At 37.6% G+C, this 60,948-nt stretch overlaps 1 protein-coding gene across 2 annotated transcripts; it reads left to right on the top strand.

Annotated features, from left to right (window-relative positions):
* The first annotated feature begins 15,381 nt into the window (after positions 1 to 15,381).
* Positions 15,382 to 60,004, top strand: LOC127627700 (cytoplasmic polyadenylation element-binding protein 4-like). 2 transcript variants are annotated; one of them, XM_052104202.1, is made up of 11 exons: positions 15,382 to 15,770; positions 16,443 to 17,600; positions 30,496 to 30,586; positions 40,486 to 40,536; positions 45,931 to 45,954; positions 47,750 to 47,920; positions 48,030 to 48,119; positions 48,967 to 49,085; positions 49,204 to 49,318; positions 53,450 to 53,631; positions 56,056 to 60,004. In XM_052104202.1, exons 2-11 carry the CDS (start codon positions 16,497 to 16,499, stop codon positions 56,281 to 56,283), a joined length of 2,175 nt encoding a protein of 724 aa, XP_051960162.1. In that variant the 5' UTR covers positions 15,382 to 15,770; positions 16,443 to 16,496; the 3' UTR covers positions 56,284 to 60,004. The 2 variants fall into 2 exon arrangements, with proteins under 2 accessions (XP_051960162.1, XP_051960163.1); XM_052104203.1 differs by lacking the exon at positions 45,931 to 45,954.
* The last annotated feature ends 944 nt before the right edge of the window (positions 60,005 to 60,948 follow it).

The following is a 60,948-nucleotide window of genomic DNA, read 5'->3' on the forward strand; positions in this document are numbered from 1 at the left end:
GCACTCTCATAACACGCCCACAAATGGTCAAAGCACATCATCGTTTCCATCCCCTTAATAAGTATTTTAACTAATGCGAAACTCCACTAGAAAATCCACCTCTGCCTAGTGCATGAAATTTCAAGCAAATTTTGAGAGTTTATCTGCATACCAAGTGTTTCCATTCAGGATTTTGTATGTGGAATTTCAAAATGCACATAAAAACTGTTTGATGAACAACCAGCTAATCAGTAAATGAACTGCAAGCGGTCCATCGGTGTGCCGTCTGAGACTGAGACTAAAGTTGAAGCATTTTTTGTGGGATAAAAGCCATCATGCCATATTGTGTCTATTGACTTTCAGCTTAAGCTTGCTGACAAAAAGCTCCACCATCCTACTGGAAGTGTAAATTTGGTATAATCTTGATATATTACCACAGCAGGTATCCCCACCAGAGACAAAATAGGCTTGTCATTGAGAATGACTATGCAGTCTCTTTGCCTAAATGCTGTTCGCAAACAAGGAAACTTCAAATGTGGGAGTGTTGTAGGTGTCTGAGTGTTATAGTTCTATTGGGTGTGTTGTGATTTGAAGTGTGCATTATATTAGCAACAGTATTCAGGCTCTGCTGAGTAGACAATCGTAAAGGTGTGGCCACATTTACCTTTGCACTGCCAAATTCTATGGGTGAAATACAGTCTTTGACGCCGTTCAGGTGGAAAAAAAATTACCTCTTGATTTCGTGTGGAGTTCAAGTTTGGTGAACTTTGACAGGTCAATTTACTGTGTTGACCAACAGGAAGTTGCTTGGTTTGGAAGTGACCTCTGTGTAAGCCTGGTTTCATACACAACTACACTGAATATTCAAAATAGACAAGGATATAATTTTAGCAGCAATTTTTTTCTTCAATTTCACACGGCCACGCCTTCTTCACCTTTGGAATTTTGCTGTGCAGTAAATGTGACCACACCTTAAACCAGTGTGAATTTCCATGTGAAGGGGGGTCTATGACTATGAAGCATTCTTATTGCAGGGAAGGGATGCTATGAAGCTATGAATTGCTAAGAAATTAAAAGTTCTCGTGGTTTCTAGGACAGAATTGGGGACAAGATTTAAGGATGATTACTTTAGCAGGAAGTGGCTATAGGGGCCTTAACTTACCACTGTTCCTGTTGGATGGCTATTTAGTGCAGGCCCCCTTGGTGCATCTTTCCCTTGGTGTGGCACAGGCATTCCATCTTCAAAAAAACATTCATTCACTTTTCTTGCCTGAGGCACCAATGTTATCCGAGGTATTGATTGTAATAGAGTGGGGAGCAGTTTTCCACAACTATAGAAGAAACTGCCAACCTTAACCTAAAAAACATCACAGTAGTAGTAAGAAAAAAGCCCACTCCACTTCATTAAACACCCTGTTACAATTGTTTTTTTTAGCCACTATAATTTAGACAGGGCTGTTAATAGCTAACACTGACATGCTTATATTTAAAATGCTATGTTAGCTAATCCTATTATGCTAACAGTCATAACATCTGTTCCAATTCTTTCTCCTACAAATGCACACTAACAGTAACACTAACTCCTACACACTAACAGTTTTTAAACAGATTTTAAATCCCAATAGAAAGAATCCCACTTTCTATTGATTGATGTATGCGCAGAGCACTAGATGGTGCTAGGAAGTTTAATCGAGTTTGAAGTCATGATCTCCAAGGAGAAAAAACATAAAAAAAATCTAAATATCTTAATTTCTGGGATGGCATGGGGGTGAGAAAAGGAGAGAATTTTCATTTTAGGGTGAACTATCCCTTTAGCATGCTTGTGGGAAGATAATAGTCATAATAATGGATATGCCATTATAATGAATAATATAAAAACAAACAATAAATACAAATTAGTATGTCATAATGACGATTGTCATGTTCAAGTACTTTGTGTTCGGTGAGAATAATGTATGAAATGTACAATATGCAACAAATGGTTAAAGATACAATTAAAATACTTAAATTGCTTAAACTGCAGCAGCTAACAAGGTAAAATAATAATAATAATAATAATAATAAAAATAAAAGATTTATTTCTCAACCTTCATTACTGAAACTTTACTTTTCTCCACCATGCCATCTCAACTCGGGTATCAATATGATCTCTATAGTTCCCAGTTGTTATTAAAATTTGAGGGGGCAGTCTTGCGCAGCTTCCAAGTCTGCACCTCATACTTATGATAATTCTGATGATAATTCAAGCAGCATAACACTTTTTCCCCCATTAACCTCAGATTTGCAGTGTGCTTTGAGTACTAGTTGACTTTAGCAACTACACTTTATTAACCTGATCTAGCACTTTCTTCATTTTGGCTGTTTGCCATTATGTTTTTGGTGCTAAGCCCTACTTTAGGACTTCACATGTATTTTAACTACCTGCCCTGGTAATTGCCACTTACGCAATAAGAACAAAGTCACTTTGGTTAGAAAGCATCTGCAAAGACCACAAATGATTTCAGGTCTTTGAGCCAAACGTTTTAGTGGCAATAACATACTTACAGTTGCAGAAGAGTTGCATTACTATGTGATACTTCTAATGTGTGTCATAAAGTGAACTGAATTCAGATAATGAACATTTAAATTGGCAGTACTTTTAACAGGCACTGTAGTACGGAGCTGAACACAACACATTTTTTGTGTATGTGGCAAAGAGCAGCATTAGCCATGCTAGCACAACATATGAGAACAATGTTGTGGTTTGCCGGTTGCTTTGAGCACAGGAGCTGAACTAATTACCCTCTGTCAGGAATTTGATTACGGTGCATTTGCTGGGCATCCGTTTGACGTGATAAGAGCCGTACTTGGAAAAAGCCAGTAACCCTTGGTAACGCAAGCCTTTTGTCATAGAAATGGATCCCTGAAGCTCACATTTCTGCTCATCCATTTTCCTTTGTGTAATGTCAAAGAGGATAATTAAATAAAAAGACAATTTAAACAAAAGGTCACAGGATTTTAATTCAGGTCTACTTAGGATGTCCAATGTCTTTCACCCAAAAATGACAAATCTGCCATTATTTATTCCTCTTTATGTCATTCCAAACCTGTAGACTGCATATGCAAGCCACTATTTACGAGTTACTCTTGAAGTGCTAATGAATGCTCAATGGATGTCAAGATTTTCACTGAAAGATGAAATTAAATAACATTTCGGGTTGTTTCTCATCATACTATTGTATGCTTCAGAAGACTAGGAAAATGGCACACAAGAAGTAACATGGACTACTTTTATGATACTTTTGGGTCCTTTTTGAGCTTTAAAGTGAGGCACTATCCACTGCCATTGCATTGAAAAGACGGACTGCGTTATTAACTTTTAACAAACCACACACTCACTTTTCCATAACATGATGGTTACATATACTAAATTACATGGAGTCACTGAATCACTCATCCACAACCAGTCCAACTGCCCTGATTTTGTATCAGCAATGTGCCTGTCTGCAATTGGCCCAAGGGAAGAGGCTGTGTTCACTAAGCAGATCTGTATGCTGTGTCTGCCCGGCTGAATGCATCAATGCCTCTCACTGTGACGCTATCGCTCTGTTCTGTACGCAGCTGAGTGAACGCTACCCACGTAGCATGCCACCCCACGCAAGGACAGTAGACTTTCACTCTGTGTATCACTGCATCCCATGCCTCACTCCCACAGTAGCCCAGGACACAGCACACTAAACTAAAACATGAATTATCATTAGACATTAAGGCTCGTACAGTGGTCGGCTCTTATCATGAATGGAATGCACTCATTCAGTATATTATTCAAACAATCCTGTGAAGCTACAATTTAAGCATGTTGATGAAATGGGTTTTTAATAAGGCCATTGTAATGTGAAAATGTCCCTACATTACAGTTGCTTTACATTGCACTGTAGAAATACAGAAATATTGCATTATGGTAATTACTGTGTTTAAAACAACAAGGCATGCTGTAAGTATAGCTTCACTACCCTTACATTATTTTGCCATAAACTGTGCCCGATTGGTCAACTTACAGAAATCTGTCATTCTGTCTAGTGCAGGGTTCCAGTAACAATTGACCAATGAATTTAAATACTTTACCAGTTTTTTGTGATAAATTGCTAAAGATAAAAAAAAAATTTTTTATAGACATTGCACTTACAAAGAACAATTTCTAGCCAATGAGCAGAGCATAACTTGAAACGCTTAATAATAATAATCATAACAGACATTTCCATTACTTTTTAAGACTTTTAGTATATCTTGCCTGGAAATCACAATTTCAAAGTTCCCTTATAATTACAGGTTTTTCTTGACTGTGGGAACCTTCTAGTGTCCAATCCAAAACCTGCAGACAGCCTTGTCAAAAAATTGCACATTTTCTATTTTCTTAAACTTTTAAGTGAATATTGAGTGAATATTGTGTAAAATAAATGTTCATTTAAATTCAACACTTCTATGTACATATTACTGGTTGTCATTAAATTTTTAGATATCAGCATTAGATTGGCCATCGTCCACCATTTATATCGGCCGCAACCATGTAAAAACAAAATGTTCAACGACCACAATATGTACTCTGACATTATCATGGTACAGTTATGTTTCGGATGGTAATTTCATTACGCTTTGACATATAACATCATACTGAATGATTACCATATTTATATATCATGGAATGTACATGGTGCTTAAAATGTACTTAAATATATCATTGTATGACCTTGTTATTTAACCAGAAACCATGGTGATATCATGTTATGCGTCCAAAAGCCATGATAACACCATGTGCCGAGGAGGAGGGCATGGCCAGACTGTGATGGAGCATGGCCGTTGCTGAATCAGCTGATCAGCAGGAGCGCAAGATTAAAGGGCAGCCAGAGGCACCATTCAAGAGAGAGAGAGATGCATGCGGCTGTGCTGCACTTTTGTTTATGTTGGTTTAAGTTTACCATTGAAATTTATGTTTAATGTTCAGCCTCCTCCACATATCACGTCCTTATGCTGTTACACACCACTTTATGTGTCCAAAAACCATGGCAGTGCCTTTTGTCCAAAACCATAATAATAACATGCAGCATGTTCAAAAAACATGTTATTACCTTGTTATTTGTCCAGAAACCATGGTAATAACATTTAATGTCCAAAAACCACTGTATTACAAATGTATGTGTCCAAAAACCATGCCAATACCATGTGATCTGTACCGAGACATGGTAATACTATTTTTTCTGTCAAGAAACCATGGTAAAACCATTTTTGTGTCCAGAAAGTATGGCAATAAAAAAAATTTGTATCAAAGAATGATGGTAATACCATTTTATGTGTACAAAAACCATGGTAATACCATGCTATGTGTCCAATAACCATGGTAATACCATGATATGGGTCCAAAAACCATGGTAATGCCATGCTATGTGTCCAGAAACCATGGTAACACCATTATTTGTGTCCAAAAACCATGGTTTTACCATGCTATGGGTCCAGAAACCATGGTAATACCATGCTATGTGTCCATTACCCATGTAAATACCATACTAAGGGTCCAAAGACCATGGTAATACCATGCTATGGGTCAAAATACCTTGGTAAAACTATGCTATGTGTCCAGAAACCATGGTAACACCATTATTTGTGTCCAAAACCATGGTAATACCATGCTATACACAAGGTAATACCATTCTAAGTGTCCAAAAACCATGGTAATACCATGGTAATAAAAATTTTCGTGTTTTGAAACCATGGTAAAACCATGCTATGTGTCCAAAAACCATATTAATACCATGATATGGATCCAAAAACCATGGTAATGCCATGCTGTGTCCAGAAACCATGGCAACACCATTATTTGTGTCCAGAAACCATGATAATACCATGTTGTGTGTCCAAAAACCATGATAATACCATGGTAGCATGTAAAAATGTTAATGTAATATAAAAATCAACATTTATATTTATACTACAAACAAACACCCTTTGTCTATAGTGATATTACAGCCTCAAATGATGCATTTTCAGGCACTGACTTTTCCCTTAGGATTAGAAATATCTTGACAAGCGCAAAATTGATGGTGGTCATTACTTTGGATCAATCCAGATCTATTGACACATGGCTATGTGTATTAATTTGATTGGACTATGTAGTGGCCTATAGCTAGATGGCCTCTGTGAATGACCCATTCAGGACATCTCCCATATGGGGAGTCTCAGACATTGGCACTCTGCTTCACAGGAGATGGGAGTGGGCATGAAAGCTGCAGAGGGGGCAGGGAGAATCCACAGAGATCCAGAGCTAAGTGAGAACAGGACTGGGATAAACAGCACACATTGCTAGGAAAGTACGTGCATGTGTATGTGTGTGTGTGTGTGTGTGTGTGTGTGTGTGTGTGTGTGTTCTGCAGAAAGGGAGGTGAAAATGTGTAAATGTTTGATGGGAGTGCAGATTGCTGCTCAGATATATGGCGTCACACCATCTGTCTCTAGCCGAGGCCTACAAATTACTGAAAGAGAAATGGTGGGTAAGGCAAAATAAAAACAGAAAAGACACATCACTTACTGTACAGTATATTACTGGGTGGAAATGTAATAAAGCACAGAATATTTTATTAGCCATTATTTTCAGTGTTACACTGTTTCCCCCCCCAAACCTTACATAATTGTGTCTTTACTCAGTGTACGAATTATACAATGACTTTCAGAGGTCTACATTTGTAAATAATTATTTTTTTGGTAATTTTAGAGTTGCAGTCTGTTGAAGCTTGATGGACGCAAACTGACTTGTTTCTGGTGTCTCTAGCATAGTTAGCTTCATACATATGCATTCTGATTACTAATTTGCACCCTGCATTTACTTTTAGTTGAATACATTCACACTTAGAATCAGCAAACTGTGTGGATGTACATAAAGCACAGACTAACAAAGCAGAACCATGGCAGTACCATGTTTTTTCAACATGGTACCATGGTAATTCTCTGTTCATTTGAAGACATGACAGTGGTACTATGGCACTGGCAAATTAAAGCATCATGTAAAAATATAGTACATGAATATGATAATCATTAATCATTCAGTACACCATCCGATACCTTCATTGTACCATGGAACCACTGCAGTAGTCTTTTGTGAGCAAATTTTTTGAGTTTTGTTTACACTATTAATTTCTGCTCAAGTAAGTTCCTAGAGGAGAACCAAGTTTCAACAAAACGTTTCTCACTTCCTTTGCAAATAGAGTTTCTGAAACTCCTTACAAAAAGTAGAGCAAGAAAAAGCTATAAAGTAGAGCATGAAATCACTTTAAATCCCACAGCAGCATATGAAGGTTTTTTTTAGAGCAATGGGCAATAGAGTAATTCATACACTTTTCGGAGAAAGAGAGTTCTTCATTCAGGGTATCAACAAATACACAAAAACGTCCAGCATTGCAAAACTTAATTTTAAAGGCAAAGAAACCAAATCTTCCTCAAAATAAGAAAAAGGTTCCTTTAGAGGGTAGAATAACTGATGATCAATGAAAATGCTGAATAGTTACACATTTTTAGGGATAGCTAAAGGAAGTATGATACAAATTTTTTAACCTGGTTGTCTCATTGTCACAGAAATATTATGGTGGTATTAAATGCATTCCTAAAGCTGACCCATGTCCCAAATCTTAACCAGATCAGCTAACCATGTGTCCTTATTGTGAACCCTGTGAACTGAGTTCTGAAACATAGCTGGGTGGAAAATCAATCACTGTACCCAAGCCTCGATGACAATGAAAAGGTCATGCTCTATAATCAATTAATTGGAATGGGTGTATGAAAAATACATTGTGATAGGATTGAGCATCAGATAAAGGGAATGTGTCATGTTTTTGGTCAAATAAAAATGCAATGCTAGCAAATGACCATCCATAGACAACAAAAGAGACTATTACAGAGAGAAAAGGATGACATATTAATTACACAATTCAAATGTGTAATTAATATGTCATCCTTTTCTCTTTTTTTCATGTGTATCGTGTAAATATTGCTTTTTCAAAAATATAACCAACTTTCATCCTAATATTATCACAAACACAAAGCATTTAGAAGCAAATGATCCAATATGTCTTCCCAGCAGCTGTGGAGCAATTCCCAGAGATGTAGGACACGTCTTTCCAACCCGCACCACAAAAGGGTCTGAGGCCTGGAATCAAGTCAGGCCAGGGAATGCGAGGGAATGCAAAACTTATTGCGAGGAAACATAAAACATATTGTTAGGAAACGCAAACTATTGAGAGGGAACACAAAACTATTTTAGAAAATGAATTCCCTCGCTATCCTCTAAGGGGCTCTATAGCATTATGCTTTGTGCATAGCCTACATTTACACTAGCTTTCTTGTTGAACTCGCAAAAGCTGGAATAATGCTGGAATACACATACAAGGGTTGGGAGTAACGGAATACATGTAATGGGATTACGTGTTTAAAATACAAAATATAAGTAACTGTATTCCACAACAGTTACAATTTAAATCATTGGTAATTAGAATACAGTTACATTCAAAAAGCATTTTGATTATTGAAAAGATTACTTTGTATTTTATTGTCATTTGTTTCATTTAATATTTAGTCCTTTCAGATGGAAAAATGTATACATTTAAATGATATGATTCAAAGTGCATTTGAACAGCTCTGAATTACATTGTTACGAGCAGACAGAAATTAAGTTTGAAGTAATTTTGGAGCAGAAGAAATATAAATAAACCTTGTGTAAATTGTCATCTTTATGCTAAGCTAAAATGCTATTTCTAGCTATTTTACATGCACATGTTATCAGGCACGATAAATTTTTTTTTATCAAGAAAATTCACGTTGGATCATAATTTATTTTTTCTTGTAAGACCTTTGACATTAGGGCAAAAACCATATTCTTGATAATAATTTTTTTTTATTGTTTTCCTGTAAAAATATCACAGAAATCATTAAAACAAGATGAATTTGATTTATCTTGTTTTAGAAACAACACAGGATAAGATATTTAGTTTTTTTGTATTTTTAACAACATTTTTAATACAAAAGTGTATTTTGTCTTACTCAACTGCAGTATCTAGTATGGGAGCATCAACTGCGGCCTTCTCTCTCTAAGTTTTCTCTCCACTGAGTATTAGATTCGGCTGGGGCCATAAAATGTTCCCGCGGGGTGTTAAACATTTGGCAAATATGTCACATGGGATCAAGGCCACACATGGAAGAGACGCATTGGTAAATTCTGCCCTTTGAAGGGGAGGAGCTCTACAAACACTGTGACCGGGGCAGAGAGTGCTCTGCCCAAGGGTGACGCAGGGTCTACGAAAGGGAGGCCGTGATGTGGAAGATTCATCACAGGAGGTTACCGGTGTAACCAACACCTGTGGATCACATACCCTAGCATGTTAGCACACATACTGGGTCCAACTACAAATTCCTCCACTGAATTCGTGAGCCAGAGGGCGAGGAGGAAGGACATCCAGGGTTCACGGATCGTGAACAAGCATGGGAGAGAAGAGCGCATGGCTTCACCTCGTGGAGAGGAAAGGCGCTATACGCAAGCAGTACACCTGGCCAGCTGCCCCATATTACAAAACTTACCTGTTCGCACCTGAAAGAACATGGGACAAAACCGGCTCAACCCGGAGATTGTAAAATCTTGTAGGTATTGGGTGTTGCTCAGCCCGCTGCTCTGCAGATGTCTGCTAGTGAGGTGCCATTGGCCAGTGCCCACGAGGATGCCAGACTCCTTGTAGAGTGTGCTCGTATTACCCGAAGAGGCAGGCACGGCCTGGACCTGGAAAGCCAACACAATGGCATTCATGATCCAGTGGGCAAGCCTCTGTTTGGGGACAGCATTCCTGTCCGCAAAGAGCTGCTGAAAGCATCTAGAGCTCTGCGTGCGATACAAACAATGCACCGATAGATGCGCAAACAATGCACAGCAACTATAAGGCTGGGTTTGCTTCCTCCCAGGGCCGCTTCGCTTGCAGTCTCACCACGTTCCCACAATGGGGGACGTGGGAACCTTGGGAAGATAGGTCGATCAGGGTCTCAGGATCACATGAGAGTCTTCCGGACCGAACTCCAGGCACATTTCTCTGACAGAGAACGCTTGCTGGTCCCCGACCTTCTTGATGGAAGTGAGCGTGGTCAGGAGGACGGTCTTTAATGAGACGACCTTTAACTTGACTGACTCCAGGGCTCGAACGGGGCTCTCCAAAGGCTCAGAGGACCATGGAGAGATCCCATAAGGGAAGAGGCATGGCCTAGGAGGATTCAACCTCCATGTACCTCTCAGTAAACTGATGATCAAGTCATGCTTCCCTAAAAACGTACTGTCTACTGCATCACGCTGCATCAGTCTTTGTTTTTGAGCTTTTTGTACTTGACGTTTTGGAAAATTAGCGCAGCATATGAGGGATGGGAACATCTGGAGCAATATTAACTTCCATGGTACTACTGTATCTCTGATATCTGGGGGTTGAATAACAGTTTTAATTATCCCAATCTGAAAATGCTCTGAATTATTACAATTACCAACATTGCATTCTGTATAAGCCTTCTGTTATAGCCCGTATACATAATCTCACCTTGTCTAAAACCCAGCTGATAGTGGAGCTTAGCACTGCCACACTCTCCCTGGAGTCTGAATACTGCAGTAGGATGATGCAATGAGATGCTCTTTAGAAGCTTCATGTCTCAGTTGCAGAGACCTGAACCCTGGCTATGGGCATCGGCTGGCTGAGGGAGCTTTTCATTATTGATGAGGCCACACTCAGAGCTAATCTGCTGGGGAGGAGGATGGTGCAGCACAGGCTGACTCAGCAGTTTGCAGTCTACCACCCAGACTGATCGGCTGCGTCAGCATTTTGTGGGGTTTAGTTATATCAGTTTAGAGGCCAAACCCTGTAGTTGTAACTATTGTGTTCTGACACACATACATATAATATGTATGTTGCTATGACTTAAATACTTTCACATTAAAGGAAAATTGTCATTTACTCACCCTCATTTCTTTTAAAACCCTAATTTATAACACTTTCACTCACATGTCGATTCATGTGCTCTTTCGGTCATGTACCCCAGTCCTTTGCATTGCAAGTGCAACTCTCTATGAGTTGATACAATTTAATCTCACTTGAACAAGCTTATAAATATATTAGGTTGTTTAATGCAAAAATTGTAATGTAATGTCATACAAGTCATGGGCTGGAGTAATTTTTTTTTAGATGTCATAAGATAGCATTGTGTAAGGATCAGGGCGAAAAGTAGGCCTTAGTGTTGATAATCTGCCGTTTTACTTGTGATTTGTGTGATAGGGAATAAAAGTCATTGTTGGTATAGTAACGTGATTCTAAGACACCAGGTTGGAATTATTTTTTATTTTTTTGGGGTGGAACTATCCCTTTACATTGGTGCTTCATTGTAATCACATGACCATGTATAAATGCAATCAATGCACACATTATATCTCTTACTCGTATATACGCACACCCATACGCATATAGTGAGCATCTATAATTTATTCCTCTCAGGACCCAGAGGAATGAAATCGCAAATGCCTCTGTGACGTGTGTACTCGCCTAGCCACATTCCTTCCCACAAGCAGGGCTGATGTGCTGCTCACTGCTTCGGCCTCTTCAGCTTAATTAGGATTTCATCCCTCAGGGACCCCAAGAAGAACAAATGGACAGAGAACAATGTGCATAAGCTTTGGCCCACTGTGGAGAATGCCATACCATGCTAATAAATCATGCAGCTTTAGCACTTAGCTAAGCTTTTATGGAATGGGATCAGGACTCAAGGATGAACCTGGAAGTAAATAAAAGGGTACTAAACTGGTGGGTCGTGACCCAAAAATGGGTTGCAGGTCTGTTCAGACAGGGTTGCGGTCATCAGAGGACAAAAAAAAAAACAATGCTAAATGCAATTTTTAAAATGGAACTAGACACATAATCATGCATGGTTAGGATAGCAAAAAAATAAATACTTTTAAATGGAAAGAGACCACACTTTCCATATCTTTTGTTGGTTGAGTTTGTAGTTAATTCAAATTCTATGTTATTTTACCACAAATGTATCTGTCATATGGCATATGCTAGCCAAACTATGCAGATGCTAACATGGACAGGTTGTATCGCATATCCTTATCCCAGAAAAATTATGAACAAAAGAAACAAGGTTAAACAAAATAGAATTTAAAGTCAGATTACATTAAATACAGGTTCACTTAAAATGATTATACATTTGTGCAGACCACCAAAGATATACATATACACAGATTAGCACATTAGCAGCTGTTCCTATGGACCGCGATAAGTCTATGCATCCGCCATATAGTGATTTGGCAGATGCAATCAGTACAATCATAAAAGCAGTGGGACTAGTCACAATAAATGCAACAGAATGGATAGGTATAACCATAAATGAATCTAGTTCCAAAAACATCCATAATATATGTTTACTCAATCATATATTTGTTATTAAATCATACAGAACCAATTATACACACATTAAGCTATATATATATATATATATATACCTCCTCTACAAATTATCATATCATAGCAAATATATTGAAGATTTGCACGCAGACAGTCAATTAATTTAACTGTTTCCACACCAAAGTAGTTTATACAGCACTCTGAGGCATCTTACATGCTAACAGGTCTCTTTGTTGACCATTCAAAAATGGAAGCGTGGTTGATATATCTTGACCAGCGAATGCGGTTTCTACATATGTATATCTATGCAAACCACTATGTGTTTTTGTGCGATTAATTACTGGCTGCAGAGAGCATGAAACCATGGAAATTCTAAAGACATTTAGAAATTAAAATGGTACATTTTCCTATTCAGCCTGTCATATTAAAGGAATATTCTGGGTTCAATACAAGTTAAGCTCAATCGACAGCATTTGTGGCTTAATATTGATTACCACAAAAAAAAACTGGACTCATCCCTCCTTTCTTAAAAAAGAAGGTAGAAATCGATGTTACAGTGAGGCACTTACTATAGAAGTGAATGTGGCGAAAGTGATTTTTGGAGGGTTTAAAGACCAAAACGTGAAGGTTATAATTTTAGAAAAGCACTTACATTAATTCTTCTGATAAAACTTTTTATTTGAGCTGTAAAGTTTAAATCAGTGTTTTTACTGTAGTTTTAGGATGTACGACGCTATATTGTCATGGCAATGAAGTTGTAAAATCAGATATAACTCTCTACACAGAAAAGGTTAGTAAACTATTTTATCACACTAAAATAATATTAACACAGTTTGTTCACGTCTTGTGGCTATACTTTTAAAACAGTGAGTATTTTAATATTTACGGATTGGCCCCATTCACGTCCATTGTTAGTGCCTCACTGTAACCTCGATTTTTTCTTTTTTTAAAAGGAAAGGAGGGACAAATCAAAATTGTTTTTGTGGTACATTATGCCACAAATGCTGTCGATTGAGCTTAACTTGTATTGAACCTGGAATTTTTCTTTAATAATTTTGCATACTGTTTGGCCTATGCAGTTCATGGTAACATTGATCAGATTAAATGTATTCATGATTTTTTAGGACATTTTTGTTTAATTTTGTACCATAAACAATGTTGGTACTGTGTTGGGTCACCACTTGATGTCCAATGAAAAATCTGGGACCTGAAACAAAATCAGTTGAAAACCACTGTACTAAACTACAACCAGGTGTGGATGTCTGTGTAAATTGTTTGAATAAGCACATGGGAAACACTGTGCAGCCATTTTGGCTTAACCTTCCTGTTAGCTTTTATACAGTCGCTTGCTGTTGTGAAAGAGAACACGATTCCACTTCCATGTTGAACTTACACAGCTTTGTTTAGGTATGTGTACACTAGCTAAATATTTCATGGCACACAAAATAAGTGTTATTACACAACACAATGCATCTTCGTTACGACCCCCCCCCCGACGAAGGTATTGTTATAATTATGCCTTCAGCCGGGGTGATTAATTTTTAATGAATTCAATGTTTTATTCATAGTTGCACTGGCTCTGTGGCAGATGAAACTAGATATAAAACCAGGGTCGTGCCTGCAGTTGCTGAATCTTTACAGGGAGAGGCAAGTGCACATCTGCTCTTTCAAATGCACCAACCTCATTCAAATAGCCTCAATACATGTAAATGCACTTGACTGCCTGAATAATTTTTGCATAGAGGTTATTTGAGCTGTGCTGGAAAGGTGTGCTCCTATTCAAGCCAGTCTGACTGGTTTGGTCTCTTTCTTTAAATCTACTTACCAACATGGCAGCATCTTTATTCCACAGAGAAGTGTAAATAGCAAATAGACACCATGCTTCTCCTTCAGTTGTCACATTGATTGGCTGAACATCCGAGATTGTGTTGGCAGACAGTGTGCAGGAGAGGAAATTGGAGATGTAGGGGTTACAGAAGGTGTACAATGACAGTGTTAATTGTTTATTTCAATGCGGTGTCTATTAAACATTGCTAATTAAATGAATATTGCGGGTTTAATACAAGTTAACCTCAGTCAACTGCATTTGTGGCATTTCGACTTGTTCCTTCCTTTTCTTTAAAAAAAGCAAAAATCTGGGTTACAGTGTGGCACTAACAATGGAAGTGAATGGGGCCAATCCGTAAATGCATAGCCACAACACATAAACAATTTGCGTGTTAACATGATTTTAGAGTGATAAAATCACTTACTGAGCTTTTCTCAGTTTCAGAATTTCTAGAGAGATTTGTTTCAATTTGTTTCTTTTTTAGCAACTGATAAAATATGTCCATTATTAGGTAGCACAACCATTTATTTTTTTTTTAACAAGAAATGTTTGTAATGTGCTAATTTGTAACTCAAGAAACATTTATTTTTGAGTCATTATTTTCTTAGTAATGACAGCTATAAATGGGGCTTTGACATCACGTGTAAAATTGTATTTAATAATATATTAAGAACAACAGTCATTTTAAACATTAATACTAATTTGCAACATTGCTAATATTAAGGTAGAGTTTTATAGAGAGAGAGCAAATCAGTTAACATTTAAACTAAATAAACTTAAAGCACTCATTATTCTGTTACATATGCTTACTAAATAATTGTAAAGTAAGCATAAATATGTCAAAATAATGATTGGCTTTTATAATGACCTTACTGGGAGGAGATATGGGGTAAAGGCGGAGCCTCGTTATTTAAATGACCTTAAAGAGCAGACGCATATCCAAATTAGGAAAAAAGTGGGCGGGAATAATATAAGTGCTGACCAATTGAACGACGGTGTCTCCACCAGGCGTGGGGGGAACATACGGCTTGTCTGAGTTAAGGGGCGGGGTTTGGTTACATGGAGGCGGGGCTTTAGCCGGAAGTGTGTGTGGACTGCTCTCCTTGTCATTTGGCTTCAGTAGATTTTGCCGTGTAGAAGAGAAGGACAGCAGCGGTAGCAGCAGCGCGCTGGTGAAAAAAGAGACAGAGAAACAAAAATCTAACAATGAAAACGACGAGTGAACGCATTGCAGTTCACCAGTAACGAAACTATTCTTTTAATAGTAAAGTCAATGACGTAAAACCGTTGAAACGAGTGATTTAAAGGTTAGCAGCTGGCTAAAGCGAGACAGGGCTGTGTCATTGAGAAGGCAGGACACGTCAAGACGAGGAAGGGAAAAAATAGACACTCCTGTCGGATTAAATAGCCCCTGTTTAAGATATCAAATCATCAGTTTATTTCAGACTCTGCGTTAGTTTTTCGCTGTGATAATAACTGGAACGAGTGTCTGTGCTCAGTCATCGCTTGGATCAGCCCATAAGGTGAAAACTGATATTTGCTTATTGATTTTGATGAACGTAGTTATGATATGTAATTTATATTTGACGTATGTTGTAGTTTTATGTATATTAGCTCGTGATTTTTCGATAATTGTTGCGCGAGAGCAGAAGACGTCATCATTTTTTGGCTCGAGACAGAACGTTCGTTGAAAAAGGAAGAATATTCTGAGGATTTTTTTGCATATATGTTGTTTATTCGGTGCCAAAGTGATATTTTATCGTGTAAGGTTGCTGGCTCTATTATTTATGTGTCAGATTAACAAGATCGAGTCGGCCTTTCGCATGATTTCAAGCCTTTGATCAGTTCCTGGTGAATAAGCCGGTAGCCTGTTAGCTGCTAGCTGAAGAGACCGTCACGAGTCTATAATTAGATCCTGAGAGAGACCTTTTTAACTTAAGGGATCTTTAATAACCAATCTATTTTAATACTTGAAAACCTGAACATGCCATATACGAAATTCCCAGGCCATGTTGGTGTTGCATTTCTGTTCAGTCAGTATTTTTGACGTCTGGTGGCGTAGTGCCACATAGTTTGTCAAGAAAGGGTGTCCTCAGTGTTTCTAGTATGTCAACTATTCTGTTTCAGCTTCTGCTCCGTGCAACTGCGTCATGGTGTATTTTTGAGTTTAACCATGGATCTTTGTTCTTTTCCAGGACATTGGAAGCAAGAATAACTGTGTTTGAGCCAGGTTGAACTGGAGAACATAAATGGGGGATTACGGGTTTGGAGTCTTGGTGCAAAACAACACTGGCAACAAGTCTGCTTTCCCAGTAAGAATTCACCCACACCTGCAACCGCCACACCACCACCAGAATGCGACCGCAAGCCCCGGCGCTTTCATAAGCAGCACCCCGGCTGGGAATGGCAGCAGCAGTGGCTCAACCTGGCTGTTCCCAGCGGCCACCGCTCACAGCAACATACAAGATGAAATTCTGGGCTCGGAGAAGCCCAAATCCCAGCAACAAGAGCTGCAAGAGACCCCAGAGAAGCAACAGCTCTCCCCCGGCCACCAGGAGAGCAATATCATCTCTGAGTTGGAAAAGGCTCGATCTGAAGAGAGTAAAGTTGAGAGCGGATCGTCCGAAGGAACCAACGGCAAGGAGAAGCTGCGTTTAGAGTCCCCCGTAATGACACCATTTGACTATCAAGAACCCTCGGGGCTGGGCACGGCCGCTCAGTCCAGCACCTCCTCTTCCCTGACCAGCTTCAACAACTGGTCGGCTGCTATTCCCCCCACCCCCTCCACCATCATCAACGAGGATATGGGTTTCTTCAACCCGGCAGCCTCGGCTAACAATGGCCCTCTTCTGTTCCAGAATTTCTCACATCATGCCAGCCCAGGCTTCGGGGGCAACTTTTCCTCTCAGATTGGTCCAATCTCGCAGCACCCCCCTCCTCACCCCCATTTCCAGCACCCTCACAGCCAGCACCAGCAGCATCGTCGATCCCCGGCCAGCCCCCACCCGCCGCAGTTCCCCCACCGCAGCGCCCCCTTTGGCCAGCTGCCCCATCTCTCCAACAACATGAGCAAGCCTCCCTCACCCTGGGGCAGCTACCAGAGTCCCTCGCCCTCACCCTCTTCGACCTCCTGGAGCCCAGGTGGGGGTTATGGCGGTTGGGGTGGCTCCCAGGGCCGCGAGTACCGCAGAGGCCTGAATGGTGGCATGGCGCCTCTAAACTCCATCTCCCCACTCAAGAAGACCTTCCCCAACAACCACATTCCCCAGCAGAAGTACTCCCGCACCAGCCCTGGCTTTAACCCCAAGTCCTGGATGGATGAGAGCAGAAGCGAGAACGTATTCCCTTTCCAGGTGCGTATACAATGTGAATTATTGAAATGGTCAGGCCCATATGCAAAATAAATGTCATTCATAAAAGTTAAATGCTTTCCCCACCCCTTGCTAATTTCTTGAATTCACTATTCAAGCTTTATTTGACACAGTTTACTACTGCAGAATTCCCCTTAAAATCTGTGCACAAAATGTAGTCTGCAGATTCCATTTTGGCCTGGTAATAGTAACTACCGATTGACAATATACACAGCCAGACCCAAAAAAAGTTGCATATTTCATTTGACCACCTTAAGCTTTGATTACGGCGCACATTTATTGTGGCATTGTTTCGACAACCTTTAAACGTCACAAATTTTTTTCCATCCAGAGTTGCAATAATTATTGGCCGAGATATTGTATTGATAATGGGAGAGTTGAACCATTCCGTAAAGTCTTCTCCAGCACATCCCAAAGACTTTCAATAGGGTTAAGGTCAATTTGAGCCCGATGAAACTTTCATCCTGGAATATGCCCGTGCCTTTAGGGAAAATAAAATCCATTAATGGGATAACCTGGTCATTCAGTACATTCAGGTAGTTGGCTGACTTCATTTTATTGCCACATAACATTGCTGAGCCTAGGCCTGACCAATTGAAGCAACTGCAGATCATAACACTGCCTCCAGAAGCTTGTACAACCGGCACTCTGTATGACGGGTGCATCGCTTCATGCGCTTCCTGACGTGCCCATCGCTTAGGAATAGGGTAAATCTGGACTCATCTGACCACATGACCGTTTTCAATTGTTCTAGAGTCCAATGGTTATGCTCCCTAGCAAATTTGTTTTTTTTCCTGATTAGCCTCACTAACAAGTGGCTTTCTTGTGCCCACATAGCAGTTTAATCCCAATCCTGTAAATTCTCATCACATTGTGCATATGAAAATGCGCTTACTTTCACTATGAAACATAGCCATGAGTTCTACTGTCGATTTAAAAAAAAAAATTTTTTTTACGATGTGACTTCAAGAGTTTTAGTGATCTCCGATCACGATCATTCAAGATTTTTTTTATAATAATAATTAAAAAACATTTTTTAATAATGTGTTGGACAGTTCCCTATTCCAGTGATTTCAGCAATCTCCTTAGATGTTTGCTTTCCTTGATGCAGGCCAATAATTTGCCCCTTCTGAAACACAGTAACATCTTTTCAACGACCATGGTATACGTCTTCCGACAGGGTTGTTTAAGAAATGAGAATCTACACACTGCATCAGTTTGGGTTAAAATAATTGTTGCCATCTGAGAAATTAATCACTGCAATAATGATCCAATCATAGGCTCTAAAGTATCTGCTTATTTAAATCAAAAGCAACTTTTTTTTTTTTGGCCAGGCAGTGTATCAGCCATTTTGAGATTATTTGAGCCAATTAAGTTAAGCTCAATCGACAGCATCTATGGCATTTTGTCTTGTCCCTCTTTTTCATTAAAACTCTGGAAAGTGAATGTGGCCAATTTGTAATCGTTAAAATTCTCGCTGTTTTAAAAGTATAACCATATGACTTGAAAATTATACGTGTTAACATGATTTTAGTGTAGTAAAATCGCTTGCTAACTTTTTCTGTGAAAAGCAAATTTTACAATAGCTTAATCGTGGTATGACAATTAACGAACTTTACAGCTCAAATAATCTTGAATTTTTTTCCTGAAGAATTTGTGTTTTTATAAAATTATTAGCTTCACATTTCTGCCTTTTTAAACCATAAAAAAATAGTCCCCGTTAATTTCCATTGTAAGTGTCTCGCTGTAACCTTGAAAAATTCATTTTCTGATTTAGATTTGTATTCTTCAAATTTGAGTAAACAATTGTGACAAAAGGCTCAAGTATTCATTTAATTTAAGTGCTGTTGTGTACGTCTAATTTGCTATCATTGTTATTTTTATGTGTATGTTTGCATTATATCAGCCATTGGCCAACTTTCTGTCTAGATCGGCATCAGTCATAAAAAAAAAAGTTTTTTACCACTAAAAGTAACCTCCATAATGTGTGTTGTTTTTTGTGCACTCTTGCACAGCTCAAATTTGCCTGTTGCTGGTCTCTCATGGCATATTGCGACAAATTCTGCATGACTTGGGCCTAGTGCATCATGTGCCAGAGGCGTTGATGACTAACTTCGCCCTGCCTGGTTTGCTTACCAAATAGCTCTGTGAGATTTTAGTAGCTGACATCAGCTCAAAAAATGAAGTACTGCCAGGCATTACGCTGTCTTGGATAGTTTTATGCTAATCTTCCAAAGCAAATAATTAGAATGTTGACATGTAGCTTTTGACCTCTTTTAGCATTTTATTACATTTACATAAGCCATTGTATTATAGTAGCACAGATTATAAAATTTGGGCCAACCTGATTTATTCAGTGTGTATATATAGGGCCTTGTGTCAGACTTCAGTACTGGAGCTAGTTGGATTGACTGAATCTCTTGGTTTGTAAAGGTGATGCAACATTAGTGTCACAACCAATACGGATCAATTAATTTTTGCTACAGCAGCAGTACTAGGCTATGTGTGATATAAGCTGCGCTTGAACCACTCCTGTTTGTTTAGAGCATGTGTGTCTACATGTGAGGGAGGGTGGGTTATGATGGTGAAGATAAAGGACACCGAAAGCTGGACGCATTGGCAGTATATTAAATAATGTATTCCTTTCAAAATAAAAGGTTGTATTCTTCATTAAAAATTAGGGCAGGGGAAATTTAACACGTTAATTACTAGGATTAATACTTTTTTCACTTCATAAAATTTCTTTAATATTTTCCCCCACTTCCTGTGGCTAAAATTGGCATACATAAATTGCCAGAAGGTACACGCTCGACTGCACATCCTAGCACAGAAACTGATTGTGTGGAGCACGCTTACCATTAAACTAGACGCATGTCTAGGGCATACTGTAATAAACACGGGAGCGGATTTACTGTACTGAGAATGGAGTCTTCACCCGCAGGTGGTGAGCCAGGTCACAGGTGTGGGAGAGATATGGGCTGCCGAACTGTATCTTCACATCGTCCGAAAATGCTCACTCGCTGTAATCTGAACCAATGAAAAAAAAAACGAAACCGCTTGAGACCCGTGTGCGCGATAGATACTGCACGGCAGCTAGAGAAAATCAATAATTTAGAGATTTAGAATTTCAGCAAATTAAACTTAATCCTTCAATTTGGTGTGTATGTATAGTGTCTTATGCATTGGCAATGTACACTTAAGTTTATTTGACCAATAACGCTTGATATGATTTCAATCTTCCCATTTGATCCCATTGTTAAACAGGAAAACAGCAAAAGTTTTTGAAATGTAATTACAGCATTTCCACAGATTTTTTTGGTGTGTATACATATACTTGTATCAAAGGTTTTATACCTGTAAAAATGTGTGTAATTTAACTATCTGCATAAAAATGAACATTTTAACATGTACATATTTAAGTAATTACAATAAATGATACTTGTATGTTGTTTGAGACAAAGTATAAAGTAAATTTAATTTAATGTTTGTTTTTTATGTACTGTGCACCATGATTAATCGTGACTAATCGCAGAAAACTGCGATTCATTTGTTAAAAAACATTTTTTTAGATCGACAGCCCTATTAAAAATACTTCAGACCAAGGACGAACAGCTGAGAATGAAGTGAAAGTGGTTGCATTTAGCAGGCCTATTTAATTTGCATGTGGCCTAGTCCTTGTAACTTGTCTCTCATGGTTTTGTTGTGACAACCTTCATTTCATGTACATTCAGTGGCATTGCTGGTCCTCTTCTTTCTATTTTTTTAGGGGAATCAAATGTTTGTTGATACCTTTTTACCTTACCAGCACTTTCTGCTAGCTCTACATTTAGTGTTACATTTAGGGCTGTCACAATTATGAAATTTGGCTGAAGATTAATGGTCATACAAATAATTGCGATCTTAGATTTGACGTATTCTATGCTATCTTAAAATTACGTTATTTGGCCAATAAAAAGGTGATTTGAAATTGAAGTGTGCAATAATAAGGTTAATCCATATGATCACGATTAAATCAAATAATGTAATAATAATAACAGGCATTGTTACAGCAGAGACTATTGAGCCTGAGACTTCTATTAAAATGAATGGTAGAAATTGGAACACCCAACAGTCAATGGATATAGAAAGGAAGTCCCACCTTACAGGTAAAACAACCAATTACCTTTTAGATACAGACAATGGCTATCAACTTGAGAACGCCCATGCACATTAGCTATACAAGCTGGGAAAATTTAGTTATTTTAGCCTAAACTGGGGTAAAGAAGCAACATTTATTATCCCAGTTTGTCTGATTTTACTATTGATTTGAAGTATGCCCTTTGATCGTAATCTTGACCAACTGTTTTGTGGATTCCGGTCTTTCCCTTATTCAAGTAGATAGAAGCTGCACTGTCGTGACTAGAAATAGCTTCTTGGGACCGTTCGAAAGATGGCTGCCAGTTGACTGACTTGCTAGAAAGACTTTGGTTACAGTAAACAGTTTGGCTGGACATTGAAACAAAGTTCCCAGTTCGATTAGATTCATTTGGGTTTATTTCAGTTATAATGTCTATTTTGCTTACATTTGAAAGAAATTCTATTTGAGCTAATGCTGTTAAAATTAGACAGAGGACCTTCTAACTTTGTACATTATGAAAATATTAATTTGACAAATTTTGTTTCATTATTAATTTTTCATAATTTTGGTCACATTTAAGCTTTAAAATGGTCATCCATTTTTAGTCTCATAGTGCAAGATTTGGTCGCATATGCAAGTGATTTACTTGCAATGTAGAGGATTGTGCATAGATTGATCTTGGGGTTTAAGAATCGATATGGGGATGCTTGATCGCAATTCATAAAAAATGTATATTTTTACGCAGCTCTAGTAAACTGTCATTTCTATATGCCATCAACCTGCATTTATTTTACCTCCATTTAAATGCCCCCCCATACTCTCGTTAGATTCTAGGGAACAGGTGCCTTCGAGATACTCTTATTTAGCCGTTTCGCCACAAAGGTCATCAACCGTTCTGGCAACTTGGGTCAGCCAGAAGTTTTGTGTTTTAGATGCGTTACATTCTCTGTGAAGGCAACTAACTAAAGGTATTCGATATTACTCGGAACCTGTGGCTTCCACTGACGAGAACAGGCCACTCTTATTCACAGCTATTTGCTCCAGCTGGTTGAATACGTGATGTGATTCCGAGCACTGCATAATGTTGCTGGAAGTTTCCACAGGCTCTGTGTACTCTCAGCCAAGAATATCTGATGTTTGGTGTGAAAGCAAAGGCTGTCTCCGGAGGGGGGAGGAGGACACAAACACACACAAGCACACACTCACACGTTGACAGACTCACACATGAACAGGCACTGGCGAGATGTGTAATTAAGCAGTTGCTCTGAGAGAAAATGTGAAATGGGACATGCAATTAATGAAGGCGAAGATGGTTATCTTAACGAGGTTAGATTATTTTAGACATTGTTAAAGAAAACAAAAAACAAATATGGCTGATGGGAAATCGTTTTTTTTTTTTTTTTACCCAAATGGGCTGTTATACGCCCAAGGCTCAATTAGCGATCAAGCTGACATGGAGATATTTTAAAGCTGTTTGTTTTATTGCAAGACCAGCTTTTGTTTGGCTATTTTCACAGGCACAGGTGCCCATGGCAAATAGTAATCTGTTGCTCTGCTTTTTCGAGTGTTAGCCAAGGATTTGACAGCACAATTTCCCAATATGACACACTTTACATTTTTCTGTCTGACGTTTTGTGCTGCATGCAAATAATTCTCACTACTTTTTTTTTTAATTCACATTTATGCCATTTACAAACCTTTCTAGCTTCATTCTGTAACATTTGACACTTTCGATACCATCATGTGTGTGGTGTGTTTTTAGGGCACTGTGCACTTTACTTGCCAGATCTTTTGCTTTGTAAATTCCAGCCATCATCTTGGCTCTCTGTAATCTTCTCTAAAGTCTTCTATTATTGCGTGGGCCTCGAGATGAGCTGACTGCCTCAGCACGGGCTTCCATCCAGAGCACCATAGTGCATCAAACTGTTTCTCTATACATGGTTGTCTTTTTGCGGTGTGATGGAGAGAAAAGTAGTTTGTGGTAGGTTAACCCCCCCCCCCATTCAGATGTAATGTCTAAAGGCTAATTTTGAAGTAATTTGATATAACATTTTAATAACTTTTAAAATGTTACTGATTTATGCAATTATTACATTTATTTTTAGACAAAATACTTTTTTCCATTCCATTTCCAGTTTTGTTTGAGATTGCTAAATCCAAAGTTTTTAAATAATTGTGCAATAACTAAAAGGATAGTATTTGGGGTTAAAAGCCCCCATTTTATTTTTTAAGTGGGGCAAATAGATTTGATGTGAAGATTGTTCAAAGTGGCCTCACATTGGTAAATGGTCTGCACTTATATAGCGCTTTTTTAATTTAACGGTATTCGAAGCGCTTTACACTGTGACCCATTCATACACCAATGGCGGCAGAATTGCCATGCAAGGCGCTAGCCTGCCATTGGGAGCAACTTGGGGTTCATTGTCTTGCCCATGGACACTTCGGCCTGTGGAGTCATGTGGGCCGGGAATCGAACAACCAACCCTGCGATTAGAGGCTGACCCGCTCTACCATCTGAGCCACAGTCATGTTAACACTTACGCTGCATTCTAACAGGTCTTTGAATAGTGCTTATGTGCCAACTGGAGAACAAATGACATAGGATGGAGCCCAACAACAAGTCAACACAGCAAAATGAATTCAACATTTCAAGGAGTACAGTGGGAAAATCGCATACACCATAAACTTTACCCATTTATACGCACCATGGTAAAATATTGACTGTCCCTCATGTTTGTGTTTATGCGCCAATACACTGGGGGAATCCCAGAGTTTTAAGTAAGTGGGAAACTCCATTATTGTGGTGCAAATTCGCTGGAGGTTGCAATAGAAAGTTAAGGTTATACAAACAGCAGCAACTCTAAATATCTTTAAATAAAGCTAAGCAACAGAATAAAACAGAATTGAGTCTTCAATGAGTCAATTCAATGAGTCTTCCTCATACTATGGGGAAAACTGCTTACTGACCGAGCCAAATATATATGAGATTACATGGTACACGGCTTAAACAGTGCTTGTTAAACAGAATTCTGCTTTCTGGTGTGTACGTAAACATAGTAATGGACTGAACCAATCACATTGGAGATTCATTTGTTTTTAGAGTACTTGATGTTATGAAATGCTAAATGTGATTGAAATTACAAGGGAATGGTGCACCCTTATCTAATTTCTTACTCAAAAAGTATCTTTCTGTCTCCGTAATTGCACAAGTTTACAATTTATTCCAATAACTATTGCCCCTATACTATGAATATAGTGAACAAGTTAGATGGACCACATTTATGGTGCATTTTTGTCCTTTTTGGGGTTTAACAGCCGCCACTGTATGCTTTCTTTGTTCAAGCTGGTCTTTCCCATACATGCATTCTTCAAAATGTCTCCTTATGTGTTCCACACAAGGAAGTCTGGAATTAAATAGTTTGAAATGAAATTATGGTGGATAAATGAGACAATTTTCATGTTAAGCTTGTGTTAAAGCTACAATTGAAGTCAGAAGTTTACATATACTTAGGTTGAACCACACCACAGATTCCATTTGATCAAACTATAGTTTTGGAAAGTCGTTTAGAACATCTACTGACATAAATAATTTGTCCAACAATTGTTTACATACAGATTGTTTCACTTTAAATGGACTATATCACAATTCCAGTGGGTCAGAAGTTTATATTCACTACGTTAACTGTGCCTTTAAGTAGCTTGGAAAATCTCAGAAAATGATGTCAAGCCTTTAGGCCATTTGCCAATTAGCTTCTGATAGGCTAATTGGAGTCAATAGGAGGTTAACCTGTGGCTGTACGTACATTACTGTGCAGAAGTATTAGACACACGAGATCTTTTAAAAAAACAAAACAACATTTGTCTTAAAATAGTTATTTATATCTTCAACTTTGTTGTGTTATTAGGACTCCCAAACATTCCTTTTGCAAATAGAATAGAAGAACAGGGAGCACTGCAACAGATGGCATGACCTCCACAGATCCCCCCCACTGAAGATCTAGTCAATCTGGGATTTCATGAAAAGACAGAAGCAATTGAGAACTGTGGTGAATTCTCCAAGAAGCTTGGAACATCCTATCAGCCAACAAATAAGAGAAACTGTCCACGTGTACCTAGGAGAATTGGTGATGTTTTGAAGGCAAAGTTGGTCACACCAAATATTAACTTTGCTTTTTTATGTTTACTGGACTTTTTGTATGACTTAAATTGATAAACGAAAACTATTTATGGCATTAGTTTTGAAGACATCCTTACTTTGCTACATTTTTCACAAGTGCCTGAAACTTTTGCACAGTTCTGTATTTTAAGGTATTTCAAACTCATTGGAAAATCAAAAGAAATCAGCCAAGACATCAGAAAGAAAATTGTGGACCTCCACAACTCGTGTTCATCCTTGGTAGAAATTTCCAAATGCCTGAAGTTGCCATGTTCATCTGTACAAACAATAATATGCAAATATAAACACCTTGGGTCCACGCAGCCATCATACCGCTCAGAGATGAGACACATTCTGTCTCCTAGAGATGAACATGGTTTGGTGCGAAAAGTGCAAATCAATCCCAGAACAACAGCAAAGGATATTTTGAAGATGCTGGAGGAAACAGGTAGGCAAGTATCTGCATCCACAGTTAATCAAGTCTTATATCGACATAACCTGAAAGGCTACTCGGCAAGCAAGAAACAAATGCTCCAAAACTGCCATAAAAAAATCCAGACTACAGTTTGCAAGTGCACATGGGGACAAAGCTCCTCCTTTATGGAGAAATTTCCTCTGGTCTGATGAAACAAATTAAATTTTTTGGCCTTAATGACCATCATTATGTTTGGAGGAAAAAGGGTGAGGCTTGCAAGCTGAAGAACACCATCCCAACCATGAAGCATGTGGGTGTCACCACCATGTTGTGGGTGTGCTTTGCTGCGGGAGGGACTGGGGCACTTCACAAAATAGATACATTTCCTTCCACATGATTCTATGTGGATATATTGAAGCAACATTTAAGACATCAACCAGGATGTTAAAGCTCGGTGGCAAATGGGTCTTCCAACTGGACAATGGCCCAAAGCATACCTCCAATGTTGTGGCAAAATGGCTTAAGGACAACAAAGTCAAGGTATTGGAGTGGCCAAGTCCTGACCTCAATCTGGCAGAACTGAAAAAGCATGTGCGAGCAAGGAGGCCTACAAACCTGATTTAGTTACACCAGTTCTGTCTGGAGAAATTGGCCAACATTCCAGCAACTTAATGTGAGAAGCTTGTGGAAGGCAACCCAAAATGTTTAACCCAAGTTAAACTATTTGAAGGCAATGCTACCAAATACTAACAAAGTGTATGTAAACTTCTGACCCACTGGGAATGTGATGAAAGAAATAAAAGCTGAAATATATCATTCTTTCTATTATTATTCTGACATTTCACATTCTTAAAATAAAGTACTGATCCTAACTGACCCCAGACAGGGAATGTTTCCTACGATTAAATGTCAGGAATTCTGAAAAACTGAGTTTAAATGTATTTGGCTAAGGTGTATATAAACATCTGACTTCAACTGTATGTTATGTAGACTGTCGACATGCGCTTTAGTATTTCACTTCAGCTTTGAATTCTCAGATGTAGTTGAAAAGCATAATTTTCTGAAATCTGTCTTTTTGCCTAAATCTTTGGATAAATCTTTTTTTTTTTTTTTTTGGTAATATAGCAGCTAGATTGGATGTCTATCCATTTAATTATTTTATTTTGTGTGGATTGCAATTCCAATTCCAAAAGGTAGGTCTGGGTAACTCTGGGATCGTGATTCAGGATTGTTTAGAGACCCGTGCATTTTGTGTGTCACCTCAATGTCCTTCAGTTTTAATGGTATTTTGTCAATAAAGTCACATTTAACATCCTCCAATGGGAAGAGGCCTAAAATAGAGGCCATGACTGCCATGCTTATTTTATGCCAGATATATCTGACCAAGAGCTCTTTCTACATATCAATCCTCCATGGAAAGTTTCCATACCTCCTGGCCCTCCAACCATGTGGAAAGGCTGGATTAATAGGCTTTACAGTGATTTGATGTGGAAGGCATTGAAATACCTTTTGCTGCTACAAAAAAACACAATGTCAAGTCCCCCCCCATTTTCATTAGTTTAGCCATGACATTTCAGATTAATGTTGTTCCTGAAACAGCAGTAACATGCCACACTTAATCACTTGCATCAGGGTGTTCCATCAAGGTCCGTTTCTGAAAAGCTCTTGGGAGACATTTTTTCCATATAGCTTGAACTATGATGGCCTGAAAACATACCCCTGGTGGGTAAAGGCCTTTGAGTCAGCAAGCTGTGGGAGCAGTCTAATTATAGTTAAACCCAAAATAGCTTTCGTATTAGCAGAAAATGCGTATTAACACCTTTTTAATAAGATGCGGGTTATAGAATAGGCTACAACTTGTCTTGTTTTGTCAATGAGCGCGTTAACATGTAAAACAATATGCTGATAACAATGACAAATCTGTTTCTTCAACTGCAGGAGCTTTTAGCACTGGATTTGTTAAAAGAATGTCTCGTTAAAAAGTTTTTCACATCCTCACTGCATTTTTCTACCATTATTTAAACCTATGGCAGGCTCCTTTGTCTTTGTAAGGCTAATTTCATAGCTAACATTTTATATATCCTAAGAACACACAATTAAAAAGTCTTCACATTTTGCATAATTTGACAAAATTACAGTTTGATTGGAAATTATGCCCAATATTATATAAATTATACCACAACTGTGGGACATTATTTTTTGAAAATCATTTTCACAATTGTTTTTTTTTAAATGGTTTGTTTATTCACTCTTTGTTTAGATTAATTACATTTAATATTGAAAGTCTGGGTTTGGGACGAGGGTAAAACAACAAAATCTTTACATAAAAGTGATTTGAAAAGTTGTAATATAGAACAAATTTAAAAGAATTGAAGGCCTTTCCAATTCAATTTTAATGTGACCTTCACATAACAAAAAGAAAAAAATCTATACATTTTTATAAGAATCAAAACCTTGGACATGAAATTATTATATTATATTTCTGACACTTAAAGCGATGTTGCTAAAATAATGTTTTTTTGTTTTTGTGGTGGTGCCAGTGAAGTATTTTTCAAAGCTACTGAACTACTTGCCCAATCGGACCAGCAGAGAAAATACTTATTCTTGAGCCCTGACACTGTTTAAAGCATTTAGATAACCTTCCATGTTGTCTGGTTATGAAGCGTAATCATTGTAAGATCGTGCATGTAAATGCACTCACTGTTGGCTCCCATCTTTTATGAGGTTAGTTCTTCATCAAAGTGTTTTCAGCGGAGTGCAGTGTGAGCAGTAATTCTGAAGATGGCCTTTGGCCCACTCTCATGTTCTGAATCGGTGCGCCAGCCCTGTACTGTATCATAAGTGCCCTGCGTGAGCACACAGCCTCTCTAAGCTGAGGGGGATGAGTGTTTCTCTGAAGATCTCAGCAGATGCCAGATCGTGACTGAGCACGAGCCGATTGTTCGGCTCTTCACAACAGAAGTCTAACAATGACCCATATTCTTGTTTAACTGCATGCTTTTAACTTATTGACAAACAAGAAGTGTAATATTTGTGTATTAAAAAGTACTTGGCCCTTGCATCATCTTTGAGAGCTGTGGCAAATTTGTCAATGTCAGTAATAAGTTTGGTAATAGTTCAATGTTGAATTTCTTCAACATTTTATCACCCTAATGTTGTTCCAAACTGGTATGGCTTTCTCTGTTCAGAATCTTTTCTCTCAACTCAAAAATGATGATGTTAGACAGAATGTTGGTGACTGATGGCCTAAATGCACAGACTTTGAGCTTGTGTGAAACCAGCAAAAATATAATGATCATGCGGCCTCTTTTTACTGCTGCACTTCATACTCCGTGAGACTGAAGTTAAAAGGAAACTCGCTGCCAAAATGATATTCTTTGTCCATTGTGAATATTCCGTGTAGCTGAGTACGAAGCACCGCCCACACAGAGGTCACTGTCAAACCAAGCAACTTCCCATTGGCCAATCAAAGTTCACCAAACTTGAACTCCACGCGAAATCCGCTTGGGGAAATTCTTCGCCACTGGAAATTCATCGCGCAAAATTCACTATCGCGTGGATTTCCATAGATATAATTGCATGTTGCGAGTGACATTTCGCTCTGTGATGTATGTGTGACCGTGCCTTAAGTCACCAACGTAATGGCCAGAAGAAAAGTTATTTTGCGTCAACCATTCCTTTAATTTCAGGCTTTTTCTCTGTGATATCAATGGGCTTGTCTCTTTTAGAAATGTTTGAAATACTTCACTATTGGTAAGAGTTGTAAAAGTTTGTGTCTTGAATGTCATTTGTTGGTCATTGTAACCCAACTATTGGTACTTGGAGGAACTGTTAAATGTCAAGTGAAATGTCTGTGGTAAGTGTGTTGAGCTTTTTTTCAAGCTGTTTCTCGCTGTCTCAGCAAGCTCGTGACCTTTGTATTTATAGATCATGTCAGCCATTACACTCGTCACATATTTTATTTATGCGAGTATTTATTGAAATTTGAATTTATATCATGGTCTAGAACTCCTGTTGCACATTTGTGACTTTGTGATCAGCATATAGTTCTTTGAAAGTAACAGAAGCTCCACAGCTTGAACTGTATTGTAGGTGAAAGGGATGTTCCTGCAGAGCTGTGCGAAATGAAAAATTTCATAGTTTTGTTTTTCTTGTCGTGTGACACTCAGTCTCTTTTCACCCCTCACAGGATCGTCCTCGTTCTTTCGATGGCTTCAACATGCACTCTCTGGAGAACTCTCTGATCGACATCATGAGGGCCGAGCAAGACACTCTGAAAGGTAAGATAAGAGTTCAAGAAAGGAGATTGCGTGTCAAAGTACCGTATTGATCGGCAAAAACCTTTGTCCTTCCAGCAATTAGATTTATTGTAGTCACTCGCATGTGGTTTGAGTTGTGCTACCCTCTCTGTCTAATCAAATGTAAGCTGAAGCTGGCTTTCACTGCAATAATACTGCCAGAAGTTTGCTTTAAAGGGTTAGTTCACCCAAAAATGAAAATTCTGTCTTTATTTATGACAAACTCAGGCACTATTTACTTTAATTGTATGGAAAAATGCATTGAAAGTAAAAGTAAAAATTGTTACTAAGCTATTTCTCCTTCCATTTTGGTTATAGACCTTATTCACAGGAATGAATACAAGGCTGTGAAGGATAGACTTACCGTCTCTACAATGACATGAACAGTATAAAGCTATCAAAAAGATCATATCTAATTTTCCCCAAATCATGTTGTCTGGAATTTTTGTCTACTGAAATTTGTAAGAATTATTTTTTTTCAATGTTTCATCAACATGATCCAAAAACACCTAAAAAAAAAAAAAAAAAAAACTCTCTTCAACCCATTGAAGAGACCGTATATCTAGCCCTGAGAGCCTTGTTGTCAACCCTGTCAATAATCAAAGATGGCGCTGCTTTGAATAAGGTCTATTGCATAGTAACTTTCATGTTCCTCTTTTACGCTGCTTGAAACTGATCACAAGGCACAGTCAATGAGGACTCACCCTTGAAAGCCTTAATAAAAGCATGCAAATGACAATTAATAGACTATTTAGAATAGATGGGTTAGTACTATTAAAATGAATGAGAGAAACTGGAATGGTCAACAGATGCAGAAAAGAAGTCCTGCCTTAAGGCCTCAATATACTTCCAGAGAAGTTCTTCTTCATTCTTCATTCAGGGGTAAAAAGAAGTTTGAAACAGCTGAGCAACGGTACACTGTTTGTGAACATTCAGACACACACCACACTGCTGTGTTGTTTAGAAGTACATGTACGAGGAGTTTCAAATGTACATGTACAAAAACCTTAACTAATGTGACATTAAAATGTGTCATCAGTGACTATGCCTCATTGTACGAGTAGAATTCACATGAGGTCAGTAAAATAAGCTAATTTTAACCAATAAACACTTGATGATGGCACCATCATCTCGAGATTTCGTTCTTTTTCAATTCAAGTTTATAGGAATTGCAAATGTATGCCGATTGTTTACTTAAAAAAATAACTGCCCTGCTGGCCCAAGAGCATTTCAAAGATGGCCACCGAGTGCACTGACTTGCTATAAAGACTTTGGTTATTCCAAACATTTATTAGCCCTTGTTCTGGAATAGACACTGAATCTCATACTTTTAAGGACTCCGTGACTGGCTACTGTCCCATTGACTATTCCCAATTTAACTGATCACAATTTTAACGGAACAAAGTGAAAAGGCCGTAAAACTGTTCTCTTTGTCTATATGGAGTTCTACTTCTCATTGTTCTTTGTTTTTTACTTTCTCCAGTGTCATTTTGCACCCTGTGTTTTCTACAACATTCTTGACATCAGATGTGTAAAAATTTTGGTGTGAGAGTGAACAGCTGTGAAAAGCTGCCCATTAGCGCTGAATCATTGCACGCCTGCATACCACACACACATACACACAAACAGAGTGAGAGGAGAGAGAAAGCTGTACGGTGACCTACAAATGGCTGTGAATCTCTGCAGCAGAGCTCCTTCCTCTGAAACAACTCTGAGGCTACACGTCTTGACAAACACATTTGCCTGCTTTTGTTTGATAGGAATTGTTTATTTGCATTATGTGGTCCAGTGTGGGTTTCGTTTATGTAGCTTTAGCAAAGTTAATAGATGTTGTGGAGGAAATTTTCCATTTTTTTATTCTTATTTTGAAGTTGTCAAATGTACCTTTTGAGATGGCTCTATCCGATGACTGTGCCTGATTTGACCAATTAAAATAAGCACTAGGCTAATTCAACCTTGTGTGAATTCCACAAGCTACCAACTGTCTAGTCAATTAGGGGTTGACCAATATTGAATTTTTCCGATACAGAGAACCACGGGTGTTGTAATAAAACCGATATCTGATTAATCGGCCAACAGTTTTTAAAATCAATATATTGAATGTGTTAATTTTATTTGTCTTTCCTGTGATATCAGTCCAGACATAGAGGCTGCAAGAGTATGTGTGTGTGTATATATATATAGAATGAAATCCTAGATGTAGATTATTGTCAGAAATCCCAGGAAAAATCTGAAAAATAGCCCTAGTTTGGCTATTGAGGGACTGTACTGTTTGTGGGGTTGAGGAGTGCTCTTTTCAATCAATACATGGGTCTCTGGAATACCCTATTCTGTTTGGTCAATGGTGCCATATAGCAGCCGGATATTTCTTCGTACCAACCGCACATCCGTTTGTTTAGACATAAGAGGCCAATCATCTGGGTATTGCAAGTCATCTTTCCTACTTGTATCACTCCGTGATCTCTACAGGTTTCATGTCCATTTATTTATTTGACAAGTAGTCTTGTAATAAGCTGGATAATGAGCAGTCAGATGGTCATTTTCGCAAAATAACACAAACAGAACTCTGCAAACCAGAGGTGCAAATAAGCCGTCAAGCTATTTCTTCTCACAATAATTGGGTTCTATCTTAATTTCAATTATCATTACTATTATGTTTACATTTATAATTTTCTTTAGATCTTAATTTGCATAGGTAATTTTCCACCTGTTGTCGCAGACAGATACTTGTTTATGGCAAATAATTTTTTACCACTTTATTTTAATTGCTTTTTCTTTTGTATTCAATAAATGAATTAAATTAACACAAAATCAATAAAGCAAAAATATGACATCCCTCTGCAGTGGGGGTTTGACAATGTAATCAGTATATAATGTAAGTTTTAATAAAAATATTGTGAACTTATTTCTTGACACACACATACAGTACATTCCCTCAATAAGCAAACTAGGGCAGCTCTCAGGGTCAACTTCTCTAACAGAGCAAGGGTACACCCCCAGAGCTCAGAGGGTGACCCTGCAGACAGCAACCCAGTGGGGCAGAGGTGACCAAACAAGAGGCGGGGTAAGAGAATCAGTCCAATGTACAAGTTGCTTTGAATAGCTTCCAGCATTGTCCTTTGCCTGTAAATGAGCTCTCTGTTCTCTGTAAGACAACAAAATGGTGTGCTGGCCCTGGCCACCATACTGCTCTCAGAGTGATAAGTAAAAGGAGAAGGCGGCCAGAGCCATGTTAATACTAAAGTGTGTTACAATATTGAAACTGTACTAGCCGTGCTGGTTTTACGTGATGTTTCCTCTCATTCTTCTACTGGAGACTGAATGTAGCAGAACTCAGCATGAGAATGAAAGCGATCTGGATCCAGGAGAATATTGTAATAATGCCTAGGACACAGACAAAAAGATGCACATTTCAAGATAATTTAACAACGAAACCTGGCTAACAATCCTTTTGATTACTATTTTCCTCGGGCGCAGTAGCATGGCATGTGTGCTCCCTCAGAACAGCGGTGATCTGTGAATTTGTATCTAGCCAAAGTAATTTGGTGGGACTCCATTATTGTGTTCTGGAGAACCATATATACACCGATCGGCCACAACATTAAAACCACCTGCCTAATATTGTGTAGGTTCCTGTCGTGCTGCCAAAACAGCGCCAACCCGCATCAGAATAGCATTCTGAGATTCTGTTCTTCTCACTACAATTTCCGTCCACAGAACTGCCGCTCACTGGATGTTTTTTGATTTTGGCACTATTGTGTAAGTTTGATCTTACCTTAAAGGAAAAGTTAATTAAAAGTGAAAATTCGGTCATTTACTCACATTATGTTGCTCCAGAGCCATATGACCTTGGTTCTTAAGTGAAATGTATAAAGAATGTACTGACCAGGGGCCATCAAGCTCCAAAATTGACAGGGAAGCACTATAAAAGTATAATTGAAGTAGTCCATTCGACTTTGTGTACATTGAAATATGTTGTGTTACGAGTGATTACAAGAACCAATGGCATTTGGCATCACTGATGTCAAACCACCTTGTCTTGATGCAGAATTTAATTGTACACAAACAAGGTCCGAAATTAACATCTGCCAAGAGCCAAATGTGGGTACATTTTCTATTTGGCTGGTGAATTTCATGGTGTCATAAGCCACTCTTGCGGGAGCTTTTTCGTCAGTTGGTGTCCGCTTGTAAAATAATGTTACATGTTCCAGTTTTGTCATCAAAGGGGTTCTGTAGATCTTCAGTCTGTAAGGTTGCAGGTCTTTACATGGAACGGTTCTCAATAGCTAGTCCTGCTGCTCATCGAAAGTCTCAGTTAGCAGGAAGGATACAGCACTGAGCAGCTCCTTTATGTACTAGGGCAATGTAATCGGGTAGCGATGATGTCTTGCAAAGATCCCGATGCCGTTTGCGAATAGACGACGATTGACAATCCTGGGAAATGGCAAAACCATGGATCTGGAAAGTTGCCAAATATATTAAAACGTGACCTACACAATATTAGGCTGGTGGTTTTAGTTTTGGCTGATCAGTGTATATCTTTCTATTAAGGAAACAAAGATGAAAGTGATTAAATCATGAAGTAATACATGACACGTTCACCTTGAACCTACAATTGAGGTTTCTTTAGGCAGCAATAACTGTAATACCAAAACGCAATTAAACACAAATTCAGTAAGAACACAGATTTGACAGCATTATTTTGGGAACACAAGGGAATTTATTAGGCTCATTTATTTGGATCATTATTGTCTTTACATTCATAATTATCTTTAGTTCTTAATCTGTAGGCTATTGGTAAATTTGCACCTGATGTCATTGGCGGATGCTTGCATGATGGCAAATGGTGCCGTTGGAGATGGTAAATGTTTGGATTTGGGGAGGAGGTTAAATAAGATTTTTTTTGATCACTTCCTAATTTTATTGCTTTTTTTCGTTTAGTTTAAAGTGCAATTTGAATTTAGAAATGTCTTTTTGTTTCAATAAATGAATTACATTTTTGAAGCAAAATCAATAAAACAATTCACCGACCCTAGGCTGGGGGGTTGACGATGTAATCGGATATCGCAATATTTTTAAGGTGTTGTGTTGAAGCCATGTGCAATTGGCTCAAACTCATTGGCTCAAACTCACGCCCTCTGTTTGTAGCAGATTACCGCGAGCAAAGCACTAAATCACTTCATACAGAATACATACTTATTTAATTAAATAGCAGCAGTTTGCAGTTTAATAATCACTTTGAGTCACGTAGCGGCTGGCTTTTCCTGAGGTGAAAACTTCTGTAGGGTGTTTCTACAGCAATTACACACTGCTTTTATGCATAACTGACCTATAAGAAAATGTTTACTGTGCTAATTAATTATGCAGGATATATATAACATATAGTATAACATATATCTGTGATTATGAGAAGAGATTGATTGGTATATCTGGCTTAATACAACATAACTCGTGACATTAACAAGCCTATAATCTTATAGTACTCTTGAATTAAAATATGGACAATCTCATCACACATTATGTAATTTTATGTTCCAAAACACAAGGCTCAACACAATTTCATGCAATCACTCTGCTCAAATCATAATCAAAAGCTGCTTGTTTCTCTTTTGCATGGATAAATAAAAATTCGACAGCATAAAAAGCTTGAGAAAAACACCTCAAACCTGTGATGCTCTGTTATGCAGCACTTTATTTGACAAAAATAACAAAATGTTGTATTTTGGATTGTGCTGTGAGGTTCTAAATAACACCACCTCATTTGATAAAAATAGCACAGTATTATGTTGAAAATGAATTGTTCTATTTTCAGTTGATTCTGAAAAAGTTTTAACTCAATTAACTTATTTAGGCACAATTTTGATGATAACATTAAAATAAACTGTTGATATGAATTTCAGAAAGAAATAAAACAAAACAGTTATCAGTATCGGTGAGTACTGAAAAGGACGTAATTGTACTTGTTCTAAAAAAAAAAAAATGAGCATGAGCTGGCTCTCTTTAGTAAATTAAAAAGACTTATGAATCAGTTGGAGCTGACTGAATTAATTGACTTCAAATAAACCAAGAACTGTTAGTGTGTTGTGTAATGTGAGATTCATTAGAGTTACTTACTATTTGTTTATATGACAACATGTAGTTTCAAATATAAATGTAGTTTTGTTGTAATAAGTGAATAATCTGAAAAATACATCTAAATGGACTATCTGGCAATAAAATATTACATAAATAATAAAACAATACAATTCTTTAAAATGTTCACTTTAAACATGCTTACAGTATTGTTTATTTGTCTCTCATGTCTGTAAAATCCACTATAAATAAGCAATAAATAAGTAAATATAGAATAAAAATAAAAATGGCCGGTAAGAAATCTAACTGGCTGGTAAATGTTTTCATCTACTAGCCACCTTGGCTGGTGGGCTAAAAAATTATTTTCAGACCCTGTACACAAATGTAAATAATTTAAGTACATTTTTGGGCTGTTACTCACACAAAGCCATCATTTAGAGCAGGGGTTTTCAAATTTTTTCTTGTGAAGGACTGCCAAATATGATGGTTCCCCCATTTTCATGTATAAAACCCATTTTTACTGTGAGAAAAATAGTGATAAAGAAAACATAATAGCAAGTAATTGACTTATATTTTCATTGTACTAAAGCCAATTAGTACAAGATTAAAATATCTCTTAGATAAAGTATTTACTTTTAATTTATTATTACGTTTATAGTGTCTCTTTTTTATCTTTTTAATATGAGAGTAGATGTTAAGGGCCAGTCTTACTAGGCTTTGAGCATGCAAAATATTTCAGGTAACAGAACGAACCAGGATATGGCGTGTCACGGGAGGGATTCTGGTGTAAGCAAATACAACAAATCACAAATAACACATTTTTAAATATAGTGTCTACTTTCCTGCAACAATAATACCTGCAGCTTTGAAATATGTATTCGTTGCATTGAGCCCATTTGAAAGCCCTGTGGACTACATTTATGGTAATTTTTTGGAATCTGGGCTGTATGCACAAAAACTTTTAAGGTTAAATTTAACTCCTAATGCAGAAATTTAGGAGCAACTCTTAAAAATGTGATGTTGTCCTGAGGACTTCTAAATCCTTAACAGTGACTCAAATGATCCAAATCACAACTGCTGTCTTATTAGAATATTATTATGACATTGACCATTTAAAAAGACATTTTCTGAATCACAATTGAGTCTATGAATTTTAATAATATAATATTTTAAAATGCTAAATATTATACTGTTGACATTGACCTTTAAAACGGTGTCGCCTGTATCATGAGGGTGTTTTAATTATTGTAGATTTAGTTAGAGATGCAGTTACCTCTCCAACAAACTGAAACAATCCGAATACTCTGGGGATAAAGGTTTTGACAACACTGCACTTCCTGGCTACAGGCAAAACGAAACTGTGTAGCGCTGATGAATTGGGAATTTCTGTCATCCATCAGCAGAATCATCCATCAAACTATAGGTGCCCTGTCCAGACTACACATCATCCGACAATTCATAGTATGCACGCTCACTGCAGAGAAAAAAAAAAGGAGGCATTCACGGCCATCGCGGGGCTATTCGGTGTAGTTGATGTAGTAGATGGGACACACACTTGTGTTTCATTGCACCAACAATATGTATATCGTTGTCTCTCATCACTGACAAATAGCGGTTCCCTGTCTACCAATCACTGTGGCCGATTTTAAAGAGCGCATTCATAAAAAGTGACGTCATCCATAGCAACGAGGTCAACTCCACATTTTATCTTAAGATTTCCTTATTAATACTTGCTCTTAGCAGTTTTGTGAATAGGTTTTAAAGGGGTCATGACGTCCTTTTTTGTAATTTAATTATCTTCCCTGAGGTCCAATGATAATGTTTTAAATGTTTTTTTTTTTTTGCACCAAAACGGTCACAATTTAGTAGTATATGATAATTTTTCCACTTTGTTTTTGGTCTTCTTTTGGCCCTGTTTTGAAACGCTCAGTTTTGGCTTAAGCGCCTCCTTAAAACTTCAATGTAAACACCCACTGTTCTGATTGGCGAACATCATGCAGCCCCTCAAATTTAGCAAAATCAATCGTAAGACTTCTAAATCCTTAACAGTGACTCAAACAATCCGAATCACGGCTGCTCTCTTATTACATATATATTTTACATACATATTTACATATATGCATTTGGCAGATGCTTTTATCCAAAGTGACTTACAGTGAACTTATTACATCGACAATCCCCCTAGAGCAGCCTGGAGTCTTTCTCAAGGACACAATGGTGGTTTTGCTTGGGGATCGAACCAGCGACATTCTGATTACCAGTTATGTGCTTTAGCCCAATACACCACCACCTCACAATATTATTCGAATATTATTATGGCATTGAAAGACATCGTCTGAATCACAATTGATCATGCAGCCCCTCAAATTCTGCAAACTCAATCGGAAGAGAATGAACACAAGCCCCACAACATTATAAAACTAAAAGTCTGGGTTTACACAATCAAACACATTGCATCCGAATATGTTAAACTGTTCACTCAAGCACATCAGCACCATTAACTATCAAACAGTCATGACATTTGAAGTATTCATGAATGAAACAATTTACTTACATTTGTAATATGTTTTTAACTGTCCCATCCTTCAATTACAGTTCCTTTTGCAAAGTTTGAATAGTATTATGTCCTGTTAACAAGCGATCCATGCTGACATGAGCTGAAAATAACACACACACACACATAGTCCAGTGCGGTGAAACTAAATGCACATATAAAAAATCATCCTGCACTGAGTCACACATCACTGAAAACACAACAAAACAGTCTGTATATAAATACGATGTCCATCTAAGTACATGTTTACATGCACTGATGAGCCAAAACATTATTACCACTTACAGGTGAAGCAAATAATGTTGATCATCTCCTAACAAGGACACACAGAATTGTCTTTCAGAGTTGTAACTTGAAACTGCATCTTTTAAAAGTGGTGAGATACATGGCAGCGGTCAAAGTAGTTCATGTTTATATACAAAATAATTCAAAATAATGCAGATGGGTCCCCTTAGGTGTTCAGGAATAGTTAGCCACACAAGCCCTCCTCTCTCGAACTGTGCGCTAATGGCCAGGGCCATGGGTGCAATGATGCATGTTGAAGGATGTGTAAATACAAATGAGCCATGTTTCATGACATCATGAACAGACAGATTTCAAAACAAGACATTTAAGCAGGGTGGTAACTATAAATGCTCTTTTTAGACTGGGGAAGAAGTTTTGAATTCTGAAATTTACAGGATGTTTTAATAACATCTCTTATACATAACTTACATACATAACATAACTTATAACATCTCATAAGTTACCTCTTATATGTCTAAATATCAAGGAAACTTTGATTCTCCATTTCATGACCCTTTTAAACAAAAACTCATAGCTAGGAATTCTTTGGAGAACTCTTAAGTGGGAAGATAAAAATTTGACTAAAATCTTAGTCTAGTGTTACTACACAGTTTTTGTTCTTTTTGGAGTTTAACAGCCCTTGATTATTATATGCTTTTGTTGTATGGGAAAGAGCTGTGCAGAAATGTTGCAAAACATCTTCTTTTGTGTTCCTTAAAGTAAAAAATAAGTCACAATACAAGTTGGAATGACATGAGGTGAGTAAATTATGACAGAATTAAATGTTTTTGGGTGAACTATTCCTTTAAACCTGTACTGGACATTGAAGTGGGCATGGAGTTTTGAAAACGAGAGGCCTGCATCTCTGCTATTCTTTAACACAAACCACATGTGGATTGCGCTGACAAGAGAGAGAGATGACTGTATGTCACTTCAATCATGCAATAATCTATACCTTTCTCTCTCAAAGGTCGTCTCGGATTCACCCATCCAGGAGGAGACAGCCCTTTGCCCATAAATGGTATGTACATGAATTTATATTGGTTTAGTGTTCCAGTGACTCAAACTAACACTTTACAAGCACAATGGTGGATGAACAGGCCCAACAAGCTATGTGTTGACATAGTCAGCAAGATTAACCTTGTATTTGTGCCTAGAAAGTACTAACCTTGTTTTAGCTTTAGTCTTTGTTGGGGCACTTTGTCTCACTGATTCATTATTCAGGCAGTTGATTTGCCATTAGGACATGCTCTTGTAGCTGAAACAATCTAGTCCATTTGCATAGATTCGAGACATGTGGTAATGATAATATTTATAATTTTCCAATTTCACCCCAAATAAGACAAATGAAGCATGAAGGATATCAAGGTTCTGCTGATCTCTCCCATCCTCTGGTTTGTTTATTAATACATTCTCCCACTGCATGACTGAGAATATAATGATAATTTGGCCCTTTCTCCTAGTTAGATTCCTTGGTTCTTTAAAGAAATATTCTGGGTTCAAAGAAGTTAAGCTAAATCGACAGCATTTGTGGCATAATGTTGATTACCACAAAAATGTATTTCGACTCGTTCCTCCTTTTCTTTTAAAAAAGCACTTACAATGGAGGTGAATGGGGACAATTTTTGGAGGGTTTAATCAGAGATTTGAAGTTTATAATTTTGTAAAGGCACACATTAATTATTTCGTTAAAACTTGTGTAATATTTGAGCAGTTAAGTCGTTTAAATAATAATTTTTGCTGTTATTTTAGGGTTTTGGGGTTGTTGACATTACATCGTCATGGTAATGAAGTTGTAAAATTGTCTGTAACTTTACACAAAGAAGGTTTGTGTGATTTTATCACACTAAAATCATATTAACACGCATATCTGTTGTTTTATGGCTTAAAAAGTGAGTGTATTAACGTTAAATAATTGGCCCCATTGTAAGTGCCTCACTCTAACCTCGATTTTTGCTTTTTTGAAAGAAAAGAAACTATTTGAAATATATTTTTGTGGAAATTAACATTATGACACAAATGCTTTCAATTGAGCTTAACTTGTTTTGAACCCGGAACATTCCTTTAACACAAAAGATGCTTGTACTTTGACCATTTTCCACATTCAAACATATTTAGCAATATACAGGGCCCAAAATGTTTTTTTTTTACCACACCTGCCAATGATGAGTGGCCAGCCAAAGATATTTCTTACTGGCCAATAAAATAGTTTTTTGCATTGTTTTTATTAAAACATATGTCACTGACAATGGGGTTATTTAACAGTTTTTCCTTGTGCTTTGGTGACAAACAGTTTAGGTCACTTGCTGCATCATATAAAAGATATCTGTCAGAGAAACTGCACCTGTCACAAATGTGTGAAGAAGTCCCATCAAGATTTAGTTTCTCAAATTTTTGCTTTGGTGGCTTAATTTAAGGAAATTTCCATGCATGTGTTGCAACATAGTTTTGGAGAAAAAAGAAAGTGAGACATCCTAAATTACTTGATGGAAATTTTTCCACTGAGGAATAGACGGCAAGTTGACAGATGTTTTCTTTAGTAGATGGTTTGAATATCTTTTATTTGAATCACACACATCACATCACTTCCATCAGTGAGAGTCGGATCAAATCATTCTTATAATTTGACTTAAATAATACTCACAACTTTTGTGACTACATGGATGTCAATAAATCACTTAGCATGTTTAAAACATGCATCACAAATGATCGTCTCTTTAGAAACCGTTTCCAATCATTTAAATGTCTGAAAAGAATATTTTCGATTGCAAAATGTTGTCATTGTCAACAGTTTGCTCATGATTTTACAATACATTATATTACAAAACAATTCTAGCGTTTAAAGACACATTTCAAAATTGCTTTTTGAATAAAGACCGGGGCGCTTTCATGATTTCAGTGAGTAGTCATTGGTAATCAGTAGAGTGGGCTCTGAATTGAGACATGTTTGGACAGGAATGTAGGCTGAATAACAGCAGTGGCACCTTGTATACATTTAGCAAATGTTCTTTGAGTTACTGAGCCATGAAAATCTAGACAATTTAGTTATCAGTTTGAGCCTAGTTTAGTTAATGGAACGTTCCAAGTTCAATACAAGATAAAGGTGCTGTAAGCGTTTTTATTTTTTTATTATTTTTTTTTCATGAAAATGTATGCAAAAAATGTTCCCACTCCCTGAAAGAAATGACTGAAATAAGTGCTATGAGATATCTCACCAGTCTCTGTGACTGCTCTAGACTTTGTAAACCACAAACAAAAATGTGTCCGATCAAGGAGGCTTTCTGCTTGTCAATCATTTTGTGCGTTCTCATAGTGTTGTCATTGCAGTAAATTAATGATGCTTATTGCCATATTATGAAAATTGCCAATAATTTAGAAAATTATTTAGACTCGTTCCTTAGTTTAAAGAATAAACAAAAATTGTGTTTACAGTAACACTTCTACACTTAAAAACGCACAATAACAGAATACAGGGCAAGGCATTCCACTAAGACAAATGTTAAAATAAACATTTAGAATGTATGGCTATGAGGCTTAAACATTACACACATTTCCACATTTTTATGCAAATTTTGGGATATCACAAAAAAAATGCTAGATGGAAACACCAAGATGTGAATGAAAATTTCCAAAATCTGTATAAAAACATGAACACTCAAACACTTTTATTTGATATGTAGATGTTCTTAAACTATGGTGAAAACACATTTACTGTATATACTATATATACATTGCATTCAGAAAGTATTCAGACCCCTTCATTTTTTTAAACATTTTGTTACGTTGCAAACTTATGCTAAAATGCTTTAAAAAAAATCACATCAATCTACAATCCATACCCCATAATGAAAAAGCAAAAAACATATTTTTGATAACTTTGCAAATTTATTCAAAAGAAAAAAAACTGAAATATTGCACTGACATAAGTTTTCAGACCCCAAGGTTCCCCAAAGCACAGTGGCCTCCATAATTCTTAAATGGAAGATGTTTGGAACAACCAGGACTCTTCCTTGGGCTAGCCGCCTGGCCAAACTGAGCAATCTGGGGAGAAGGGCCTTTGTAAGAGAGGACACCAGGAACCCGATGGCCACTCTGGTTGAGCTCCATGGATCATGTATGGAGATGGGAGAAACTTGCTGAAGGACAACCTTCAATGCAACACTCCACCGACCTGGGCATTATGGCAGAGTGGCCAGATGGAAGCCACTCCTCAGTGCAAGACACCTAAAAAAGAACCTAAAGGACTCTCAGACTGTGAGAAACAAGATTTTCTGGTCTGCTGAAACAAAGATTGAACTGTTTTGCCTCAATAAAAAGCATCATGTCTGGAGGAAACTAGGCACCGCTCATCACCTGTGCAATACCATCCCAACGGTGAAGAATGGGGGTGGTGGCATCATACTGTGGGGGTGTTTTTAAACGACAGGGACTAGGGGACTGGTCAGGGTTGAAGGAAAGCTGAATGCATAAAAATACAGAGATATCCATAATGAAAACCTTGTCCAGAGCATTCAGGACCTCAGCCTGGGCTGAAGGTTCACCTTCTAACAGGACAATAACCCTAAGCACAAAGCTAAGACAACGCAAGAGTGGCTTAGGGACAACTCTGTGAATGTCCTTGAGTGGCCCAGCCAGAGTCCGGACTTGAACCCAATCGAACATCTCCGGAGAGACCTGAAAATGGCTGTCCACTAATTGACCCATCCAACCTAACAGAGCATGAGAGGACCTGCAGAGAAGAATGGCAGAAAATCCCCAAATTCAGGTGTACATAGCTTGTCGCATCATACAAAAAAAGTAAACGTAACCCTGAGTAAATTATCTGAATAATTCAGATTTTGAATACATTTGCATAGTTATCAAAAAAAAAATGTTTTTGCCTTGTCATCATGCTGTATGGAATGTAGATTGATGTGAAAAAACAAAAACAATATTTAAAGCATTTTAGCATAAGGCTGTAACTTAATAAAGTTGCAAAAAAAATAAAGGTGTCTGAAAAATTTCTGAATGCACTGTGTATACACATGCACACACGCACACACGCACACACACACACACACACACACACACACACACACACACACACACACACACATATACATCGATCAGCCACAACAATAAAACCACTTGCCTAATATTATGTAGGTCCCTTCCTGCCACCAAAACCGCACCAATCATCGCATCTCATAATAGCATTCTGAGATCATATTTTTCTCATCACCTTTGTACAGAGTGGTTATCTGAGTTACCAAAAATAAAAAACATCCAGTGAGAGGCAGTTCTGTGGACGGAAATGTCTTGTTGATGAGAGAGGTCAACAGAGAATGGCCAGACTTGTTTGAACTGACAAAGTCTATGGTAACTCCGATAACCGCTCTGTGCAATTGTGTTGAGAAGAGTATCAGCGCTGTTTTGGTGGAACGAGCGGCAATATTATGTAGGTGGTTTCAATGTTGTGGCTGAGCAGTGTGTGTGTGTGTGTGTGTATGGATGGATATATATATATATATGAATTACGATGGCAAAGCCTAATTAGGGTTTTATCCGCCTTAAATATTATTCCCACCGCAAAAGGACGATTTAGGAAACGTTTCAGTTTAAACAACCTTTCTGCTTTTAAACCTTTCAGAATGGCTTACCTCATAGACTTCCATTGTGAATGCAGAACAGTAAATGTGATTTTTGCTTGTTTTTACAAACAGAGGGATGAGTTATTTTTTTGTGGTAATAAAAAGCATGTCAAAAATATTAATAATAGACTTGTGCTAAATTGTGTTGAAGATTGTGAAAATATATATATATATATATATATGAGAGAGATAGAAAAATAGAAATAAAATATCAGTTTCTCTGGATTTACTATTTATAGGCATGTGTTTGAGAGAAATGAACATTTTTGTTTCTATAAATTACTGACAATATTTCTCCCAAATTCCAAATGAAAATATTGTCATTTGTAGAAATTGACAACTGGTCAAAATAACAATAATCTAATAGGCTTTCACATTTCTGTTGGGTGACTTTATGCCACTTCTGGCACAAAAATTGAAGCAGCTTGGATTTGTTTTATGGCTTGTGGCCATCCATCTTCCATTCGATCACATTCCAGATGTTTCAGGATTCAGGTCTGGAGATTGGGCTGACCATGACAGGGTATTGATCCGGTGATACTCCATCCACACCTTGATTGTTAAATGTAAATTTTACTCAAGCACATTCCTATAAAAAGTAAATCCAGAGAAACAAATAATAATAATAATTTAGCAGTAGTCTCTTAATTTTTTCCAGAGCTGTATATATACTGTACTTGATTGTTTATTAAATAAACACCCATATAAAGACAATAAAAAAAAAAAAAAGAAACATGTATTGAGGATATGTTACTTCACTTGTGATCCTCTTATTTTACATGCAGCAAGGAATTATGGGAGGCGACGAGGTAAAGGACATTTTTTTTTAAATCCAAATGAGCGAAAATCCAAATTAAAATGACTTTCAAATACATTGGTAGACTAATGCCAGCAACTGCATGAAATATTTTGGGGCATTGTTGATTGTTTGCATGCACACTTGCAGCCTTCATTTCCATTTGTGCATCTATTATGTGCCTCTTTCCTGATGTACTCCAGTGATTTATTTTGTTGCTAGTAAATTTGATTGGGGATTCTCTGTGGTTTGTGCAGCTGCACACACACACACACAGGACATGGTTGTGGCTAACTCCCTTACATAAACTCTTGTAAAGCAGCTCAGGCCTGTGTTCTGTCACGTCAGGAGGAAATTTGCTGGAGTGGCTTGAGCCAGAGGACTCAGTCTAATACTGCAACCCCCACCCCTCATTCTTTATCACTGCTGAAGCTCTGCTGCAGTGCTACATGACCACAAACTAGCCAACAGATGCAGAGAGACACTGACAAAATGTTCTTTTAATAATCTGTTGGGCTTCCATTTTGTAGAAAAATGTGGCCCATATTATAGCTGCAATGATAGTTCGACAACAAATACGTGTGCACACATCTGTTTTTCCTTTTCCACACATGATTACAGCAAGTTGTCACAAGATTGTGGCTTTATTGCTAGTTAAATGGGGGGCTTGTTATATTGTTTGTAAGTGGATAATTATGGCTACAAATTTGTATTGGATAAGACTTGTTCAAAGCCACTGTAAAATCTGTAAGCTAATATTATAAGTAGTCAATGTTAATAGTGCTGGTGTCGACAGACTTCCCAATTTGATTTTCTTCCAATTTACAAGCTCTCATTGATTCTGATTCCGATTCCGGTTCAGTTTGATTTGATTCTGATTAATTTTGGTTTATTTCAGTTATAATGTCCATTTTGCTTAAAAAGATCTCCAAGCCAATGCTGTAAATGTTAAATGGAACCATATAACTTGGTACATTACAAAAATATTACAAAAAAAAATTACATACTAAAAAAACAACAACTACAGGGCCCAAACAATTGAGTTAAATTGCTATTTATTTAACATGATAATGCTTTAATATAAACTTAACTAACTGAGATGCTCTTTGCCACATTGCAACATATTGTTGTCCAAAATGTGCCAAATATAAATTAGTTTAGGAAATAAGCTGATTCAAATTTACCATACACAATCTGTCTTCATATGTCTGATACAATCACTGATTAAACGTTGTTGATTCATATAGTGATTATGTGAATGTGCCTTTGATCATCAGATTAAAACTGTGGGCTTTGATTTGATTGATTTATAGGAACTAGAGGTCGACCGATAGGGGATTTTGCAGATATCGATATCTAAGGTAGTGGAAAAGGCAGATAACCGATTAATTGGCTAATACTTTTTTAAAAACAGTTCTTAGTCTTTTCATGCTGGGATGGGTACAGATAAAGTGGCTACAAGAGTTCAAAATAAATACAATCCTAGATTTGTTTATCAGTCAACCAAAATCCCAATAGTAACCTACAGATGTGCTGAAAAAAACTATGGGCATAGATATGAGCACCTGTTATTTATAAAACCAAAATATCGGTCTACCTCTAATAGGAACCCTTTAGACATACTGCAGACTTTAAAAATATCTATGCTTTCAAAATTTCACAATCAACATGACATCATCTTTACAGTGTTGTTTGGGCTCAGCATAATCCGTCAATCTAATTAATTTCACTCTGTGGTGCAGGGACATAGCATAGACACTTGAGACACTCCATGCCAGACATTAACTCATGCCTTCTCCCCCTTTCAGGACACTCATCCCTGTTTCCCATGGAAGATGGCTTCCCAGACGAGGAGAGAGCTGATCAGGGTCTGCCCGGCCTCGGATCCCCCCACTGCTTCCCTCACCAGAACGGAGAGAGGGTGGAGCGCTACTCTCGCAAAGTCTTTGTGGGTGGCCTCCCCCCTGACATAGACGAAGGTATAAAAGTAATTTAGGGTGACCTCTACACTGCTGTTTTCATTATAGCATGCTTTCAAATCTATTCTGAGAAGTCTCTTATTGCAAAATGTGATATTATCTTTCCTAGATGAGATAACTGCTAGTTTTCGTCGCTTTGGGCACCTGTTTGTGGACTGGCCTCACAAAGCAGAGAGCAAGTCATACTTCCCCCCGAAAGGTGAGCTGAGAGTTAGCAATACTGGCACTTGAATAAGGTTACGCTTTAAAAGGATAGTTCACCCAAAAATAAAAATTGTGCTTTGTTGGTCTTGGGCCACGTTCACACTAAGTTTTAATTTCAAAACGCAGCTTTTTCGCGTCGTTTTGGCCATCCGTTCACACTGAGACATTTTTGACCACAAAAATTTAGCTTTTCGAAAACGCTCTCCCAAGTGAATACATTTGAAAGTGCCATCTACTCATTGTAGTGTGGACAGGGGAAACGGAGATATCTGAAAACTATGAGGTATTTGTTGTCATGTGATTCATTCATTTAATCGATTCAACCCAAAAAATCAATATGGCGGCCCATGTTGTAGCACTATTGTTGTGCCTGCTATTCACTTTCATAGTGTTGTTAAAGATAAATGTAACTTTTTACAACCTTCACAATGCATTCCTTCAAATTCGATGGCAAATTTATTCTGAATGGCAGCCTGGCAACTGAACACGAGGACAACTGCGTTTCAGACCGCACACCGAATTTTTGCATGCGCATTAAGGGGTTTTCATGTATTTTAGTGTGGATGAGCAAAGTTTGGAAAACGTTTGAAAACACCAGTGTGGAAAGAGCGTTTCGAAACAAAACTGCAGTTTCAAATGTATCTGGATTTATGTGGATGTAGCCTTTAAGGCACAGTTTCTAAAAACTGCTTGTTTCATTCTAAGCATCAGATAATGGTTCTAAAAATACAAAATGGAGTTTTTTTGCCACAAACCACTTAATTAGAAATGTATTTTAATTAGATGGAGAGTAGAACTGACTAAAAGGACTGCTTGCTAACTCTAAAATGTTTTTTATATAGGTTACGCGTTCCTCTTGTTTCAAGATGAGAGCTCTGTTCAGGCTCTGATTGATGCCTGTATCGAGGAGGACGGAAAGCTCTACTTGTGTGTTTCCAGCCCCACCATTAAAGACAAACCTGTAAGGATGAATTAAACTGCTGCTCATCAGCTCAAATCAATCAACATGTAATAATGTGATCTGTCTGTTTTTGGTGCAATCAATTGCTATTGCTTTTGTTGACGTGATTTTGTAACAGGTCCAGATTCGTCCATGGAATCTTAATGATAGTGATTTTGTGATGGATGGATCACAGCCCCTGGACCCCAGGAAGACCATATTTGTGGGTGGAGTGCCGCGGCCACTTCGTGCAGGTAATGTGGTTGATGTGGGATTTCTTTCTCCTTTGTATATTTATTCAGTATTAGGGTGTGGTCAAACTAGACTTGGGACTCTCTTCACTTCCATTCAAACGCATCCAAATGTGCGAGACAGGAAACACAAGCTCCTGCGAAAATATTTTGCATTCAGCTGCACACCAATGTTCAAGCTTGGCAATTTTTGACCTGCAAATTCACATGACAAGACATGTGACCAATAGAAGATCGAAACGTCACACACTGACACCCTTGTCTCCATACAACGAATGCATATTCACTGAACTGAATTAATGAACCCACTTGCTTGATCTAAACAAAATGGGTGTAATTAGGGTTCCCACACATCCTGGAAAACCTGTAATTTTGTTAACCACAAAACATTTCACGGTCGGACCACAGATGTTTTTTAATACGAATTCACACCTTGAGTTGATAGCGTGGTGATTCGGACTTCACACCTCGCGATGTGAATTAATGTTCAATAATTCAACTATTGGAGTTACTGCATGTAGTATGTGGGAAAACACGGACTGAATCTAGTCCTAAAAATGACATTAGCTATAAAATGCAGAATGTCATGGTATATGAATGATTATGACCAATATGAATGTTTGAATGCACAATAAATCAAATAAAAAATTTTATATTTCCTAGCAGAATAATTACTTCAAAACTGAAAAGTCTGTGATTTAAATAAATATATAATCTGCAGTTGATGCATACTTCAAAATGAATGTGTAAACCTGGCTACTTGTACACCGAAAGCACCTCATCATGATCATCATGTGCACTCGTGTGTGTGTGTGTGTGTGTGTGTGTGTGTGTGTGTGAGAGATGACAGAGAGCAGAGCACTCTGAAGTGTGCAGCACATGCAGAATATATATTTATTTATTTAAATCACTGGGCCATGTAGTGAACTGCTTATTAGGAGGTAAGAAACTACCATCAGAAACGGACAGAAATGCCAAAAAAAAAAAGCATGATTTAAATGAAAGCATGTGTTTTTGCTTAAGTATAACACTTGTTGGGCACATAAAATGTCTTTGAAATGTCCTGGAAAATTGTGCCTTGAAAAGAGTGGGAACCCTGATCATTTTAATGCTTAGAATCTGGACTTTACAATGCATATAGCTGATCCTACTAATTCTGAAATAAACTCTTTTTAATTTGCTTACTAATAAGAACTTTTTTGTCCTCATAATTTGCAAATTTGTCATCTCTATTATATTCAGAGTTGGTAAAAACAAAGATGATGACATAGCCATGTGTTATATATCGTTGGAAAGGTCTCAATAAGTAAAATGCAATGGGCAAATTTGTTTCATTCAGAGACCAAAATGCGGTGAGTACTAGTGTCTGAAATTCCCACAGACACACATAAATATAAGAAACAAAAGTGTCTTTTATGAATAGTTCCAGTCTAGGTTGGGGAAACCATAACAAGAAGGTTGTGGTTCCCCTCCACCATCCCCAGCACTCACAAATAGTCAAGTTTTTAGAATGCAAAATAAGGTTTTTATTTTACATTAAATGAGAAAGGAGGCTTGGATCCTTCTTGTGGACTTCAGTTCTGCTTTTAACACCATCATCCCAGCTATTCTCCAGACTAAATTAAACCAACTCTCTGTTCCCACCTCTATCTGTCAGTGGATCACCAGCTTACTGCAATTTACAATTTCACTAGGGAAATTCATGTCCAGCACCAGTATGATCAGCACTGGTGCCCCCCAGTGATGTGTGCTCTCCCCACTATTCTCCCTGTACACAAATTACTGCACCGCCAAGGAGCCCTCTGTCAAGCTCCTGAAGTTTAAAGATGACATTACTATCATTTGGCCTCATCTAGGATGATGATGATGAGTCTGCATACAGAAGGGAGGTTGAACAGCTGGCTGTCTGGTTCAGTCATAATAACCTGGAGCTGAACATGCTCAAAACAGTGGAGATGATTGTGGACTTTAGGAGGAACACCCCAACACTGACCCCCCTCACCATTCTAATCAGCACTGTGGCAGCAGTGGAGTCATTCAGGTTCCTTGGTTCTACCATCTCACAGGACCTGAAGTGGGAGACCCACATTGACTCCATTGTGAAAAAGGCCCTGCAGAGGTTTTACTTCCTTCACCAGTTTAGGAAGTTCAACCTGCCGCAGGTGCTGCTGATACAGTTCTATTCAGCAGTCATTGAGTCTGTCCTCTGCACTTCAATACCTGTCTTGTTTGGTTCAGCTACAAGAAGACTTGAAAGGACAGTTCGTACTGCTGAGCAGATTATTCGTTGTGCCCCTGCCCTCCCTTCAAGAACTGTACACTTCGAGAATAAGGAAAAGGGCTCACCCAGCCCATTACCTTTTTGAACTGTTGCCTTCTGGCCAGCACTACAGAGTACTACTGATTTGGATTCTGAAAAAGGATTCAGGAGGGGGCAAAGGACAAAATCATAAACTAACGTTTATTAATTCCTAAAGGGGAGTCAGCTAAATTTCCTAGAATAGAAAATGGAAACAACAAATGTACTCAACTCCTTTTCTACACAAAAACAAGAGAAAACAGATATTAAACAAAATGGCACCCACCTCCCTACAAATACACTTAAAGTAATCAGTCCAAGGCACACTTGACTTAGGACAGTACCTTTTAACACCAGTTCACCCACTAGGCATGAATGCAATCTCAAAGGATATACAACACATTCTCAAGAGCGTATAACAACATGTCTGAGCCAGGAGAGGGGAGATGGGAATGAAGCTTTCCAGCAGCTTTTATCCTTCAGCAGCTCACAGCCAGACCAATCAGGAGAACTCCTCATTATTGCTCTCACCTGTTAGCGATTAGAGTGAGAGGGAGAGAGAGAGAGGGGAGAAAAGGCACAATAGACATTCCCACACCAAAATACATAACAAAAACAGATACAATATTACACCACACTGAATACATCTTACGAATTCCTTATAACTTCCTGAAACAAACATGTAACATGGATAATGACATATTGTAAATTAAAACAGACTATCCCAATTGAAACGAGCCCAAACATAACATAATATGATGAGTAGGTCTTTAAATATTCCTCAAAGAGTGTACATGGAAAGACGACGCACAAAAGGGCGCTCAACACACTGTGTGTGTTTTGTGCGCTTGTGTGTGCACACATCCAAGGACTTTGTGTGTTGACCTAAGGTATTGGGATGCTCCTGAACAGTTAATATTTCTGTATTTTGTTGTCTAATCCATTCATTTCCAATGGCCGATCATATTTGACTGGGAACACAACAGGTGTAATAAAGATAAAACTAATAAAATTGAAATAATATGGTTCTATAGTCCATTGCATTGTCCGAAATAATTTTGCATGCTCAGCCTTGTGTGACTGTGCCTTAAGTCCTGTTTATTTCCTGTTTCTAAATACAGAGTTGGAGTAACTAAGTAGTGACACCTTGCTGTTTACAAATAATTGTGTAACAGTAGCCAAGCTATTTTAAATAGTGTATTTTGTTTAATTTATTTATAAAAAAAAAAACATATTTTAAGTCTTCATTCACAGGTGTTCTTAAAAGTCTCTTTGTTTTATTTTACGGTTCTTGTAATAAAATATAACTCTAGTTATATATACTGCAATAATATACTGTTTTCTATCTCTATGGATTCAATTAGGCTATATAAATTAGGATATTGTTTTGCTTTATTAATTGTTTTTAGTGCAAATTTGTGTTCTGGATACATTCACACTTAATGAGACCCTGATTGTGTTTGTGCTGGATAAATAACACCGTTTTACATAGAGTTATAATTGCATTGATAGTAGCTTTAAGCTTATTTATACATTATTGCTCTTTCGGAAGCTTCAATTGGACACGTTCATTTAGCAGCTTGTAGTGTAGCTTTCTTGTTTTTCCCAAAGGGTAGCTTGACTGTAGCATAATTACTTTTAATTAGTACAAGCTTGTCAAGCTAGTTTCAGAGCGGTTTCCCCAACACTGCTTTTACACATGTAAACTTCAGAGTTTCCATTTTCTTTTAGTATGTAGGAGCGGATACGGTCCGGTTTGTTGTACTAGACAAATTATGTGTTCAGCTGTGTGTTTGTAGACATTGACCATTAATTATGTTATGTCTTTGTGACAGTGGAGCTGGCGATGATCATGGACCGGCTGTATGGTGGTGTGTGCTACGCAGGCATTGACACAGACCCAGAGCTGAAATACCCCAAGGGAGCAGGGCGGGTCGCCTTCTCTAATCAGCAGAGCTACATTGCTGCTATCAGTGCTCGCTTTGTACAACTGCAGCATGGAGAAATCGATAAACGGGTCAGTGCTGACTTCCACAAAAAATACACATGCACACTCCCCTTCCATGAAATCGCATTGATCCAGCAAAGCTTCATAAACACTCGAGCAGAATTTGGACTCTGTTCGAACTTCAGTTTTGACTTTCCAATATGTTTTGCATGTAGTTTCGTTTGCAATTTGAACTTGTTTCTTTGATTTGGTGCTGACTTATTAAAAATAAGAAAGATGAGCAGTTTTTAGAACCTTGTCCTGGTTTTGGTTCTCTATATTATAATATAGACATATTTGGTGGAATCACACGAAACCTAACCTGAACATGTCCGGGCATTTACCAAAACCAAAATAAAAAAATAATTTTCATTTAATTTAATGTTCAAATAATAAATTAAATTATACTCCAAAACCATATGACTTTCTTCTCACAGGGTGTATTTTTAGTACAATGGCAGTCAATAGTGCCTCACTTTAAAGCTTTAAAAGGACCGAAAAGTATAATTAAAGTAGTCTGTGCGACTCCTGCATCATATTCCAAGTCTTCTGAAGCCGTACAATAGGTTTTGCAGAGTAAAAGCTTTTCAGTTAAAATCTTGACATCTGTTGAGAAGCTTGTTCACTTGAGCGCTAAACATCACATCAACGGACTGGTTCAATCACTAATTTGATGTTTATGTTGAACTGACAAATGTAATTTTGGACTTTCATTGACACCTAGTTCTTATTGTACTTCCAAAAATACTATTAATTTATTTTGTATAAAGGTTTTTTTATGAGGTGCAAATTATTGAGTGAACCATTAAATATGCTTTATCATTATGAAAATAATGTTTTTTTACACTCTTACCTGTGCATGTTTTATTCAATTTCCTGTTCCAGGTGTTTTTTTTTTTTGTTAAAACCAACATTGTTTTAGCCTTGTCCCATAAACAGACTTGCAATATTAAACTATGAAAATCAATGAGAAAATTACACATTTTTACATGTTTAAAACGATTCAAATCTAAACAAAAACTGAACTAAACATAAACCATTTCAATATTTTATGTGTGAAAATTATTCCTATACATTTGTCATAAATTACGACTGTCCCACAGTTGTCATTTCCACCACACCAAACAATTTATGTTTTTCAAAAGTAAGTGTACTTGTTTACCAAGCCAATAAAAGTGTCAGTAACTATGTTTCCATCCAAGTTGCGTATTTAATTTATGCAAATAAACATACTATTGCAAAGACAATGTGCGAATAAAGCCACATTTCATCCCAGGTTGCCTAAAGAACAAAATTGTCACTTCTGGAAACAGCCATTTTTGCCATTGTGGCTCTCTTATTAATAAAATACTCAGTTAAGAGACAAAACACACCAGAAAACTTTGTCTCATGTTTGGGAGCGACAGTTCTGAGAGCAATTTGTGTGTGCGTTCCTCCTTTCTTGTTTCTTTGCCATGTGGATCTATAATATATTTTTCAAAAGTGTCAGTAAACCTGCTCTTCAGCACAGTTCAAGTTTGTATTTGACTTATTATTAGCTCTGTAAAGTCTTTGCAGGATTAGTTTTTTCTAAACACTGTTATTTCAGGATGACCGGAGCAACCCTTCAGATGTGATGATTGGCCCGCTGGTTAGTCCAGTAATGAACGAGTTATTCAGCCACATGCACATCTTGTATTCCTAACAAATTCAATAGGAGTTAATTCTGTAAATCTGTTTCCATCATAGTTTATGTGCGTGTCTACTTATTGAATAAAACATTTATCCACCTCAAACGAGAACACGTTTTTTATGTGCATTTTGGAGATTTTATTCACATCTTGGAGTTTCCTTTCAGCAGATTATATTCAATATCCCAAAATGAGCATAAAAATCTGTATATGAAAACCCAGCAAGTGAAGAGCATGCTTGAGATGAAATATGAGACGAGTGATGTTTGGGGAAAACAAAGAATCAAGCTAAATGTCACTTGTGAGCAGAACATTTTTAATCAGCATAATTTCCAATCAAGCTGTAATGTTGACGAATTACGCAAAACGTGTACAAACTTTTGTATTTAGGATACTTAAAATGTTAGCTATGAAATTAGCCTTAAGTCAAAGAAGATGGCCATTTTTTTTTTTTTATGTTAAATGTGTCATTTCCATCAGTATCATTTCTGCCACAGAATTCTATTAAACACAACACAGAGTTGAGATGTGCTAGAAATGACACTGTGATGGGAATTTTAATGACTTTTAGGAAAAAGGATAAACATGACAAATCTCCTGTGCCGCATGTACATACACTGCTGGACATTGTTAGTAGACAAATTAAATGAACTATTGAGTTAAAAATGTTTTAACAAGACTTTCTAGATATCCAGTGCTAAAAGTGCCCAAATTTGAAGAAACCATTTAAAGTCAAGCGAGTTTGGACACATATGTAACTGTCTGCCTTTCTCTCTCTGTCCAGGTGGAAGTGAAGCCATACGTCCTGGATGACCAGTTGTGCGATGAATGTCAGGGGACTCGCTGCGGAGGCAAGTTCGCTCCTTTCTTCTGCGCTAACGTGACCTGTCTCCAGTATTACTGTGAATACTGCTGGGCGGCTATCCATTCGCGCGCTGGCCGGGAGTTCCACAAGCCCCTGGTGAAGGAGGGCGGCGACCGACCTCGCCACATCTCCTTCCGCTGGAACTAACGCTGATAGGCCAGAAGAGAGAGGGATAGAGAGGAGGGGGAGAGTAGGCTAGGAGTCGTCGCAAATCATCATTTAAATAAATGCACTTTTCTGTTGCTGGTTCCTTTTTAGTTTAATTTAAAAAAAAATATTTAAAAAAAAAAAAGGAAAAAAATAATTTGACATTTAATATATTTAAAGAAAATGGATGTGTATCCAAAAAAAGATTCAGGATGAAAATGTCTAATCCATCTCTCTATTTTTTATAACTTCATTATATTTTATTTTCAAGTGCACAGAGATGTGAATATATTGAGTATTAGTATAATTTGTCAGTAAATATCTGCATGACTTTAGAATTGGCTTTTTGTTAACATTGCAGTTGGAAGTATTACGTCCTATTTTAACTAAATCGGAAAAGACGTGAAAAGAATAGTTGCGAGAAGAGTGCACTTATTTCTTTGCAACCCAGAGTGCAGATGTGGTTTAAGATCTCAGTTGTTAACCAAAGCTTGGGATATGATAACAGAAGAAGCTAATTCTCTCAACGCTCTGTTTTTGTTGTTTGTAATTTAAGACCATTTTAATCTTTGTTTCCTGACGACAACAACTGATTTCACAACAGCTGTCTGGATTTGATCTCCATTTTGCAAAACATGCAAGATAACTAATACCTCAAGCTTAGCTGCTAGTTTAAGTCAAATATATATATAATAAAACAAGCTGGTCTCCCCCTTTCCCCCAGGACCACAGAAAAGGAAAATGACATTGGCAAAAGGCACATTGAGAAAATCTGCTCTGTCACTTCCTGGTTCGATACTTGGTTTCCAACAGTGGTTGGGAAACAGCATCCTAGTGGGGAATGTTTGTTGTTAATGTTGCTGTAGTCTGCCTGCAAGTTGGTTTAAATGCAAGGAACTTTTCATCATTTCTGGTCCAGCTCAGCTCAAAGCAACGGTCGTTCTCTCAGGCTGTCAGCGGCAAGCCTTTGTGTTTTTCGTTCAACTCGCAATATGTGTTGTAAGCCTTTACCCAGCCCATATACAGCGAAAGCTCCTTTTAAAGGGATAGCTGACCCAAAAATGAAAATTCTGCCATCATTGGGCAATTCCTTTAAGAAAGGAAGAATGATCAAACAATATACCTCCTGTCCTGCAGCAGCTGTGCCCACTCAGCCTGAGTGTGAAGCATAACTGAAGGTAGTCCATGCATCTCTCCACTCACATGCCCCTTTCCCCCCAACACTCACCTCAAACATTAAAGGTTTTACTTTCAGACATTAGGGAACCAAAGATGGCTGTGTAGTAGCTAGTAAAACCATGGATGTTTCTTTTTTTCTACCACCCTTCAAATGAAAACCTTTTCATTTTAGTTTTTTATTTTTGCCCCCAACCCTTTTCCCATTCAATATAAAGACCAGATGGGCTCCAGCAAACCAAAGATTGGCCTTGAATTGATCAGCATGCAGTTAAAGTCATAGTAACACTAGTGAAAACCACTGAACCCAGTGTATACTGGCCTTTTCGCAAGTCTACCCGCTTTTCCAAAGGTCAAACAAAGGCTTATTTAGTTCATCCGTCGGGTATTGTCAAGGAGTTTATGCCAGGCATCAGGTTTTGAAATGTCAAGTTTTAAACACTCGCATCCAATTCTGTAGAGCATCTTAATCTACTAGCGTTAAAGTCAGGGAGTTAGTGATCAATTTCAACTTGATACACTAGTGAGAAATGTATCCTTGTGTTGGCTTGATGGTGTTCTAATGCACCCGTTCAGCACTACTATCACTTGAGCTTTAGGGTGTGGTGATTGAACATTTTAGAAGTTAAACACTTTTTGAATTTACTGTTAATGAGATGGCAAAAATATATTATTATTTTATACATGGCCTGCTGATTTTTGGTACAGTGTTTTCTAGCTAAATTATTTTATCATGCACATATAAACATTTATGCACTACTTTTCTAAATATTTTTTCTCCCAACAGTCATTTTAGGCACATTTTTCACAAATGGAAAAACTCCTTTTTGCAATACCTCAATTTTTCACATTGTGAAAGGTAGCTTTTGTACTTTTGTTACTGAGAGATCTGCATATAGGGAAATTTTCATTTTAAGAGCAAAAAAAAAAAAAGTTGAGTGACTTTAATAAATATTATTTTCAATTATGCTTTTGATACATTTCAGTGCTGAGGAATCTTTACAGCTAAGCACACACTTGTGTTGATGCGACAGATCTGCAGAGGAGTGATCAGTGTATTATTGCTTAAGGTCTTGGCTCTTGTACACTAGATTAAAAATAGATTTAAAACGTCTGACAGCAGCATGGCAAGAACACGGTGTCATTATTGTTAATATTGCGAAAAACGGCTAAACATAAACTTGTCTCTTTGGTTTCCTCTCCGTAGCTGGAATATAAACTATAACAATATAAGGAGAATGCTAAATCTGATTCATGTTTAGGCTGATCCTCGTATCACAAGAATGGATGTTTGATGTTTAGATATTTTACCATTTGAAAATATATATTCCTGAACTGCCAACTAGTTCCTATTGTAATCCTTAGCATGCATGAGAGAAAAAAAACATACATGAATTAGCTATTGAAATTAATTGTTGTGATTGTGCACCAGATGTTTCTAAACTTTTAATTTGTGAAGGCCATCCCACACCCTGCACCCTTCCTATGTTATTCTCGATGAATTCCCCATAAATCAGTATGGGAAAAAAATGGAAATTCACGAGATGAAATTGAAATTTGCAGTGCAGGACGAGAGCATCATCTTCTAGTACGCTGTTGAAAAGACTTGAGAACTTAATCCCCACTCTCTGTTTGAAGTAAAATCTAAACCCGTTTGTTCGGAGGAAGGGGAACTTGAGACTTGAATGTGGTAAATGTTGCAAGTTAACTTGGAGTTGTTATGTGCAATACTTTTTTTGAAATTTTCCAGATAAAGACTCTTTGCAATGTAATTCTTTAATGCCATTTTTAATTGCAGACATTTAAAGAAGATGTTAATATGTTTTTCACAGTCATTTTCTACTGTTATTGTAATCCTTTTCATGCTGGTGTTTGTAAAAAAAAAGAAAGCAAACTATTTGTACTAATATAAATAATTGAAGTTATTTTTTAAAACATTAAAGGTTTTGTGCTCATTTGCTTATTTTGTTTATTTCAAGCTACTGTGATTGATTGCATTGTAATTATTAGGTCAACAATGTATTTAGCTGTTTATTGGTATATTTTTAATTGGAATGTATAATTAATTTTTATAATTTTGATCAGATTTTTGTTATATTTTTGAGGTGAAGCTTTTAATATGTTAAAGTGTCTAGTTTTTACTAATTGCTATATTGTGCTCCACAATATATGGTTCACATTTTTCTGAAGGAAAATAAATATTTAAATATCTGTCTATTAATGATGTTACTTAATGGCAAAATTTCAATAGTTTTTAACTGTGTATGGGAAGGTTGTTGTATTTATTAATAGCATTTTTTACTTAAGATATCACCTTAATTTTTATTGTCATTTCACTTTATAAGTTCCTATTTTTGTATTTTTCTTTCTAATTAAGTTATGTTATACGAAATGTCCATATTCTAGGAGTTGGTCTGTAAGTGCTAGTGAAGCAAAAAGAAAAATCTAATGTTATTTAATTGTTTGCAGCCAACTATTTATAACAATATGAATAATTTTTAAATATTTGTAATGTGAAATGTTGAATGAATAAAACTTAACTGTGACAAGACACCGAGTTTTGCATTTCTTATATATATTACATGTGCTTATAATGTTTTCACCCAGCTCTCTACATTTTCTCTTTATATCACATATGGATACTCGCAGATGCTACTATGAATTCATTTGAGTCTTTTTGTGGCTCACTACTTTAGGTCAGTGTTACCAGGACTTTAGTGGGTACTCCAACCTTTGGATAGTCCAACATGTCTGTCATCATATAACAATAATCAAATAAAATCTGCTTAATGTATTTAATTCCTTATAAGCTACTTTTATTGTATTTTATATCTTTACAGTCAAATTAATAGTGTGTGTGTACGTGTACGAACTGTAGGTTTTATATTTGAATTATTACAGCCTCAATAGCACCCTCTCTGAGTGGTGCTTTTTATGATATAATTCTTTGTTCCTTATTGTGTTCATTAGATAACAGTTTATTCTACATCTAAATTTCCAATATCCCTTGTTTGTAAATTATTTGAACTGGTATAAATCACCTCTCCGGGAACCAGCACCTTATCGTGGTGGAGAGGTTTGTGTGCCCTTATGATCCTGAGGGTTGTGTTGTCTGGAGCCATGTGCTCCTGGTAGGGTCTCCCAAGACAAAGTGGTCTCAGGTGAGGGGCCAGACTAAGAATGGTTCAAAATGACTCATGGATAAAACGGCAAGAGGAGGAGTTACCCTGCCCGGAGGAAGCCCGGGGCCCCTGTCTGGAGCCAGGCCCAGATGGAGGGCTCGTCGGCGAGCGCCTGGTGGCCGGGCTTGTCACGGAGCCAGGCCGGGCACAGCCCGAAGAAGCAACGTGGAACCCCCCTCTACATCCCTTGGGCCCACCACCCATTGGAGGAACCGCAGGAGTCGGGTGCGCTGCCATATGGGCGGCAGTGAAGGCCGTGGGCCTCGACGGACCAGACCCGGGCAGCAAAGGCTTGCTCTGGGGACGT

Source organism: Xyrauchen texanus, chromosome 34 (genome assembly GCF_025860055.1).
Source record: "Xyrauchen texanus isolate HMW12.3.18 chromosome 34, RBS_HiC_50CHRs, whole genome shotgun sequence".
Lineage (NCBI taxonomy): Eukaryota > Metazoa > Chordata > Actinopteri > Cypriniformes > Catostomidae > Xyrauchen > Xyrauchen texanus.

What these genes read in the sequence shown, in the direction of transcription:
- LOC127627700 (XM_052104202.1), top strand. Translation starts at nt 16,497, where the DNA reads ATGGGGGATTACGGGTTTGGAGTCTTGGTGCAAAACAACACTGGCAAC. An exon ending in CCCCCCTGACATAGACGAAG is followed by an intron (nt 47,921 to 48,029) that starts GTATAAAAGTAA and finishes TATCTTTCCTAG; the next exon opens with ATGAGATAACTGCTAGTTTT. An exon ending in GCCGCGGCCACTTCGTGCAG is followed by an intron (nt 49,319 to 53,449) that starts GTAATGTGGTTG and finishes TCTTTGTGACAG; the next exon opens with TGGAGCTGGCGATGATCATG.